The sequence below is a fragment of the Dipodomys merriami genome, unplaced genomic scaffold, assembly GCF_024711535.1.
Source record: "Dipodomys merriami isolate MVZ:Mamm:240054 unplaced genomic scaffold, mDipMer1.0.p SCAF_114, whole genome shotgun sequence".
Classification (NCBI taxonomy): domain Eukaryota; kingdom Metazoa; phylum Chordata; class Mammalia; order Rodentia; family Heteromyidae; genus Dipodomys; species Dipodomys merriami.
The window spans coordinates 1,359,550-1,424,571 of record NW_027202427.1 but is presented as its reverse complement, the minus strand read 5'-3'; the positions used below and the strand labels follow the sequence as shown (position 1 = coordinate 1,424,571).

The 65,022-nt window shown below is 48.4% G+C and overlaps 1 protein-coding gene across 3 annotated transcripts; it reads left to right on the top strand.

The window, feature by feature from the left end:
- Positions 1-7,998: 7,998 nt before the first annotated feature.
- On the top strand, positions 7,999-49,687 carry LOC138822709 (phosphatidate cytidylyltransferase, mitochondrial). Of its 3 annotated transcripts, none has more exons than XM_070015580.1 (8): positions 7,999-8,235; positions 9,909-10,091; positions 11,564-11,656; positions 19,439-19,589; positions 33,315-33,460; positions 37,544-37,649; positions 38,855-38,917; positions 49,551-49,687. In XM_070015580.1, the coding sequence occupies exons 1-8, from the start codon at positions 8,101-8,103 to the stop codon at positions 49,625-49,627; spliced, it is 954 nt and encodes a 317-aa protein (XP_069871681.1). In that variant the 5' UTR covers positions 7,999-8,100; the 3' UTR covers positions 49,628-49,687. The 3 variants fall into 3 exon arrangements, with proteins under 3 accessions (XP_069871681.1, XP_069871680.1, XP_069871682.1); XM_070015579.1 differs by having other exon boundaries at positions 8,001-8,235; positions 37,484-37,649; XM_070015581.1 differs by lacking the exons at positions 7,999-8,235; positions 9,909-10,091 and adding an exon at positions 16,389-16,515 and having other exon boundaries at positions 11,571-11,656; positions 37,484-37,649.
- Positions 49,688-65,022: the final 15,335 nt, after the last annotated feature.

Below are 65,022 nucleotides of genomic sequence, written 5' to 3'. Positions count from 1 at the left end.
CCTCTGAGCATAGGTCCTGCATTTGTCTCCATGTTGAGGTAATAGTCACCCAGACAGATGGCCCAGATGCCCTGCCAGAGGGGGCTGGTCCTCCTGTGTGCTTCTTCAGGACGCAGCCTCATCCAAAGTCCAATCTCAGTGGGGCCCACAGGCCAGCTCCTTCTGACTCACTGCCCTGCGGCTCTGCTGGGGATGGGCCAACACTTTGTCATCTCTGCCCAGCCGTCTTCCTCCCTCTCCCTCCCACAGCCATTGATCCCCGGTGGATATCCTGTCTGTGAACTCCATCTCAGACAGCCCTGGCCCAAGGTGATGCTGACTGGGTTGTTCTACGCTCACCTGTGGTGCCCTGGACTGGGGCAGGTGGGAGAAGGGATGGGCTGTGCAGGGCAGGGGCACCTGAGATGTGTGGACCCGCTGTTGCCATAGAGACAGCAGACTTGGACAGAGGATTGGCTACTGCTGCCCTTACCATTGGCCACGACATTGGAGCCTCAAAGAATGGAGACCAATACACTCTGGAGGCCACAAGTCCAGAGTGTCACCAGGACTGGCACCTTTTAGAGGCCGAGGAAAGGATTTGTTCTGTGCCTTTCTCCTCACAGGGCCCCAAACCCAGCCCTGACTCCGCCTTCCTGTGCTGTCCTGACCCCATGCCTCTGCCTCTCAGCTTCGCCTCCTCCTTTCTCTTTTAAGGACGCCTGTCCTTAGGTAAGGAGTAGTCCAAAGCCAGGAAAGTCCCATCCTGGGGTCCGAAATGACATCCACAAAGATCCTATTCCCAAGTAAGGGCCACATTCTGAGGTCAAGGGCAGCCAGCCATCTGTTTTGGGAGCCGCAATTCATTCAACCTGTTGAGTAATGCTATTAGCCCCTGTGGTCCCAGCTACTTGGGAGGCTGAGGCAGGAGGACCATTGAAATCAAGAAGTTCAGAGCCAGCCTGGGCTACCATAGTGAGACTCCCCACCTCAAAACCAAACGGAACAAAACAGAAGAATAACTCTGTGCAGAGCTGCAGGCTCCGGCCCCTGACAGCAAACTTCCTCCCCGGGACTGGGGGCAGCCACTGCGGATTTGTTCTGTATGTTTTTATCACAATAAGAAATGGAATAATGTTGATGATAGTTGCCTAAATCACCTCCATATCATTAATAAAAGAAGGGCTAGGTACAGCTCCATGAGAGAGCCCTCCCCATCCCTAGCTGTGTGCATACACAACACACACACACACACACACACACACACACACACACACACACACACACACTTGGCATGCTGATCACTGATGGTCAAGCGCCAGGAACGTCACTCATAATAAACTTGACCCACACACCTCCTGCCCACAGTGGCTTTGTACCCAGAGGGAGGGAGGAGGGAGGGAGGAAGGAGGGTAGAAGGGAGGGTAGAATGGTCCTGGCTTGGACTCTCAGGGAAACGGTAGCCTTCAAATGTAATTTCAAACCATCCTCTGATAGCTTTCAAGATTTCCAAATAAAATCTAATAAGATCATTCTCTTATCTTCTCCAATCCTGCCCAGAGCAATAAAGAACCCCAGTGGACTGGAATTATAGAAGGCAGGGAGCATGGGGATGGGGGGGACCTACAAGTTATTAGTCCCCATTTGTGGAGGAGTCTGAGCTGCTTGTGTAACTGCAGGGGAGGACAAGGAGCCTGCAAGCTAACCCGGGACAGAGCCGTGTGAGCCGGGGCCACAGCAGCCTTGGCTGACAAAGAAGGGAAGCGCAACAAGAACCTGTGATGGCCAAACCATCATCACCTGGAGGACTTAGGAGCTCTCGGCCCCTGGAAATGCTGCTTCCCAGGATCAGGAGGCTCGAGGTGATTTCCGGCCTGCAGGGCCCTGAGTCCTGTTACTGCTGATGCCTGAGGACCACATGTGAAGACGGCCGCTGGTCTGCCCCAGCCCAGATGGACGGACGGGGTCCGTGGCAGCAGGGAGCCCAGGAGTGAGCAGCCTCGCACCCTGAGGGCTTGTTCCTGGCTCGCTCCTCAGTCCCAAAGCAGGCTGGGAGATCCTCCCCCATCATGCTCACCCTAACTGTGAGAGGGAAGGAGAGGACACAGCAGAGCTGGAGCAGACGATGAGGCAGACGGCTGGAATGGCTCCACATCACTCACCCCAGATTCACTGGGACCAGAAGTAAGAAACTCTCTCTCAGGGCTGGGAAGGTGGCTCAGTGGTAGCATGCTTGCCTTGCATGCATGAGGCCCTGGATTCGATTCCTCAGCACCACATAAGCAAAAAAAAGCCAGAAGTGGCGCTGTGGCTCCAGTGGTAGAGCGCTAGCCTTGAGCTGAAGAGCTGAGGGACAGCGCCCAGGCCCCGAGTTCAGGCCCCACGGCCGACAAAAAAGAAAAAGAAACTCTCTCTCTCTCACACACACATATACACACAGAGGCACACATGCAAGCAACGCTCATGCGGAGTGTGTAGAACAAGCATTAAAACCAGACTTGGATATGACACCGATAGTGCAATTATCAAACAGGGAATTTAATTTGTTGTGATTAGAATACTATCTCGTTAACGGAACCGGAAGCTGGCCGGTGGGGGGCGGGGGCAATGGCAGGACGATGGGGAACGTTCACCAGGAAAAGCAGATGCCGGGTAAGACACCGCGGCTGCAGGAGAGGCACGCTGCCCGGCTCAGAGCTGCCGTCCTCCAGCTCTCGGGAGGAGAAGCAGCCATGCTGAAATGCACAGCAAAAAGCAATGTCAGCTGCGTGCAGAGCTGAGCAAGAGCCCCGCGCGGCCATGCCGCTCTTCTAGAACCTTCCTGTGTTTACTCCCCCACGACGCTGTTCAGGAAGGGAGCTGTCCCCTGGGTGTGAACTCAGCGCCGCACCTCGCTTGGGGGCTCTGCCATTCCCTGGCCTGCTTTTTTTGGCCTTTTTTTTTTTTTTTTTTCCAGATACAGAGTCTCCTATGTTCACCCAGGGTATCTTAGAATCAAAACCATGGAATTACTGGGGGGGTTGACAGACACAGATTCTAAGATTGCAGACAGACAGACAGACACAGACAGGAGACCATTGTTTTGGACTAAGTTCCTAAACAGAACAAGGGCTAAAAAATCACTCACACTAAAGTTCCATGTGACATAGAAACTAAGCTGATTGTGAAAGAGGAAGAGAGAGAGGGGGGGGAAGGGAGGGAGGGAGGGAGAGGGAGAGAAAGAGAGAGGGAGAGAGAGAGAGAGAGGGGAAGGGAGAGGGGAGAGGGGGGAGAGAGAGAGAGAGAGAGAAAAAAAAAACAGCAACATTTCCCAGACAGTCCGTGGTAATGAAGAATCTTCTGCCTGTCTTGTCTGCCTGCCCTGCCCCTGTCTTAGGAGAGGAATACCGCGGCCGCGGCCGTGGGTCTGCTTTTGGTCTTTGCGTTGCTTTCTGCAAACCCTGCGCAGCGTCTGCAGCCAGCCTCCCTGCTCCTCTCATCGTCACCCTCATCCCGTTTCACACAGTGAAGTGTTGCCCAATTCGGAATCAGAAATAAAACCAATTAAGATCTTTCCACTGCAAAGAGGTCCTGTGTCCTTTGGTGGCGGCAGCTGGTGTGGGAAAGCTACATGGCGTCTCTCTTCAGCCATGAGATTCTCTGGTCTCTGGTATAAGCTGGCCTTGACTAGTTTGGGATACTGAGACAATCTGGGGACAAGGAGGGACTTGCAACCAATATTCCCTAAATTGATGCCATAGTATACTCAGCTATATCCTAGCAACTGAGGAGTCTGAGATCTGAGGGTCAGGAACGGGGGAGATGCCACAGACAATGGAGGGCTGGGGAGACGAGACACAGAGGCAAAAGTGTGTGTGTGTATGCACACACGTGAGTGTGCGTGCATCCCTGCATGCAGAGAGGGAACCCAGGGCCTCACAAGTCCTAAGCAAGCTGCTCACACCCTGAGCTCCAGCCCCAGCCCAAGGACCATCTTTTTATATGAGCGATGTCACCCAGGTGACTTCCAGTCATCTCACACTTGTCCTCCGTGTCACGCCCTCCAGCTCTTCTTCCTGTGAACATACCTGTCCTTGCCAGGCTCACTCCTGTAATCATAGTTACTTAGGAGGCTGAGAACAGGAGGCTCTTGATTCAAGGCCAGCTCGGGCATAAAATCGAGACCTGCCCACCCTCCTCAATAAAGAAGTGAAGATGGTGGTGTGCACCTGTTATTCTAGTTACCTTATCTCAGAAATAAGCAGTAAGGAACAGCGGGGGTGTGGCACAGGGTAAGAACACCTGTGTAGCGGGCATAAGGTACTGAATTCAAATCCCCAGTGTCACAAAGGAAAAATACTCTTTCCTCGGCGGAAGTACATGGGGGAGTGTTAGGTGGAAATGGCTCTGCCGGCGCCAGTCACGGCTTGCTAACGTCGACAGACGGAAAATTCCCTCTTCGGGTCTGGGACACAGCTCAGAGGTAAGGCTTTTACCTCACATGCACCGCAGCCCCACCAAACACACACACACACACACACACACGTTTTTCCCATCCTTTTAAAACCCTGATGAGAAAAGAAAAGGTGGGGGGAGGGAAGAGAAAACTCAGCATACCAGCTGCAGGCAGCTTTTCAAGGCCTTTCAACACAGACCAGGTGAAAGTTCTCCCACGCAAATCCCGACCTGGGCAAAACATCGTTAAAGAAACAGGGAGAGCTGTTAGAGGAGGCCTAGAATTCCCCAAATCAAGTGGCGTTTCTTTGGAAATGGCTCCCTAGCCTTCCTATTTCCCTCAGCTGAGATTTTCCTCCCCAGCACCCTAAAGCAGTTACAGCAAACACTGGGGCTCTTTCTAATAGCCCAAATTTCATGAGCCATGGTAATTTAAGAGAGCGAGGCCACTGGGAAGGAGCAGGGGCCTCGAACAGTACAGGAATACAAATGTCACACACACACACACACACACACACACATGCGTGCGCGTGCCTCTTTCTGAGCAGAGGCAAAACGCAGGCAGCAAAGGGCTGGAACTTTCCAGCTGGTGGTTTTGCATTTGCAGGAGGGAATGTGTTTGTGCAAATGAAAATTACCGATAATTAGGCGTGAAAGCCTGTGAGGGAGAGGAATGGAGAATCACTGCGGAATCTTTATTTATATCAGGGGCTGAGCACTGTTGGTGGATGTGTCCAAGGGGAGGGGTGGATTAAGCAATGCACTCATTCTTTTTTTCTTCTTCTTTTTTTTCTACCAGTCCTGAGGCTTGAACTCAGGGCCTGGGCACTGTCCCTGAGCCTCCCTAGCTCAAGGCTAGCGCTCTACCACTTGAGCCACAGCACCACTTCCAGCTTTTTCTGTGCATGTGGCACTGAGGAATCAAGCCCAGGGCTTCATGCATGCTAGGCAAGCACTCTACCATTGAGCCACCTTCCCAGCCCTGCGCTCATCCTTTGATGCACCAATTTCACCAGGAGAAACCTGTCTTCTATCAGTACAGACTTTGTAGGGGTTCTCTGTAGCAACTTTTGCATGTGTTAAGAAATGGGAATAAGCCCAGTGCTGGTGGCTCACGCCTGTAATCCTAGCTACTCAGGAGGCTGAGGATCCGATTCAAAGCCAGACTCGGCAGGAAAGCCAATGAGACTCTTATCTCCCATTAACTACCAGAAAACCAGAAGGGAAGCTATGGCTCACAGGGATAGAGAGCTTGAGCAAAAAAGCTCAGCGACAGCACCAGGCTCTGAGTTGAAGCCCACAACCAACAAGAAAAGGGGGCGGGGGAGGGAAAGGAAAGACACTGTGGAAGCTCATTATCACATCACAGAGTTCAGAAGAATTTACCGCTACTAAAGGGAATGAGTTTAGGTCTTGCTACCGACCCTGAAAGATACCCCTGGCAGGGAAAATGGAAGAAAAGCAAATTGCGAAATCCTATGGATTGCACAGCTACATTTACAAATGTTTTAATGTGGATGTAAGTGTGAAAACTACCTGAAGCATCAGTATGGATTACTGCGGGGGGTGGGGGGGGGATAGGTGCATTTTGTAATGTGTGTGTTTTTATGAACATGGATTACTTCTGCAAACGAGGGGGGGGAGAGTTGAATTGTTCCCTCAAGAGAGGGAAAATCAAAAAGAAACGGCGGGTAATGCGCTTCATTCAGCTTCCAGTGGAAGCCGCGCTTGGTGAGCTGCGTTTCAGACCCCAGCAATCTGAGCACCGGTGGCTGCGGCCCCTCTCCCTTGCTGACCCTGTCCCCCGATGTCCCTGCGGCTGTTGGGCTATGTCCGGCTTCACTCTCACACTCACAGCCTCGCTCTGAGGCCAGCTCTGGGGTCCCCACTTCCTCCTCTGATGATCCCTGAACCCCTAGAACAGACTCTCTTAACTAGAGGGACGTCGGACCGCACCGGGTACCCAGGTGTGCCTGTGCGTTTGTTCCGCCTCACTCCCTGCTTCTCCGTGGCCCTGGGGTCCTGAGCGTCACCTGCTTCACAGCCAGTGTCGTGGGAATTCAATCATCACCTGTCCAGCTGAAGGAACTCAGCTGTCCCGGCCTCTGCCACCCTGTTTGTGGTGGGCACTGTGGGAATTGGCTCTTGGCGGGTTTCCCTGCCTCCTCTCTGCCCAGGCTAACCTGGCCCTCAGTCCCTCCGTGCTCTGGGACCTCAGTGTTAGCTGGGCTTTGCAACAGGCAGGCGGTATGTATGTCCTGGGCCTGAGCTCCTCCATAAGCCAGAGGCAGTCACCTGTAACGGGCGCTAGAGGGAGCTTGTGAGGAAAACGCCGGTGAGAACCTGAATGTCGGTTACTGTACTTGTGTTTGTCTTCTTTTCCTTCTTTCTTTCTTCTTCTTCGCCCTTCCCTTCCTCTTCCCTCTTTCCTTCTTTCTTCCTTCCTCCCTCTCCCCTTCCTCCTCCTGGCCCTCCTCCTCCTACCCTCCCCCTCCTTCTCCTCCTTACCATGCTTGGATGGAACCCAGAGCCTTTAGCGTCCTAAACAGTCATTCTAGCATTGAGCTGCACCCCTAGCCCTAATTCTTTGCAGGGGGTGTTTTATTTGAGAGGGTCTCATTTTATGTTGCCTGGGCTCAAGCCAACCTCCTGTTCCTGGAACTTTGGTTCCCTGAGCTCAGTGTTGTTAATTGGAACTACAGGAGTGGCTTAGAGAAAATGAGATACAGGTTGGTTCACCTCCCAGGAAAATAAAGCATGCATCAAGGCCGTCTGTGGAAGGGGAGAAGGAAGGGTTGGCTGGTTTGTGTGTTGTTGATACTGAAGCTTGAACTCAGGACCGCACCCTGGAGGCAATCACACCTCCAGTACAGTCCTCACCAGTTGTTTTTCAGGAAAGAGCCTGGCTTCCCCCTGGGCTTGTGCCTGAGCTGTGACCTGCCTGTCTCAGGCTTTTCTTCGTTGTGTCTGCAGTCTGGGATGACAGGTGCATGTCACTGCAGCTAGCAATGGTTCAGAAGGGGTCTCTCGGCCTTTTCACACTGCAATCCTCCCAACCCCAGCCTCCTGAGAGCTGGCATTGCCCGGGCGAGCCCCCAGGACAGTGTGCAAGGGAGAGCCTAACCCCATGGCTTGCCTCCCGCTGGGATACGCCGTGACTTCAGGCATGAGCCCCTTGTCTGTGAAGAGGGGGGTCTTGCTAACTTTCTTGCCCAGGCCTGGCCTCTAACAGCCATCCTTTGGGATCCCAGGCAGGCGCCACATTTTAGAACGGTTCTGTCCTGTGGAGCTGGCCTTATTAAAGGACAGTGCAATACGCACGCGTGCTTTCTCTTTATTTCTTAAACTGGAAACCCGGATTCTTGGGCCTGGACAGCAGATCCTACCCCTTCCCGGCTGACCTTTCTCCCTGGGCGCTCACGCTCTCGGGCTGGGCCTGCAGTGCGCTCCTCCGACCACCAAGGGGCGCCGCGAAGGGCGTCCTCGCGTCGCGCACGCCGGCCGGCGCCGCTCTTCCCCGCGCCTGCGCGTGCGGGGCGGGGCCAGAGGCGGAAGTGCGGCCGGCGGGACCGCGCTCCTCGGCGTCCTCCCTTCACCGCCGGCCCTGACGAGCCGCGGCCCCCGTCGTCGCCGGCCTTCCGGGCCCAGCCGGCCTCCGGGCGCTCCGCGCCCGCCCCTCCTCGGCCCATGGCGCTGCCGGCGCTGCCCGGCTCGGGGGTGGCCTTCCGCAGGGTCCTGGCGCACTTCCCCGGGGAGCTGAGCCTGGCCTTCGCCTACGGCTCGGGGGTGTTCCGCCAGGCGGGGCGCGGCTGGGACCAGAAGGTGAGGCCGGGCCCGGCGCCGTCCCCCCCCCCCCCCGCGACCCCGTCAGCCCCGCCGGGACCCCGGCGCCGTCTCCCCCCCCGCGACCCCGTCAGCCCCGCCGGGACCCCGTCAGCCCCCCCCCCCCCCGTGGTCCCCGGTGTCCCCCGTGGCCTCCCCCGTGACCCTCGGCGGCCCCGCGGCCCCGGTGCAGTAGGCGGCGGGAAGCTGAGGGGTTGGTTGCGGGATTCTGGATTCTAGAGTCCGGCCGTGGGCTTCCCTCCAGGGAGGGGGGTGTGTGTATTGGTATGTGTCCGTTTATGTGTACATGTTCATGCATCTATTAACGGGCCCCACTGGGGGACATTCCGATCTAACTGCCCCAGAACGGGAAGTCAGCTTTGAGAATTAAACCTTCCTAGTCCCGGGCAGTGCTCAAGTGCGTCCCATGCACGCCAAGGCTGGGCCGGCCCCGGGCAGACCTCTGGCGGCCCCGTGGGTGGCCGTGTGTCCGGTGCCAACCCGGCCCCATCCTGTCCTGGCTGGGCAGCCGTGGCAGAGCCGGCTTCGTGGGGGGGGCAGCGTTCTGTGCGCACGCACACAGCCTGCCGCGGGGCCTCGTCTTCCCGCTGCCTGGGGAGCCCAGCCGCGCTGTGGCTCCGATCCAGTTTGCTGTCATGGACAGGGTTCTCTAAGCAGCATCCAGGAAGTGAGGGGTCACTGTCTCAGTGTCGCCTAATATACGCTATCATGATTACAGATACTTCAGGAACATGATTACCCTTGTTTCCTCCAAGTCTTCCATGTAAGGAGTGGTCTGGGGGCCAAGCTGGGACCCTCATCTCTGCATACCACCTTCTCATGTTTCAGTGAGTCTTCCTCTGAGCTTCACCTCCCATCTCCTCCCAAAACAGACTTCTCCATCTCATTCCCTTTAAACAACCGTCCTTTTCACCTGGGCTGGTCTTGAACTGTGATCCTTTTGATCGCTGCCTCCTGAGTAGCTGGGATTATAGATGAGAGCCACAGCACCTAGCTGTTAAGACTCACACTTGTCATCTCTAAGAAAGTTTCTCCCTCTTGTTTTTTTGTCCAACCCCATTCTGGGTGAAGTTTTATATTTCTACATTCATCCATCAATGAATTTAGCAGCAGTTTGTTCATAGTGGTAGTTTATCCCCAATAAAGTACACTCTTCTCTGCATCCTCTCAGACTTTGTAGATACACTGTGTGTAGTTGAGCCAGTGAGCATTGGAATAACCCACTGACTGTTTTATGGAGCTTGTTCGCATGAGCTGGAAGGAGAGAGGAGCCTCGTTTCTCTTCAAGGAAGTTGGTGCCGTGGTGGCTTAGCACACAGGCTTTGTTCTGACACACCATCTTACTGACTCTTCCCTGGGGCAAAGTGTACCCAGGGCCTGGGCTGCTTTTGGAATAAGATTGAGAGGAGAGAGCATACTTACCTTGCATTGTGCTGAAGATAAATGATTGCTTTGCGGATTAGAGAAAAGAAGGGTGTGGAAGAGCACTGGTTCACCAGTGAAATAAGTAACTAGCACTGTTTGCTCATTACTTGTGTTTTGCTGAAAACAGGTCCTATGGGTTGGCTGACAGCTGAACATGGTCTCTACTCCATCTGGTTGCCTATTTCAGCACTGAATGGTGAATTCATTCTCATTCCTTCACATTCCAGAGGGCCATGCTGGACCTGGTGTTCACAGTGGATGACCCTGTCACATGGCACACCAAGAATCTGAAGAAGAATTGGAGCCACTACTCTTTCCTCAAAATTTTGGGGCCCAGGTTTATCACATCTGTCCAGAACAACTATGGAGCCGGAGTTTACTACAACCCGTTGATTATGTGTGATGGCAGGGTAGGTGACTTGTAGCCTTTGCCTTGCCTTTTGGCTTTAACCTTTGTCAATAGAACATCAGTAAGACAGGGACAGGACAGGACCTAGAGTTGTCTCCGTGTGATTGATTATGGTGTGAGAAGATGGTTGAATGCAGCTGACTTTATTTTTGCAGTTGGCCAGTCACCGTCAAGTTTTAGTGGGGAGCATTACCCTGTTGGACACACCGTTGCTGAGCTCCACCCCCAGACATTATGATTTACTAAGTCTGGGGTAGGGTAGGAAAATTTGCTTTTCTAACAAGTTTACAAATGATGCTGAAGTTATGGATGTGGGGGTCAAGTTTTGAGAACTACTGGCATGGCCAGCAGGAGGAATGTGAGAGCAGACACCCCAGGAAGAGGTTGAGAGTGGAAAGGGAGTTGGAGATGAGGTACAAGTGATGGACAGGATCCTCTTGTCAGAGGTGGGCGGGATCACCAGTGAGCAGGTGAGTCCCGAATGAGGAAGTGAATTGAGAATGCGGCTCTGTGGTAGAGCACGTGCTTAGCACGCACAAGGTACTGGGCTTCATTCAGAGTTTTGGGGGGAGGGGGATTAAGGAGGGAGAAGTTAGGAGTTGGGTACTGACTTGAGACTGTGAAGACCCCTCTTATTTGGATACATGATGAGTACTCTAGTTGACTAGTGATATCTGTACTCCTCTAGGATCAGATATTTGCCTTTTTTCTGCTCAAGGTCCTTTGCTGCTGTGCCTGCATTTTGAAAGGTTCAGAGGTGAACTGGCTTCTACAGGTGGCTCAGCTTCCTAGCGACCTGGACTGCAGTGGTCTCATCACCCCCACTCCCACCCCCACATACACACAGGCTGCCACTGCTGGCTGCAGCCCAGCCGGGAGATCACGCAGTCTAGTATTCCACTTCCACTGCAGCCCCCACTAAGATTATGCCTAGGCTTCATCTCATTAGTAATTTTCAAACAGTATTACAAGCTCCAGTAACCAAATGTTTGTATGCCAAAACGGCTGCACTTTTTCATTACAATTCTTGAGCTGCTTTTTAGGTATTTGCAGCCTAAGACAGCAATTTGAGTACTGAAATTCAGGAAAATAAATCTGGAGATAGTTGTATCCTTGGAAATCTACATTCAGGGTTTAGGCTAAGATTTATACACATTGTTACAGGCTTAGACATTCCACATGTTTAACACTAATAACAAGGTTGTATATGTGGATGTTGTATATTTGAACAACAGGGTTATATATTTGGATGTTGCTTTAAAAGAGTCAACAGCAGCAGGGTGATTCACAACTGCAAGGATGTCAGTGAAAACTTATGATTGAAGAGACTTTCACAGGGTAGACATTTTGAGTAGCTTTGGGAGTCAGGGTCCTACTCTGGTCAAGAATTTGCTGTTTCCTTATCTTTTATACTCGCCTAAGTAACAGTCTGGTGTCTTGCTCTTTGTCATGCCCACTTCTTTGCTTTTTCAGATCATTAAATATGGGGTTATTAGCACAAGTATTCTAATCGAAGATCTCCTCAACTGGAATAACTTATACATTGCTGGACGCCTGCAAAAACCGGTAAGTGCCTGCGGTTGCGGTGAGATAGAACTGCACACTCTTCACCCAACAGTATCCACAGTGTCACTGTGATACTGTACGAATGCAAAGTATGCATAGACTCCTGGAAAGGAGAATTCATGAGGGGTAAGGGTAACCAGTCCCTCTCAACCACCCCTGAGTTGATACTAACGAGGTGACTGGCCCTTTTTATCCTGTAGTGCTGGGGATGGAACCCTGTGTGCTTCATGTGGGAAGAGCTACACTGCTGAGCCACACCTCTAGGCCTGGTGACTTTTGATGGGCTCCCACATAGCTTCAGGATACTAACTGATTGTCTATGTTGTGGTTTTGTGTCCCCTTCTCCAGCCCCTGTGGGGTGCAGAGAGGGGCTGGAGACTGAGTCACTCACCGAAGGCAGTGAAATCGTCATGCTCAGATACCACAAAGCCATAAACAAGGGACCCCAGTAAACCCCTAAAGGGAATTTTCATGTGGTGGCCACATTGTGGCGCTTAGTGAGGTGGTGCCCTGGAGTGGGCATAGGAGATCAGTGTGTACCCCCCCCCCCGCCCAAGTACCTCAATACCTTGTACATCCCTTCACGTTCTTCTCAGCGCTGAGGATCCTACCAGGGCCCTGTGATTGGCAAGCGTGTACTCTACCAGAGAGCTACACCCCCCACTCCTCTTCTGTTTAGCTGTCCCTTAGTCAGGTTCTTTATCACAAACTAATAGTGGCAACCATGAGGTGCCTTGCTGAATTCCATGAACCATTCTACTACAAGCGTCGGGGGCGGGGGGGGGCGGGTAGGATGGGGGACGCATACCCTCACTTCCCAACACTATCCATGAACCATTCTACTACGAGCATTTGTGGGGGGGGCGGGTAGAATGGGAGACGCATACCCTCACTTCCCACACTCTGTCAAGTGGGTACAGTCATACAGGTTGTGAGGTCTGTATGAAACTCCAGGTGGGTAGTGTGTGAAATGAATTGGACTGTAAACCACACAGCTGGTGTCAGGAAAGTTGGAGAGGAGGAAAATAAAAGCCAAACAAATCCCTACACATTTTTCCAGCACTTAACAATCCTCAGAGCTGGGCCTCATAGCCCATGTCTACAAGGGAGCAGGGTGGTGCAGCTGTGCCAGCCAGCTTTTAGAAGCTCCCAAAAGAGCACAGGCATTTTAGAGTCTGAGAGATACAGCACTCAGATCCCAGCTCTGACCCTGTCTGCTACGAATTTCCCGCATACACCTCCAGGTGACCTCATCTGTGGATGGCTTTTTGAACTTCCTGGCACATAGTAGGCACTCAGCGGTAGTTCTCCTTTCCCATCCTCCACAGTCTTAGGCATTGTGAGATAAAAATGAGGTCGAATTGAAAATGAATTTTTCTATGTATAGGAACTGTCTGGAATGATTTAAGACTAGGTTTTTGAAACCCCAAAATGTCATAAAGTCTCAGAATACAAGCACTATTAATGACCTCAGATGTTGTAACTCTTTATTTTATTTTTTGCCTGTCCTGGGACTTGAACTCAGGGCCTGAGCATTGTCCTTGAGCCTCATTGTGCTCAAGGCTAGCACTCTATGAGTTTGGCTAGAGCTGCACTTCCTAACTCTTTATTTTATATAGAGAGGAAGGTGCTATTCTTAGTGAGTTACACTCATGCTTCTTAGTTTCTTACTCAGAAAGTTAGGTGAGGGGATGACACCTTCATCCAGGGCCCTGGCTGCAATCTCCAGCACCAAGGAAAAAAAAAGAAAACTAAGCTTCCTTTAAAAAGCAAAAGTGGGGGCTGGGAAGGTGGCTCAGTGGTAGAGCGCTTGCCTTGCATGCCTGAGGCCCTGGGTTCGATTCCTCAGCACCACATAAGCAAAAAGAAAAAAGCCGGAAGTGGCACTGTGGCTCAAGCGGTAGAGCACTAGCCTTGAGCTGAAGAGCTGAGGGACGGCGCCCAGGCCCAGAGTTCAGGCCCCACGAACGGACCCCAAAAAAAAAAAAAAAAAGGAGCTGGGAAGTTGGCTCAGTGTTAGAGTGCTTGGCTTGCATGCATGAGGCCCTGGGTTCGATTCCTCAGCACCACATAAGTAAAAAGAAAAAAGCCGGAAGTGGCGCTGTGGCTCAAGTGGTAGAGCGCTAGCCTTGAGCTGAAGAGCTGAGGGACAGCGCCCAGGCCCAGAGTTCAGGCCCCACGACCGGACCCAAAAAAAAAAAAAAAAAAGCAAAAGTGTGATGAGTAACAATCTAACTGCTGCCCCAACAGACTCTCCTCTGGGAATCAGACCTGTAGGTGGCAGCAAATATTAACCAAAAAGGACAAGGCTGATTAAAAACCAGGTAGCATCTTCTTCTGGAACAATGATAGATGCCTCAAGAAAATACTATGAGAACCTGAGTACTGATTTTATGATTTTATGTTTTAAAAGCAACTTGCAGATTGAAATATAATTTCTCAATCACTGTTGAGTCTTTGAAAGAAATACACAGGGTCTGGGAAGATGGCTCAGTGGTAGAGCGCTTGCCTTGCATGCATGAGGCCCTGGGTTCAATTCCTTAGTACCACATAAGCAAAAAGAAAAAAGCTGGAAGTGGTGCTGTGGCTCAAGTGGTAGAGCGCTAGCCTTGAGTTGAAGAGCTGAGGGACAGCGCCCAGGCCCAGAGTTCAGGCCCCACAACCATACCCAAAAAAAAAAAAAGAAAAGAAAAGAAAGAAATACACATGATAAAAAGATGGGTGTAAATTAAAATTCTATCACACTTTTCTATCACTTAGAAATGAGATATCCATTTTTATTTCTAGTATAGCCTTCAATTTAGAGTCCTTTTGTGTGTGTGTGTGTGTGTGTGTGTGTGTGTGTGTGTGTGTGTTTTGCTGGTCTGGAACCTAGAGCATTGGGCATGCTAAGTAGCCAAACTGAGCTCTCCTCTAAGCCCTACGAATAGTCTGTGGAAGTATTTGATAGATTGTAGCGGTCCTTTTAAAATGTAAAAATTTTTAAAGCTCTGCAGCAATATGAATCAGTTTTTTGTTTTTGTTGGGTTTTCTTGTCGGTCATGGGGCCTGAACTCGGCCTGGGTGCTGTCCCTCAGCTCTTCAGCTCAAGGCTAGCGCTCCACCACTTGAGCCACAATGCCCCTTTCGGCTTTTTCTGCTTATGTGGTGCTGAGGAATTGAACCCAGGGCCTCATGCATGCAAGGCAAGCTACCACTGAATCACCTTCCCAGCCCTATAAATCAGTTTTATGATTAATTTAACACTGTACTTCTGTACTTTACATTGTTTTTAGTGAATAGGTACTTTTGCTTGAAATTTTTGTTTGTTTGACTCTTGTTTTGTTTATGTGCTGGTCCTGGGCTTGAATTTAGGGCCTGGAAGCCATCCCTGAGCTTTTTTGTTTTTTTTTTGCTCAAAGTTAGTGCTCTACAACATAAGTCACAGCTCTAATTCTGGAATTTTTTTGGTGATTAATTGGAAATAAAAGTCTCACAGACTTTCCTGCCAGACTGGCTCAAACCACAATTCTCAGATCTCAGCCTCCTAAGTAGTTAGGATTAGAGGTGAGAGCTACTGCACTATTTTACCCAGGCTGTTATCCAGTTCCTAGGCTCAAATGGTCCCATTGCCTCCGCCTCCCAAGTGCTGGGATTGCAGACTAGCTTAAAATTTTAAAGCATTGGCATTGACACACAAAGTCATTTTGGTCACCTTAAGAGATGTAATGTATTCATTCCAATGTCTTTTTTTGTTTGTTTGCTAGAAATAAGCTTTATTTTTATGCCCATTTGATACAACTATTTGAAACAAATTCAGTGAGTTTTGCTATATTTGTAGTTGTGTAACTATCACAATTTTGTTGGTGGTAGTAGTGATCGTCGTAGGGCTTGAACTCTGGGCCTGCACACTGTCTCTGAGCTCTTACACTCAAGGTTAGTGCTCTACCACTTGAGCCACAACACCACTTCCAGTTTTCTGGTGGTTGATTGGAGATAAGAGTCTCATAGATGTTACTGCCTGCCCAGGCTGGCTTTGAACCACAATCCTCGGATCTCACAGCCTCCTGAGGGACTAGGATTACAGGTGTGAGCCATGGGAGCTGGCACTATCACAGTATTGTAGCTCTTTGATTTATATTTTGTGGATAGAAAGATCACACTGCTAGTAAAGATCCCTCAAAGCTTGGCCATGCCTACTGGGAGCCAGCTTTGGGCCTCTCACCTTTGAAATGCAAAGAGAGTTATTCATTTAGTTAGTCAAAAGACAACTAAGTTTCTTCCCTTTTGCATGCCAAAGGAATTTTTTTTAAAGGAAGGAAAAAAAAAAACCCTCCATTGCTAGTCCTGCTGGTATCCAATCCAGCAGGGCTTTCATCGCACCCCAGAGGTCTGTGGTCTTCCTCTTCAAGTCTGACCGCCTAGACCTGTCCCCCTTCCTGGTCCTTTGGAATGGAAAAATATGGTTGGGTGTTACAGCTTTCGGGCCAGGTAGAGTGGTATTCTTTGCAATTAAAACCTCACTGTGCAATTCAAGCAGACTCTCTGGGCCCACTGTGTTATACCAGAGTCTGTGGGACTATTTTTCTATCTTGAAAGGTACTCCCAAGTCTCTCCTTAGAGAGTCCTTCAAGCATTGCCCTTCCTCTGTGCAGGAAAGGGTGTCTGCGGGCAATGGCGCTCGCGTTAAACATGCCGTTCAGGTCGGGCATTCCCAGTATTCACAATTCTGAGGACTGTCTTCTTTTCCCAGGCCTCTCTGGCAGTGCCCCAAGCTTCACTGGCTTTTCACTGAGCAACAAATAACAGTGCTGCTGAGACACGTTCCTAGTTCACCTTTCGCTGAAGAACCAGATCTGCACAGTAGCAGAGCCCTTTGAGTAAGGATGCTTTTATTTTCACTCGTAACCTTCAGTAGCAAGCAGGTAGCTTTCTTAACTTTCTTGGAGAACAAGTGATATTTTGTTAACCAAGGAAAAGACTTCCAGACTTAAGCTTCTCTATGCGTTTTGGATTGTAAGCATCTCAAATAGCATGTATGCATATCTGCACACATACATCCATGTACATGCATATACACACAGAGGCTGAAGACCAGGGAGCCTTTCAACTGCTCTGACCCAAGCTTCCCTATCAGTAGGGAAAGGAATTTCCCTCTAGGCCTGATTCCATGTGGGAAACCAGGTTTGAGAATAAATATAAGGGGTTCTTAGAGGACTGAGTTGGGAACTAGGGATCTAGCTCAGTTGTAAAAATCTTGCCTGGCTTGTGCAAGGCCTGGGTTTAATTTCTAGCACTGAAGAAACTTAGCAACAACTACAAAAAATTGTTCTTATTGTCTGTTAAGAAGTTAAATCAGATTGCAGAACATGGTGGTATGAGCTTGTAGTCATAGCGCTCAAAATGCTGAGGCAGAAAGATCCTGAGTTCAAGGACAGCCTAGTCTATATAGCAAGTTCAGGGCCAGTAAGGCTCCATAGACTCTTGTCTCAACCTCTTCCCTCCACCAAAAAAAACAGAGAGGGAGAGGGAGAGGAAGATGGGGAGAGAGAAGGAAGAAAGGAAGAAAGAAAAAAAGAAACAAACAAAAAGGAAGGAGAAGAAAGAAAGAAAAGATTAACCAGAATGCATCTCTAACAATGCTGGAGAATCACTGAGATGCTTATCACTTGATTTGCACTGTGTACCTGTGCTGGCAGGATTTTTTAAATCCCTTAGGCACACTATGCTCTTCAGTGTTGCTTGGTTCTTCTCTAGCAGGTGGTTATGGTAATAGTGAACTCACCGAAGTGCTGAAAGGCTCCCTGCAGGACTAGTAAGCTTACTTGCCAACAGGTGAGGTTTGTGTGTTACAGCTATTCCTTTGGAAAGAGCAGGGAGCCTGAAGTAAAAGATACAGTACCTTGATTTATAAGTAGCTCTGTTTTATTTTTTTTTTTTGGGGGGGGGGGGAGGCCCGGTCATGGGGCCTGAACTCTGGGCCTGGGCGCTGTCCCTGAGCTCTTCAGCTCAAGGCTAGCACTCTACCACTTGAGCCACAGCACCACTTCTGGCTTTTTTCTTTTTGCTTATGTGGTGCTAAGGAATCAAACCCAGGGCCCCATGCATGCAAGGCAAGCGCTCTACCACTGAGCCACCTTCCCAGCCCCAATAGCTCTGTTTTATAGCACTACTGCTTTTCACTATTAAAAAGAGGGATAAAAACTGCATCTTGAGAATAGCACCTTCCTCCTTCCTTTCTATTACAATTTTATTTTGGAGTTTCTTTTTTTTTGGGGGGGGGAGTTGGTTGTAGGGCCTGAACTCTGGGCTTGGGTGCTGTCCCTCAGCTTTTCAGCTCAAGGCTAGTGCTCTACCACTTGAGCCATAGTGCCACTTTCAGCCTTTTCTGCTTATGTGGTACTGAGGAATTGAACCCAGGACCTCATGCATGCAAGGCAAGCGCTCTACCAATGAGCCACCTTTCCAGCCCTATTTTGGAGTTTCTTTTATGTGCCATCTTAATTTGTTCTAAGTAGTCTGTATTAGGCAACCAATGCCCTTTTTTCTAAAACAGGAAGAGAACCAAATGCTTTAGAGATGGCAGATATACTTGAAGTGTGGGAGCCTTTATGATTTCTTGACCCTTGTGTAGAAAGGCAGGAGCAACAGGTTTTGATTTAACCATTCTGGAAAGCAATTTGGTAATTCTGTAATGCCTTAGTCACCTCACAGTGTGGTTCCTGGGAACTTGATGGAAGTGGCCATTTTCAGGAATTCAGAGTTGGACAATAATGCTCTAACAGCCATCCCAGCAAGGGTGATGCTGGCCAAAGCCTCACACCGGGTACAGACACCCAGGGAAGCTTGCTCTAGCCAGGGCCTGTGTGTCATAACTCAGCTCATTTTCCCAGCAAACCTGTGAACTTCCCCCATCAACCTTATTTTGTTGTTGAGGAATTAGACCCATCTTCACAAAGCTAATCAGAAATGGAGCTGGGACTTAAACACTTTTTAAGTACAGTGCAAGCTTCAAAATGAAGGATCTCAGTACAGACTGCATCTCTTTGTGTTTTAACGCATTAGGGGACGGTCACAGTTTTTTGCTGCTTCAGCTGGAGATTTTGGAAAAATTACTTTTACTTGAGCATGACAGTCACTTGCACATGGCACTTTATTAATGTATTCTGTTGTCATGACAATTTTTTGATACGAGTCCATTTCCCTTATTTTATAGATGAAGACTTAAATTTTAATTTGCCCAAACTCATATAAGCGGTCAGTATCTAGACTTGAGTCTAGACCTGTCTTTAAACCGCAAAATTTTCCTGTTTACAACTAATTTTTATTCTTCTTTCCTTTGTCAAGTTCACAATCAGTGTGTAACACTCATGAAGTAGCTAGCTTATAAGCTGCCCAGGTAATAGATGCACGTACAGGTGCAGAGGTGAAATTGAAATGAAGACATACAATGCCTTCTCCATTAGAAGAAGAATAGTGAAATTATAAGACTTTAAAACATGACATTTCCCAAAGTATGTTTACTGTTTTTCTAAGTCTGTGACAGCTTTCCTTATTTTGAAAGAACACTCATTTGGTTTTCCTTGGCATTGTGATACTTTGTTGTGCCACAGTTCTCTGACTGGCATGCAACTGGAGATTCTGAGATTGCTTATTAGAATAATGACTATTTCATGTATTGAGCTAAGATTCCTAGACCTACATTCATAGATACTTGGGACAATTCCAGTGTGTGCATCAACCCATTGCTTAAGCAGCTTTCCACTTTTGGGGTTTTCCTTCTTAAAGTTCCTCTTTTTCCAGGTGAAAATTGTGGCGATGAATGAGAATGTCACTCTTAGATCAGCCCTGGAAAAGAATCTGAAGAGCGCAGTGACCGCTGCTTTCCTCATGCTCCCCGAGAGCTTCTCTGAGGAGGACCTCTTCATGGAGATTGCTGGACTCTCCTACTCAGGTTAGTGCAGTGCATGCCCAGAGCTTCCAAGAAGGAGGTAGGTTTTTTGTTTGTTTGTTTTTTTTAATAACTATGCAGGCATCTGCTCTTTATGTTATGTCTAAATCCCAGACATAACTTCGTAACCTACTGAGGCAACATCCTGATAAGTCTCAATATTTCCAAGGTCTCTGTCTATAGATATTGTCCCAGGTAATTTTGTGGTTGTTCATTTTCCTTTTGAAATAACTGCAAAGCTATAGGAACTTTCTAGAAGAATACAGGAATTCCCATAAGCCCTTCATTAGTTTTTACACATCACACATTTGCTTTCTCATTTTCTATCAGTCAGTGGAGAGTTTTCCTGCTCAGTGCCTCTAAATAGCCTGGACGACTTGTGAAAAGATACCTGATTCCATCCCGAGACAGCTGCTTTAGTAGTGTGCCATATGGCCCAAGGGCTTGTGTTGTTGACCTGATCCTGGGTGCTGGTGCTCCTCCAGGAACCCCACCTTAGAAAAACCACTCTGTGTACATGATGTGTACTTCTTTTGTAAGGGTCGAGAAGCTCGCCGCACAAAAGTAAAAAGTTAATCATAAAACGTCGCCTGAGTGTCACCTGAGTGAGATGGAGTTGTTTTTGCTAGAGTTATTTTTGCTCTTTTACTCTTTCACTTTCTGGACTCTTTGAGGGTTGCACATGCCATGTCTCCTTTAGGACACGCACTTCTGTTTGTGTTTCCTAAGAATAAAGATGTTCTCACATATTCACAGTGCAGTTGTCAAATAGAGGACATTTAACACACTGGCACATTGTTCAGATCAGACTGACAATACACATTCCAGACATCTGACATTCCCGTTGTATGCTTTTTGGGACTTTTCTCCTCAAGTACATGACCAGTTAAGGACTAATTGTGTATTTAGTTATTATGACTCTTATTTTTACCAATGATTTAGTTATTTTGGTGTTGGAGATTGAACCTGGGCCTGGTGCTATCTAAGCTCTCAGACATTTTAGGGGTTTGTTTGTTTTTTTGGTTGAATTTTTTTTGGTTGGTTGTGAGGCTTGAACTCTGGGCCTAGGCACTGTCCCTGAGCTACCACTTGAGCCACAGCTCCCACTTCCCGCTTTTTCTGTTTATGTGGTACTGAGGAATCGAACCCAGGGCCTCATGCATGAGGGGCAAGCACTGAGCCACCTTCCCAGCCCTCAGACATTTTAATCTAGAGCACTTCTTCAGCCTCGCCTTACATGACCTTTAGCTGATTTTCACTGGAACAACAGAGGAAGATCTAGATCTCTGTCTCCTGCAGGTAATGGGTTGAAAGTCCTCCTGACTTTCCTAGGCTTCTTAGAACCCAGTATCCTTGAATTGAGCAAATTTAGCCCTTGAATATTGCAACATTTAAGTTACAACCTCATTTTTAGTTACAGCTTTAACACAATTATATGATCCCTAACCTCTGTTTCTCCAGTGAGGGCCAGTGAGGATAGGACATGGAAAGGGGAGGAAAAGGATCTTTCCTCATCGTAGGGCAAATTCCTGCCAGTACTTCCTCCTTGCTGTGAGACTATCAGTTCTAACTACCAGGTAACTTCACAGTGTGGTGCTCAGGACCCCTTTGCCCTGGGGCCTCATATTGATAGCAACATTGTTATCAAGAAAGAAAGGACTTGGGGGGGGGGAAGTGAGAGTCTTGCAAAGCTGGGGAGGAGGAGACAGCTCTCCAGTTACTCTTAGAAGTCAGGATGTAAATAAGCTGAAAGGGAACACTAATAAATTGTTGGGAGTGACCCTGAACTTGTTATGTAAGTATGAGTATATACTATTCACATGACTAAGTTTAGGTAATGATCCTGGCTTAACATTCATCAAATGAATCAGCATCCCATCTGCTACAACGTTGAAGCTAGACTTCCTTCTGTGAGGGGCATCACTGTGGAGAGTCTGCACAGTTACAGTGAGTCAGAGGTATACTCAAAATAACACATGTGGAAAGCACTAGGAGTTGTTTAGGGAAGCAGCAGCTATGGTGGTCTTGATTTTTGTTTTTGTGCTGGTCCTAGGATGTGAACTCAGGGTCTGGGCACTGTCCCTGAGTTTTTTTGCTCAGGCTAGGGCTCCACCACTTGAGCCACAGCTCCACTTCTGGCTTTTTTGGTGGTTAATTGGAGATGAGAGTCTCACAGACTTCCCTGCCTGGAGCTGGCTATGAACTGTGATCTTTAGCTCCCAGCCACCTGATGACTAGGATTACAGGCGTGAGCCACTGGTTCCCATCTGTTTTTTCATTTTTATTGTACTGGGATTTGAACTCAGGGGCCAGCACTTTCTAGGCAGGCCCTTTACACCTGAGCTATGCCTTTTGTCCGCCTCTCCCCCCTCCCCCCCTTTTTTTTTTTTAGGGTTTCACAGCTTTTGCCTGAGCCATACTCAAACTGTGATCTTCCCAAATAGCTGGGATTACAGGCATGACCCACCTGGCCCTAAAAGCAGTACACTGTTATGACTGAAGTGAATGGCTTATGGCAGGAGAAAATACCATTTCTTATTAAGTGCCAGGAATCTCTCCATACTTACAGAAAGTGTGGTAACTTACGTAACGATATCTTTTTCACTTGGGAGCTATATTATGGCACCCTTTTGCAAATAAGCATACTGAAGCCTGTTCAACTTTCTAAGGTGCTTGACTCCCTCCAAGTCCTCAGTTTTCTTATTTATACAGAATTAAGGCTGGGTACTGGTGGGTCACTCCTGTAATCCTAACTACTCAAGAGTCTGAGATCTAAGAATCACAGTTCAAAGCCAGCCATGGCAGAAAAGTCCCTGTGAGATTCTTATCTCCAATTAGCCACTCAAAAATGGAAGTGGCACTATGGCTTAAAGTTGTAGAGCAGTAGCCTTGTGCAAAAAGAGCTCAAGGGCAGCCCTGAGTTCAAGCCCCATGAGTGACACCCCTCCCCCCAAAAAATGGAATTAGATATCTAACATGGATGTTTCCAATGAGATTATATATATACATACTTGATATATACAGTACTAGGGCTCAAGGCCAACATTCTGCCACCTGAGTTACATCTCTACTTTGGCTTTTTGCTTTTAATTGGAGGTAAGAGTCTTGTAGGCTAATAGTTCTCATGGTTCCAGGCCACCCTAGGCAACAAGTTAGTGAGGCTCATCTCAACCAATTAAAAAAACCTGGGTGTGGTGGTGCATTCCTAGCATTCTACCTTTGTGGGACATGTAAACAGAAGGTTCACTGTCCAGGTAGGCCTAGGCATAAATAGGAATCACTATCTGAAAACACTAAAGCAGAAAAGGCTCAAGTAGCAGACCATCTGTCTAACAAGCATGGGGTCCTAAGTTCACCCCCCCCCAATTAAAAGAAAAAAAGACAATTTATACAAATCAACAAAAAAATGCTTGTCAGATTGGCGGAATATGTAAATGAGTGTCCGCTCATCTGTCCCTTTAAAAATAAGTCTGGATGCCAGTGGCTCACGCCTAGCTACTCAGGAGGCTGAGATCTAAGGGTCACAGTTTAAAGCCAGCCTGGACAGAAAAGTCCCCAGGAGACTTTTATCTCCAGTAAGCTACTCAAAAACTGGAAGTGTCGCTGTGGCTCAAGTGGACAGAGCTAGCCTTGAGCACAAAGGAGGCTTAGGCATGGCTCTCAGGCCCTGAGTCAAGGCCCACAACTGACCAAAAAGAAGAAGAAGAAGAAGAAGAAGAAGAAGAAGAACAAAACATCCAGGTTCCCTTGTGTAATGCCAGGTTGTCTGAACCCAGGCAGAGCTAATTCTAGGAATCAAACAAAGCAAGGGGAAGTGGCCAGTGGCGTGCAGTGAGTGAGTGTGGGACAGAAACGGGCTGTGGGTGCCAGCTCTCCCATGTGAAGAGGCATCACCACACCTGCTTTCTGGGAAACCCAGGATGGGCACTTCTCTGGAATGAAAGCTCAGCTTTCTTAGTGATAGCCATGCCATCAGAAGCCTTGAAGCAGTGTTTATTGGTGGTGTGCATACTGAGGAATTTGAAAACCTCTACCTACTCTCTGCTGAGCTGCCGCTGAAGACACAGCTGGAGCTCTGTGTTCTTGACAGTTGCTTGCTGATTTCTGAGAACAGCACTCCCGATGGATTCATTATGAATAATGTCTCGTGTACAGGGTTTCTCACTGTGTGTCTTAGTGAGGGGTCCTGGAGGCCTTCAGGGGTTCTTGGTGGTGGTTGTCATCCTAGAGACATGCTGCTTCCCCCTGTCCCCACAGCATTCCTCTTCCCCCAACTGCACCCTGCTCCTGCCTGGCTGTCACAGCCTTCCCTGGCTGTTGTTTTCCCTCCCTTATAGTCCATCACTGGCACATTGATGATTTTCTTGGTCTTCCTCACAACACTAGAATACGGAAGAAAGAATTTTGGGGTGTTTTCATCGTCTGTGTGGGAGTAGGCACGTATGCTCAGGATTGAACCCAAGACCTTGTGCATTCTGAGCATGTGCTCTACCAGTGAGCTACAGCCCTGGCCAACATTTTTTGTTTGGCTCACTCCACCTATGCATACAAACCATGTCTGACACCTGTTTACTAGGTGCTCAGTTAATATTAGATCATTGGATTGATGGTGATTATGCGGGCTTCTTCCTGGGCCAGTTTGCTGTGCCTGCCTCTTCCTTATACCTCATAAGCTCTTCTCAAGTGTGGAAACGGGGGACGGGCTCAGGCTGTGTCACCGTCACCTAGATGGTTCATTCTCTTTTTTCCTGCATGGGAGGTAATCAGTGTACTGTCTTTATGCAGCTAAGGAGATTCTTTTTTTTTTTTTTTTTTTTGGTCGGTCATGGAGCCTGGACTCTGGGGCCTGGGTGCTGTCCTCCCTCAGCTCTTCAGCTCAAGGCTAGTGCTCTACCACTTGAGCCACAGCACCACTTCCAGCTTTTTTCTGCTTATGTGGTGCTGAGGAATCGAAGGGCCTCATGCATGCAAGGCAAGCACTCTACCATTGAGCCACCTTCCCAGCCCAGGAGATACTTTTTTTTTTTTTAATTGTAAAGATACTATACAGAGGGTTACAGTTACATGAATAAGGTAATGAGTACACTTCCTATTGAGCATTGTTACCCCCTCCATTGTTTTCCCCCTACCATCCCTTCCCTCCCTACCTTCCCCGAGGTTCTTTTTTTTTTTTTATTGTGATTAAGTGATTACATAATTTCCCGAATTTCACAGTATTGTGGAATAATGATGCTCATTTAAAGTCACAAGTTCATTCTAACTTTCCTGGAGCAAATTGTCTATCACAGTCTATAACATATAACAGTGTACACATGTTATACACCATACATGTGATCAGCAGCATGGGGATATTTAGTAGTGGTTCGACCAGATGAGTGGGAGTTCTTTGTTTCTTAAGTCCTGTTAGTTTTGTCGTATCACCTAACATTTTGGATTTAGCATCCAGTTATCAGGGAGACCATGTACCATTTGTCTCTTTGCTCTTGGCTTACCTTGCTCAACATGATTCCTTCTGGCTCCATCCATTTCCCTGCAAATGCCATTATTTTGTCATTTCTAATGGCTGCATAATATTCCATTGTGTATAGATACCACAATTTTTGGATCCATTCATCTGTGGTGGGGCATCTGGGTTGTTTCCATATCCTAGCTATTGTGAACAGTGCTGCAATAAACATGGAGGTGCACGTGTCCTTGTATATTGGTTCCTGTTGTTCAGGGTAGATGCCTAGAAGTGGTATGACTGGGTCGTAAGGGAGGTCAATCTTTAGCTTTCTAAGGACCCTCCAGACTGCTTTCCAAAGTGGTTGTATAAGTGTACATTCCCACCAGCAGTGTAATAGGGTTCCTCTTTCTCCACATCCCCTTTGTCGTTGGCTGATTTGTGGATGTGGGACATTCTGACTGGAGTAAGGTGGTATCTCAGGGTTGTCTTTATTTGCATTTCCTTCACCACCAGGGATGATGAACATTTCCTCATGTGTTTCTTTGCCATTTTTATTTCTTCATTTGAGAAGTCCCTCTTTAGTTCCCTTGCCCATTTAGTAATTGGTTTGGGAGGGATTAGTTTCTTGAGTTCCCTGTATATACAGGATGTTAACCCCTTGTCTGATATATTGCTGGTAAATATTTTTTCCCATTTAGTTGGTTGTCTTTCTAGCTTGGTTGCGATAGATTTAGCTGTACAGAAGCTTTTTATTTTAAGGTAGTCCCATTTGTCGAGTCTCTCTCCAATTTGTTGTGACCCTGGGACTCTGTTCAGGAAGTTCCTTCCTGTGCCTATTAGTTCAAGTGTCTCTCCTACTCTGTCCTGCAGTAGTTTCAGAGATTCAGGTTTAATGTTAAGGTCTTTAATCCATTTTGAGTTGATGTTGGTGCATGGTGATAGGCTGGGGTCCACTTTTAGTTTTCTGCATGTGGCTGCCCAGTTTTCCCAGCACCAGCGGTTGAAGAGGCTGTGTTTCTTCCATTGTATGTCTTTGGCTCCTTTGTCGAATATCAGCTGGCTGTAGGCCTGTGGATTTATTTCTGGATCTTCTGTTCCATTGGTCTTCGGGTCTGTTTTTGTGCCAGTACCATGCTGTCTTTGTTATTATAGCTCTGTAGTAGAGTTTGAAGTTCGGCATGGATAGCCCTCCCATATTGTCTTTATCCCCTAGAATTGCTTTGGCTATTCTAGGTCTTTTGTTGTTCCATATGAATCTTTGGACTGTTTTCTGTATTTCAATGATGTACATCATTGGGATTTTAATAGGAATTGCATTGAATTTGTATATTAGTTTTGGAAGTATTACCATCTTTACTATATTAAGTTGGCCTATCCAAGAGCATGGGAGGTCTTTCCATTTCCCAGGAGATACTTTTAAGAATGCATCTGGATAGTAGCTCAAGCTACCTCCTACAGATGCTGCCTTGGTCACTTTCATTAAAATGCACAGGATTTTACCCACTTAAAAGAATGAAACTAACTTCCTAGCTCATGCCATACACAAAATGTAATCCAAATGGATGGTGGCTGTAAGAGTTAAATGTAAGCCAGGCGCCGGTGGCTCATACCTGTAATCCCAGCTACTCAGGAGACTGAGCTCTGAGGATCATAGTTCAAAGCCAGCTCAGGCAGGACAGTCCTCATGCATGCAAGGCAAGCACTCTTCCATCGAGCCACCTTCCCAGCCCCTAAAGACCCACATATTTTATGATTACATTTTCATCAAATATCCTAGGCCTAAGGTGTAGCTCAGTCATAGAGTGCTTGCCTAGTGAGCATGAGGCTCTGGGTTTTATTCCCACCAGTGGGGTGGGGGGAGAAGGTCCACTGAAGTAGAACACACCTGACTTCCTGCCACTTACGGGACTGAGACACAGAAGGATCAAAGTAGAAGGCCAGTCTGGGCTACAATGTGAGACCTGTCTCAAAGGAAAAGTCTCAAAGGGCAAAGAAAAGAAAGGCAGTAAATAAATAATGTCCAGAAGAGACAGTAAGTGTGGGAGCCTTTGCCTAGGACCTGTGGAGGCCGGGAGACGGTGAGTGGCCCCCAGCCGGTGCAGGGTTTCCGTGGGCAGGCCAGCATGTACATCTTGGGTAGGTGTGGCGGTTCTACTCTGTACATAAAATCAGTCTTAGGCGCTAGACCTAAACTAGTGTCAGGTCGGGCCACTCCATTGCGCCACATATAAAACAATAGTGATGGCAAAGGTTTATTAGACGGCAGCAAACATGCCTGTGGGAGGAGAAGTAAACAGCCATCTTCAGAATGTGGAATAGACTAGGAGAGGAGGCGGCAGGGAAGTGTACGTCAGTGTTTTCTTCGGTGGATTACTGTCCTAGTCTTTGCGTGGAGAGGAATTCTGGTGGTCCTGTGGGTCTCCCACTTTTTCTTCCTTGGGGGAATTTTTTCCATCCCTCCTAGTAAACACCCCCTATCAAGAAGTCTTATGGGTCCTGGCTTCCAAGGTGATTGCAAGGTGACCACTGAGAGAGTGGCCGAGAGCAAAGACTCAAACAAAATTAAGGCAGGGATGCTGAGCTTTTTCCCTGTTCTAGGTGGGTGAATGGTGTGGTTTGTGAACTGGCGTGGGTTATTTTACCTTGCGATCGGTATCTAGTTTGAGCTGCAGACTTTATATACTGCCCCATGAGAACTGCTCTGAAATGCTCTGTCTCATAACCTCACATAGGCCTACATCTATATTCTAGGGTCTAGTGTAGTTGCTGGTGTTTAGTATAAAGCACCTAAGGAGGCACAGAACAGAACTGAAATAATAGCAATGTGTGACTTGTTTTGGTTTTTCTGTGTTTTGAACTCTGGGCCTGGGCGCTGTCCCTCAGCTCTTCATCTCAAGGGTAGCACTGTACCACTTGAGCCACAGCCCCACTTCTGGCTTTTTCTGCTTATGTGGTACTGGTACTGAGGAATCGAACCCAGGGCCTCATGAATGTGAGGCAAGCACTCTACCACTGAGCCACCTTCCTAGCCCCTGTTTTTTTGTTTTGTTTTTTGCCAGTCCTGTGGTTTGAGCTCAGGGCCTGGGCACTGTCACTGAGCTTCTTTGTGCTCAAGGCTAGCACTCTACCACTTGAGCTGCAGCACCACTTCTGGCTTTTTCTGTGTATGGGGTACTGAGGAATTGAACCCAGGGCTTCATGCATGCTAGACAAGCACTACCACTAAGTCACATCCCCGGCTGTGTGACTTGTTTTAAAAGGGAAAAGTTAGCAGTGGCTTAAGCTCCGGGCTCTGGCTGTCCTCTGCCATTCCATGAACTTAACATTATCTAATCCTTTAACTCATTTAAGTCCAAAAGCAACTATCAGATTGTGAGATTAGCCGGGCGCTGGTGGCTCACGCCTGTAATCCTAGCTACTCAGGAGGCTGAGATCTGAGAATCACGGTTCAAAGCCAGCCTGGGCAGGAAAGACCGTGAGACTCCTATCTCCAATAAACCACTAGAAAACCGGAAGTGGTGCTGTAGCTCAAGTGGTAGAGCACTCGCCTTGAGCTGAAGAGCTGAGGGACAGCGCCCAGGCCCAGAGTTCAAGCCCCATGATGGACAAAAAAAAAAAAAAAGATTGTGAGATTAGTGCGGTTGTTAAACCCTTTGCAAAAGAAAAGACTGACTGACTCAGCTGGAGGTGGTGTGTTCGGGAGTGCGTGTGTGCTATGCATACTATGTAACCCATGCTGGCCTGTGACTCCAGATCATCCCATCTCAGAAAGGTTAAGTAACTTGACTCACATTGCCCTGACACATTGCCAGTCTTGAACACCAGAGCTTTCCAGTAGGTTTTGCAGCCCTCCCATGCCCACATTTACAACAAAGTTCTGGCCATTGATTGCAAGCCAATTACAGGTGGCTTTCAAACCTCTGAGTTTGTCCCATGTCAGAGTCCAAGAGAAATCAATTACCCATTGCATTACCTGGTAGTTAGTTCTCTGGGTAGTGCAGTCAAGAATAAAACCATCAGGAGGGATACAAAATAAAAGCAGCAATCAATTTCAGTCACTGAGCTTTGTTGCAAATAGATCTCCGAAGGTGAGAAAAATGGATTCTTTTGACGAGATGCTGGTTCATGCTGTGCCCATGATTTTATTCCCTTTGTTCTGAAGAAATGAGTAACTACCAATTCTCTACTGTTCCCTGTGGCTGAGCTACTTCTGCTGCCCACTGGTTGCAGAAATTTAATTCAACAGACGTTTATTGGTATGCCTTCCCTGTGCCTGTCCGTGCATGAGAACTGAGTGTCCAGGGCCCCACAAAGAACTGAGGGTCTTGGGCCCAGCAGGCCCAGGTCTTGTTTTTAGAGTTTCACATGTTTTCTGGGTCCTTTGTGAGCAGCTAGGAGGATTTGCATCAATTTCTTTTTACATTTTGGCTAAACACAGACCTCTTCTCAGAAAGTTCCATCTAGAACAGTAGAACTCTTTGTTTTCAGGGAGTATAGAAAGGGAAGGAATGACACAAATATCCACAAGTCCACTGATCTTCCACTTCAGGGCCAACCCTTCATCTCTTCCAAGATAAACAGTGCATTTATAACATCTTGATAAAAGCAAGTTATTTGCACAATTGCAAGTTAGCTACCTCCCTCCACACTTGTCAAGTGATCACATCCAGGCTTTGTATAAATTCATCTGAAGTCGTTAGACATAAGAGGTGGGGGAAATTTTAAAAACAGAGTCAAATGATTGCTTATGTGCCACTGCCCTGATACGAAGAGGCAGATGGACCTTGCGTCAATTATCTCTGCATCCTAATCTTGGAATAATAGTGCCTTCCTTAAAAAAAAAAAAAAAAAAAAAAAGCCTTCCTTATGGAGCTTTTCCAGGACTAAAAGAGCAAATGTTAAGCACACACACAGACCTCCAACATCTGCATATCCTATTAGATCAAAAATAATCTGGGGGCTGGGTAGGTAGCTCAGTGGTAGAGCGCTTGCCTTGCATGCATGAGGCCCTGGGTTCGATTCCTCAGCACCACATAAGCAAAAAGAAAAAAGCTGGAAGTGGTGCTGTGGCTCAAGTGGTAGAGTGCTAGCCTTGAGCTGAAGAGCTGAGGGACAGCACCCAGGCCCAGAGTTCAGGCCCCACGACCGGACCCAAAAATTAAAAAAAATAATAATAATCTGTGTCGGGCTGGGAATGTGGCTCAGTGGTAGAGTGCTTGCCTAGCATGCATGAAGCCCTGGGTTCAATTTCTCACTACCACATAAACAGAAAAAGCTGGAAGTGGCCCTGTGATTCAATGGTAGGGTGCTAGCCCTTGAGCAAAAGAAGCTCAGGGACAGTGCCCAGGCCTTGAGTTCAAGCCCCAGGACTAGCAAAAAATAAAAATAAAATTGTGTGTGTGTGTGTGTGTGTGTGTGTGTGTGTGTGTGTGTGTGTGTGTGTGTGTGTGTGTGTGTGTGTGTGTGTGTGTGTGTGTGTGTGTGTGTGTGTGTGTGGTGTGTGTGTGTGTGTGTGTGTTTCTGAGGATTGAGGATTGAACGCTGGGCCTTACCCATGGTACTACCCACCACACCTCCAAATTTCTTTTTACATATAATCCCTTTGTCTCATTTTCCATATTTTCATAAGGTTTTTTGCTCTGTTGCCTACTCCTTTCTGTATAATTGTTTCCCATCTTGCTGTGTTTGGTGACTGTAATTTTCAGTGGCCCCCTACTCCGTAATAGGATATGTCGACACCCTCTCAGCTGTTCCATTTTCCTCTTGGACATTTGAGCCGCTTCCGGATAAACAGTTGAGGATGGGGTGGAACAGACACAGGTGGGCTAGACTTTTCCCTGCTGTGATAAAATGAACTTAAAAAGAGTCTCTTACAGGGCCTCACAGCTTCAGGGGCTTCAGTTTATGGCCAACTGACTTCATTGCTTTTAGGCCTGTGGTGAGGCAGAAACATCATTGTAGAGGGTCATGATAGATAAAAGTAGTCAGGAAGCAGAGAGAGGAAAAGAGGAGGATCTGGAGAAAAGACATACAAGACATACCCATGAACAGCACACCTCCAGTGGCCCACTTCCCCCAGCTGGCCCTACCTCCGAATTCAACTATGAACTATCAGTAGATTGCCCATGGATGAAGCTGGCACCCTGGTGATCCAGCCACCACCAGCGGGGGTTGGGAGGGAGGGGCGGTAAGATGACCACATATGATCCACATGGTAGCACATGCTAGGCAAGCATATGGTCACTGAGCTATATCCTCAGCCTGATGAACAGATTTTATATGTAATTTGTTAGCTTACTTCCTGGGAAATCTTAGGCAAGTTATTTCATCACTGTGTCCTCGTTGCCACACATGGCAAACAAGAACTGACCACTGGCTGAGAAGATGGCCATGTGGACTACATGACAGCCCTCGGAGCAGTGCCTGGCGCTCCCCAGACACTCAGTAGACATTGCCTCCTGGTCTCTGCCTTGCTTGTTCTCCAGGGATGGGGCTTCTTAAGTCACTGCTTTCAAGAAGGGTTTTAGCAGCTTATGGTATCAACAACAATAAGTAAAAGGATCAACTTCTTCACAGCTTCATTCGCAGTGAGTCTTCATTTGAACCATGTGACTCTGAGTAAAATTAGTAGAGCAAAAACAAGATCATTTGGTACTTTTACAGATCATGTCAGGACTGGATCTTCCTGCTGCTCACCCACCTCAACACAGACCTCATCTCTACCTTGGTCCAAGACCATTCAGGAGTAATCAATCTCAGGATGCATTCTGCCACTATCTAAATTTGTCTTTTGATGCTTAAAAAAGCCAGGATACTATATTCCTTACTGAAGTGCATACTCTTAGATGTGGTCTTAGTCTGTCTGCTGTTGCAGATTACACAGTACCATAGACTGGGTAGTTACAAAGAATGAAGATTATTTTGGTTCAGTTCTGGCTTGAGGTGGAGGACCTACATTTTTGGCTTCCTGCTGAGTCCTAAGGTAACACAGGATATCACATGGTGGTAGACAAGTGTGCATCTGTCTTCTCAGTGTCTTGGGGCTACACGTAGATGATCTTACCTAGCCATGGTCACCTCCCTAAGGCCCCACTAAGCTCCATAGTCAGGTTACTCCTCCCTCTTAGTACCTCACTGCAGAGAGCAAATCATACTCAGATCAGCACAGATCTCTTTGTACTTTTACTTTTTCCAAAGCAAGACAGTGTGCTCCAGGGAAATTCATTTTGGCAGGCAGTGACCTCTTCCGATGTCTTCCTCCTCCATAGGAAAAGACTGGCAAGTGTCACATGTGCCCTGGACTCTCCAGGTTTCATGTTGCTGTCCTGCTGTGAATCACCGTCGTGCTCTCTTCACCCTCTAGCATGGATAGTTTGGAGGATAAATTGTCAAATACGAGTGTGATGGTTTCCTAAGAAGCTGAAGCCTGTGCCTGCACTTGCCACCTCCGGACTCCTCTGGCAGCTTGCTGTCTGCCCAGCAAAGCAACATGGCTGGCACATGCATAACCTGTAGTTCCCTGTATGTGTCTAAACTTTTTTTTTTTTTTTTAATCCTTGCAGTAGTGAGGTGGAACTCAGGGCCTCATGCATGGTAGGAAGTGTTCAACCACTGAATCTCTCCCTACCAGCCCACGAGCTGTCTAGTTTTACCACTTTCTTCCATGTCTTACCTCCATGTGGTGGAGGTAGACACTTTATTTGTCGCAAAGCCGCTCTTGGTCCTTCAGAAATTCTAGTTCTGCAGCTCTGGCTTGTGCAGGCATTTCTCACCACTTGCAGTTTTTAAACGTCTGCTTTCTGTCTTGTCATAGGTGTAATCCTTTTCTTACTGAGACTTTGAGCATCCCTGTTCTTGCCCTTGTCAATTGTTTAACAAGGTTAATTCTGTTTGTACACATATAAAAGCCTTCCTGAAACTGTTTAGCCTTGTGTAGGCCTGGGCCAAGCCAGAGGAGGGTGAGGTTTAAAATACTGTGCATAGCTCTCATCAACTACTGCCTAGAGCACAGTTTCCTCCATAAGATAAGGTTTTATCAGTATGGAAGCTTCTGTACTGGAAAAAACAGAACTGAGCTGCCTACTGTGATTAAGTAACTGCTCTATCTGGCTTACTGGCCCTGCACTTTGAGAGGCACTTGAATTCCCTGCATAACCTGTTCATCTGGAGGAATCCTGCTGGCTTGAGCCAGCATACTTGGGGGGCGGGGGGAGACACTGTTGTTCATAGAGCAGAGCCTGTATGCTTAACAGAAGATTAATTGTTCTGTTTGTTTCAACTAGGTGACTTTCGGATGGTAGTCGGAGAGGAAAAGTCAAAAATATTTAATATTGTGAAGCCCAACGTGGCCCACTTCCGTGAGCTCTACGGCAGCATACTGCAGGACAACCCCCAAGTGGTGTATAAAACCCAGCAAGGCAGACTAGAGGTAAATGCTGTGGAAAACAGCCAGAGCCGTGAGGACAGTGAGCAGCACCATCACATTTGTATTTGAAAATTCAGTTGTGCCTCTGTGTGGGGTAACAGGGAAAGGGTGCCTCTGGAGAAGAGAGCCAGCCACAGCCAGAGGGACACTAGGCGTCTTTTCTGCCACCTGTCAAAGGAGTGAAGGTCAACTCTGAGTTTGCCCTCTGCTTCCCTAGCAGTGGTGTGCTCAGCCCTCGGGGACTTTCTTCCATGTGTGTGCACACTCCTTTGTGTCTGAACATAACATGGTATGAAGAGGACTGTGTCTTACAGAAATGTGCTCACACATGCACCATGCTGAACTGTTTCCCCACTTGCTGTGTTAACTCTGTCTGGAACTTTTATGACGCTTTCTTATTGAGGTATTTGAAAAAATATTTAAATTATTCAAAATAAAATCAGGAGGCTGAGACCTGAGGATCACCGAATGCGGTGTTTTAGTTCTTTTCTGATGTATGTTCTGCAGCCAGGTCCTGGGGCGGCCAGCACTGTGCTGAGCTCAGCACAGTGGGATTCCCAGACCTGAGAAGAGATGCGCAGCCTCAGTCCCACAGTTTACCCGTGCACTTCAGGTGTGGGGTGGGAAGGTTAGCTTTTACTTCTATCAGAGTAATGCCCACACGTGGTTTGGAAGCCAGGTGGTACCTCAAGTTTTCAAAGTAGAACAGGTGCCTGCACCACTCTTCCTTGCTTTCTCCCCTACTTCCTATAGGCAGCCTGGTGTGGTCCCACTATAGCTGATTCCTGTGATACTCACCTCTGGAGTCTAAGAAGTAAGATTCGCCTGTTATTTCTTGATTCTGTTCTATACCTCATAATCCTCCGGTGGAAATGAGTTTGTTACCACTCCTTTACCCTACATGCGTGCACACTTCCTCTCCCTTTCTCTCCCTCACTTTCCCCCTCTGACTTCTCATGCTCCACTTGCAATTATTTTGTAAATATTACTTAACATTCATTATTTACTTTGTTATGACCTAGGTCCTTGCCACTGAGTAATAAATAACCTAGCCCTATGACAACTTTTGTTTATTGCTGACATATAGTATTATGCAGTTTGCTTTCCTTTTTTTTTTTTTTTTTTTTTTTGCCAGCCCTAGGGCTTGAACTCAAGGCCTGGGCACTGTCCCCAAGCTTCTTTTGCTCTACCACTTGAGCTACAACACCACTTCCTGCGTTTTCTGTTTATGTGGTACTGAGGAATCGAACCCAGGGCTTCATGCATTCTAGGCAAGCACTCTACCACTAAGCCACATTCCCAGCCTGGCCGTTTGCTTTCCTGTGCAACTTTGTTTTTTCTGAAGTTAACAGGTCCTCAGGTTTATTCACTTGCTTGGTTTTCTGTGTACTTACTTGTAATTCATCCTCAGATCCTGACCCATCTATAAAATTCTTCCATTTCAGACAATACATAGGGTGTTTTCTGTTTTTTGTTCTTCCCGGAGGTGCCTGGCATGCACCTTTCCAGGCTGCTTGTTTTCTAGAATCCGTGCACAGCCCTGCTGCTCAGACTTCCTCTTACCATCTCCCTGACATCTCCTCTGTCTCTTCTGTTAGTCTTGGGTTTTCTGGTTGTGCTTTACTCTCTTTCTAACATTGGTTGTGAAGTCGATAAGTTTTTGAGACCAGGCACTCTGGATTGTGTGGTGATTTGCAGTTTTCTTTGTGTATATCTGGGTTCCAAATCTCTAGCCTTTTCAACTGGAAACAGACGAACTTCAATTTTAGAAATTTTTCTTCTAATATTTTGAGTGGGTATTTTCTTAATTTATTCTTTTTGAAATTCCTGCTGCCTTCATTTGTCTCTAAGTTCCTGTCCTCTTGTCGATTCATTCCTGTCTGTTACATTAGAGCTCTTCCTCAAACATCTGGCTTTCTGTCTTTTTTTTTTTTTTTTTTTTTTTTTTTAAGCAAGGCATTAAAACAGACCAGGATCTTTTGTGATTAGAGGACTTGTCATTGGAGGGCAGGGGCAGCTGTAGAATTTATCCTGCCTAAGAGACAGGGAAGGAGGTAGCCATCTCTGCCAACTTTTTTAGAAATTCAGCAAAGGGAAAGGAATGGGAATTTTCTTAAACATGAAGATAAACATAATCTAAACTCTTCCCAGTGGCCTACAAAGCCATCCCACTTGGATCAGAGTTAACAAGGGGTACTAAGATGTGTGTCCTGCTGTTGAGGGTCAGTTGCTCCAGCCAAGGTAGAGGACAATGCATTTCCCTACTGCCAAATGTTTACCTGGTCCTGGGAGCTGCAGTCCACCTTCAGACTCGGGGGTGTGGAAATGGGCAGCACCTGGCCTCCTTTTGGGTCATCAGGGTCATGCAAGCTCACTTCTGCTGTCAACAGGGCATGTAGGACTGTGGAATGGCCTTTACCTGAGTCCTTGCAGGGTGCCACCACTAAGCTGGTGCCTTGGCTGTTCCAGAGAGCTGTGTCACAGAGCTTTGCATCAGTAGCCTGTTGACATTTCAATCCTGTGTTGCGGGAGGCAGAAATGGTCCTTTTCAGAGTCAGTCCTCTTCGGAGCTGACAGCTTTGGTGCGGTATGAGAGCCCCCTGGGGATGAGTGCCATGTGCTTAGGTGAGCCCCACCGCCTTTGACAAAGCCACCAAGTTTGCTGCTTCTTTGCTTAGGTTGTAGACAAAGCTAGAAAATCTAGGCATGGGTATATAGGTAGAGTGGATGAATTATGATTATTAATAAGGTTTCCCATGTCTGAAAAATCTGAATCTAAAACTAAATATATCTGTCCCTTTATTTTTAATCACTCTTTTAATTGAAGCTCAAACTTAAGCATTTGATAAAAGAGTGCAAAAGCAGTCCTTCCATGGAAAGTTCTGTGACAAGCTGTGAGGGCTGCCCTGTTTCCACTGGGCACACATCTGTAATCTCAGCATTGGGGAGGCTGGCATAGGAGGACCATGGATTTGAGGCTAGCCTGGACTAGATAGTGAGACCCTGTCTCAATAATAATAATAGTAGTAATAATAATTCATGAAATAAAATATACTGTGTTAGGTAAGCTAATCTGGTCTTAGGTCTGGAGCTAACTTTTAATTCAGTGGTTTCTGGATAAAGTTCAGTAGTTTTATCTTTTTATTTGTCTTTCAACAATTTAGTATCTTTAGGATACAGTGGGAACAGAACTTCTCACATAGATCACTCCTATCTGACAACTAATGACACCTAAGCTACAAAGGTTCCGTTTCTATTCTCTCATTGGGGGCCTACTTCTTGCTAGGGATTGATAGTGAGACTTGTCTTTGTCATCTATATGTCCTCCAGTTCGTGCAGCACAGCAGTTTGTAAATGGGCCTACGGGCAGATCCAGATCCACACTAGGTGGTGTGCGTCTCAGCATTCCTGCATTGATCTGAGTGTCCCAGCCTGGAGGGGCTTGAGGGTACTTGGTAGCTACAGCTCCACCTCCTCCAACTGGATAATAGAGAATTTTATACTGTCAGTGAGAAATTACTCCTCCAAGTAGGCAGCTCTTGTTTTCTCAGGTAGAAAGAGGTCTGAAAGATAAGAATTGACTTCTCTAAGGAATTTGGGATCCTGAACACTCAGACATTAGCTTTCCACCTAACCTAGGCACGGCGCTGGTGTTCGTGTGATTACATTTAATTTTTTGGGGGGGTCCAGTTGCGGGGCCTGAACACTGGGCCTGGGCGCTGTCCCTCAGCTCTTCAGCTCAAGGCTAGCGCTCTACCACTTGAGCCACAGGCCACTTCCGGCTTTTTTTTCTGCTTATGTGGTGCTGAGGAATCGAACCCAGGGCCTCAGGCATGCAAGGCTTCCACCTTCCCAGCCCATCCATTTAATTTTTTTTAAACTCCTATTTAATTATAAACATGTGCTTAGGAATTGTACATAATGTGAGATCCCTACTTGTGTCATTTTAAATAGAAGCCTTATGTCCTTGAATATATATATGGAACTCAAAACACTTCCATAAATGCCATCTCTTTTTTTCCTTAGATAGATAAAAGCCCAGAAGGACAATTCACTCAGCTAATGACATTGCCCAAAACCTTACAGCAACGAATAAATCACATTATGGACCCTCCTGGGAAAAACAGAGATGTGGAAGAAACCTTACTCCAGCTTGCTCATGACCCCGACTGCGGCCATGTGGTCCGGCTAGGTATGTCCTTGGACTTGGCACTGAGGAAGTGTTGGCTGCAGGTGGCAGGAGGGGGTAGAAGCAGCCTTTGTTTGTGACTGAGACATGTTATTTCTTCCTTCTCCTCTTGCCTGGTGAGATGGAGAAAGATTGCCTCTGGAAAAGAAAGCTGTGACAATATAACGTGCACTGGTTAGAAGCAAGGTGACGGGGATGGTCATTCTTTCAAATTCCTGGGTTTCATATCTGCTTCCATTCTCGGAGCAGAGCTGCTAGAAGCTGTTTAAAGGCTGCGCTGCCTGTGCTCTGGTCAGAGCAGAGGCTGGTGGCACTTCAGTGCTCCTGTGACACAGGGACACAGCTTTCTCTGGGCGGCTCCCTCACCATGTCCCAGACCACTCAGCAGTGTCTGACCTGACCAGGTTCCACAGTGTTTCCCAGGGCCTAACTACTGTTTGTGACTTCAGAGACCTACCTGACTCCAGGAAGGAAATGGAGACCCAATCTCTCCCTCCCTCCTTTCTTCCTCTCCATCTCCCTCCTTCTCTCTCCTCTTTCTCTTTCTCCTTTCTTTGCTCTCTCCTTTTTTCCCTCCTTCCCTCTCTCTCTCCCCCCATCCTCTCTCCCTCCTTTGTTTTATTGTGTCAACCCTAAGGCTGGGAAGGTGGCTCAGTGGTAGAGCGCTTGCCTTGCATGCCTGAGGCCCTGGGTTCGATTCCTCAGCACCACATAAGAAAAAAGCCAGAAGTGGCGCTGTGGCTCAAGTAGTAGAGTGCTAGCCTTGAGCTGAAGAGCTGAGGGACAGCGCCCAGGCCCAGAGTTCAGGCCCCACGACTGGACCCAAAAAAAAAAAAACATTTGATTTTTAATCTTTTTACATCTTGTAACTGAGAACCAGAAGCCTCGAGCAGGTTTACATCACTAAAATGACCTTTGTTAAGTTAGTTATGTAGAGGGGGATGTCATTGTTGCGTTTGCACGCCTTTACAATGTGTCCTGACCAGCGAGCGCCACAGAGGAGTTGTTGTGGGTGGGGGGTAGGCCACCTTCCCAGGTTCCTGGAGCTCGGGCCCACCGTGCTCACTGTCACTTACCACTGGGCAAAACTCTATTTATTGGTTTTGTTGGTAACTGGAAGGAATATGTAAGTTGAGGTTTTAAAGCTATGAGGTTTTCTAACATCTGTTTTTTGTGTTCTTAGTTTCCTTTTTTCTTTTTTCCTCTAGGGCTTTCAGCAATTGTGAGGCCTTCAAGTATCAGACAGAGCACCAAAGGCATTTTTACTGCTGGTGAGAACTTTAAGAAGTTGCGTAGTGGGGCTGGGAAGGTGGCTCAGTGGTAGAGCGCTTGCCTTGCATGCCTGAGGCCCTGGGTTCAATTCCTTAGCACCACATAAGCAAAAAGAAAAAAGCTGGAAGTGGTGCTGTGGCTCAAGTGGTAGAGCGCTAGCCTTGAGCTGAATTGCTGAGGGACAGCGCCCAGGCCCAGAGTTCAGGCCCCATGACCGGACCCAAAAAAAAAAAAAGTTGCTTGGTGTTGGACCCCTGGACTGAGAGGCTTCCGTGTTCTTGTTTAAGATAGCACTAAGTCAGTGCAGTGCTCTCTATGAGGCCATACGCTGGGTACTGCAGCTCTGTACAAACCGTCATGGCTGCAGAAACCTGGTTGCTTAAAAAATCAGAACAATGCATGCTGCTGGAGGTTTTGCTGCTGCTCTTAATTCTTAAGTCGCTCCTCCCTGCCATGCCTTGATGCTGCCCCAGTTACACATGTCACTGAGCCTTGTACCCGCTCACCAGCCCCCAACCCCCTCCCTTTCCCTTCCCCCATGCAGATAACTACTTCTGTCTCTCCTCGTGAGGAATTTTGCCATCTCTTTCTCTCTCTCTCTCTCCTTCTTTCTTTCTCTCTCTCTCTCTCTCTCTCCTTTCTTTCTCTCTCTCTCTCTCTCCTTTCTTTCTCTCTCTCTTTGTTTCTTTCTCTCTTTCTCTCTCTCTCTCTTTCTCTCTCTTTCTTTCTTTCTTTCTTTCTTTCTTTCATGTGTGCTGGTCCTGGGGCTGGAACTCAGGGCCTGAGCATTGTCCCTGAGCTTTTGTGCTCAAGGCTAGCACTCTACCACTTGAACCATAGCTCCACTTCCAGCTTTTTTTTTTAATTAATTAGAGGTAAGATTATTACAGATTTTCCTGCCAGGCTAGCTTAGAACCACGCCCCTTAGATCTCAGCCTCCTAAATATCTAGGATTTTAGGCTTGAACTGCCAACACCTAGCTTTACTGCAGTTTGTTGTTGTTTTTTAATGCTTCCAAGGTCTGGGAAGGTGGCTCAGTGGAAGAGTGTTTGCCTTGCATGCATGAGGCCCTGGGTTCTATTCCTCAGCACCACATGAGCAGAAGAAGCCAGAAGTGGCACTATGGTTCAAGTGGTAGAGTGCTAGCCTTGAGCTGAAGAGCTGAGGGACAGTGCCCAGGCCCAGAGTTCAGACCCCATGACTGACCAAAAAAAAAAATCCTTCTAAGATGTTCAAGCTTAGGCAACCATCTAAAGCATGTCCCCAAGGGAGATTAGAATTCGGCTCTCCAGCTCCACCATCACCACTGCCACTCCTCAGGTAAATGTCCGCGGTTGTGGCACAGAGTCCTTTCCTCTCCTGTGATGCTCTTGTTCTCACAGCCTACATTGGTTTCATGGTTTCATTCTTTTCATTCTTTTACTTGCTTGGCCACAGTTGTCATTTTGGTGAAGCACATGACCCACTCATTTGGAATGCAAATTGTAAGACCAGGTTGCATGTCTGACAGTCTCTGCTCCCATGATTGATGCTTAGGCTGGGGACAGAGTAGGAACCATTTTCCACTAGGGTTTGGGGATCATTGCTGCAAATACTTCTCACCTTGAGGACCGCTGTGAAAATCCAAAGCCATCCCCTTCTTAGCCTTCACATGCGTTTTTCTGGAAGCTTGTTGAGCCTTCCACTTTACTAGGCTCGGCAGCCTCCTGGTTGTGTCCCTTTGGTCTGTTTTACTGGGTGCTCACTGTGCTTTCAGTTTGGAGACTCAGCATAAGCTTTGATTTCCTCCAGTCTGTTTTCTCTATTCTCTTTGTGGAACTTCTTTTATTCAGATGTTGGACCGCCTAAGGTAGCCCTACTAGTCCCTGGCTTGTCTTTCCTTTGTCTCCTAGTTGTTAACCTTCTTGTCTTTTTGCTCTGCTTTCTGGGAGATTTTACTCAGTTTTAGTGTTCCTTTCTGTTTTTTTCTTTTCTTTTATTTATTTATTTATTTATTTTTGGTAGGTTGTGGGGCCTGAACTATAGGCCTGGGCACTGTTCCTCAGCTCTTTAGGAAGCTCAAGGCTAGTGCTCTACCACTTGAGCCACAGCGCCACTTCCAGTTTTCTGGTGGCTTACTGGAGTTAGAGTCTCACAGACATTCCTCCCCAGGCTGGCTTTGAACGTCAGATCTCAGCATCCTAAGTAGCTAGGATTATAGGCATGAGCCATTGGCGCCCGACTATTTCTTTTTTTAATTAATTGGGGTTTTTTTGTGGTACTGGGATTTGGACTCAGGGTCTTAGGCTTGCTGGGCAGGTAATCTCACACTTGAGCCATGCTTCCAGCCCTATGTGTGCTAGATATTTTTGTGATAGAGTCTCTTCTTAGGCTGGCCAGGACTGATCCTTCTCTGTACACTTCTGCTGTAGCTGGGAGGACAGTCCCCATGTCACCATACCCAACTTCTTCGGTTGAAATGTTGTCTCCTAAACTCTTTTGCTTGGGCTACCTAGGAACTACAATCCTCTTAAATATCTGGGGTGAGAGGTAAACACCACTACACTCAGCTATTGGGTGAGAGGATGGGGGCTTTTACTCACAAACTCATCGCCATTATAGTCTTCCAGATCTCTGGCTCCCGAGTAAAACCAGGATTATAACTGCCCTGCTTTGTTTATTTGTTTGTTTGTTTTTGTCATGGAATTCAGGGCCTGGGCACTGTCCCAGGCTAGCACTCTACCACTTTGAGTCATAGCTCTACTTCCAGTCTTCTGATGGTTAATAAGAGTCTCATGAACTTTTCCACCTGGTCTGGCTTTGAACCACAATCCTCCTATCTCGGCCTCTTGGAGCTCAAACCTAGAGCCTTGTGCTGATTTCTCCTGCTATTTTTAAGTGACTAGCTCTTTTTTTTTTTTTTTTTTTTTGTCAGTAATGGGCCTTGAACTCTGGTCCTAAATGCTGTCCCTGAGCTCTTCAGCTCAAGGCTAGTGCTCTACCACTTGAGCCACAGCGCCACTTCCATGACTAGCTCTTTTCTTCTTGTTGGTACCTAAATGTTCCTTTATTGTACCTAGTTCTTTTATAGTCTTAAGCACATGGATGTCTTTACACATTGCCGTTACTACCCTCCAAAATGTCAGTGTTGATTCTGTGTGAGCATGCTCTTTTCCATCTCTCCAGCATTCGTCAGCATCAGGTGGGAGGAAGGCTTGCCTAGACCAGGCCTCCTCCCTGTGCCAACCATTGAGGTGCTCAGTTGCAGAAGTGAGTACAGCACCACCCTGATTTCTTTTTTTTTTTCTGTTTTTTTTTTTTTTTTTTTTGTCGGTCATGGGGTCTGAACTCTGGGCCTGGGCGCTGTCCTTCAGCTCTTCAGCTCAAGGCTAGCGCTCTACCACTTGAGCCACAGCACCACTTCTGGCTTTTTCTGCTTATGTGGTGCTGAGGAATCAAACCCAGGGCCTCATTCATGCATGCAAGGCAAACACTCTACCACTGAGCCACCTTCCTAGCCCCACCATCCTGATTTCTTAAGATGGTATGAGGCCCTCCAAGGTACCATACTCTACGGGTGTGTGCGCATGCATACACACACACACACACACACACACACAGGTGTGAGCTTTCCGTGGAGCTTGTGTGGCCACATCTGTTAGTGTCCTACAATCTAGCTACTTAGAGGTCTATCCTTCAACTTGACCCTAAGACCTGGTGTTACCCTCTTGAAGAATTGGGGGGGAAGGAGGGGATTCTACAAGAGTTAGGCCAAATCTGCTGAGAGATCTTCCCACCTTTGGGGGAAGAGGGTGCATAGCTTTGCATTTCTGATTAACATAAGCATTTACTGTCTGCTCCTACTGGTTTATCCTGCTGAGACTGTGGGTGTGTGCATTTTGATTCAAGCTGTGTGCCACACCCTTGCTCTGCTCTTCTTGATGAGGCTTGATGATTGGTTTTCCTGATTTCTGGCTACCCGTGCTGGAAGGAATTAATAGAATTATTAATACATTGTTAGTTACTATAGTGGTGATAAGGGGGTCAAAAAATCCTTTTCTTCCGGAGATACATACTAAAATATTACAGGAAAAGTGATACAGTGTCTGGGATTTGCTTTGAAATAAATGGAGGAGAAGTGGTAGAGAGCTTCGGGACACCTGATCGTTTGTGTGTCCATGGGGTCCGCACGGGGTACAGACACACTGGGTAGATCCTGTTGTTCTAGCCGGGGTTTGTTTTGGGTTTGTTTTTGTTTGTTTTGAGACAGTCTTACACTGTATCACAGGCTTGCCTCAAATTAAAGATCTTCCGGCCTCCTGCCTCATTCTCTCCAGTACTGGGATTCCTGTCTTTTTTTCTTTAATAAGCTTGAGTTTTTCTCTGAAACCCACTCATCCTCTCTGTACCCGTACCTGAAATGGACCGTTGGCCCTCTTCCCTTTGCCAGCAGGGGGCAGTGCCTCGCAGCTCTGTGCCAGGCCCAGGCCAGGGCGACAGGCACCACGGCCGCAGAGACCAGATCTGTGGGCATTCTGTCTGTGAAGAGCAGGGCTGTAAGGAAAGCTGTCTGGCATCATGCCAAGGGCAGGGGCTTAGGATCCCAGAGACTGGAGTTCAAATTATAACCACCGAGGCTTGGCCTGTCCCCTGGTTGCTCTGAGTTCTGAGAATAATTATGTCTGTCCCTCTAGGTTGAAGCAAGCACCTAGCACTGTGGCTGCTCTTTCCTCAGGCGTCATTACCTGGCAGTCACTTAAGCTATCTTTAAATGTTCATGTAGCCCTCACCCCTGAGGTCTCCCCGGGTCTCCAGCCATGCTGGGCACCAGTGGCCCATTTGCCTCCCCTCTGACTTCCTGCCCCTAGTTCTCAATGCCTCAGTTTTGCCTGGTCTTCCTCCCGGAATCCCCCAAGTCTTGGCTGGGTTTGGTTTGTTTTTTGTTGTTGTTGTTGTTGTTGTTGTTTTTTTGTTGTTTTTTTTTGTCGGTCGTGGGGCTTGAACTCTGGGCCTGGGCGCTGTCCTTCAGCTCTTCAGCTCAAGGCGAGCGCTCTACCACTTGAACTACAGCGCCACTTCCGGTTTTCTGGTGGTTTATTGGAGATAGGAGTCTCACGGTCTCTCCTGCCCGGGCTGGCTTTGAACCGCCATCCTCAGATCTCAGCCTCCTGAGTAGCTAGGATTACAGGCGAGAGCCACCAGCGCCCGGCTTGGCTGGGTTTGGTTTTGCGGCAGGCTGACTTCTCTTAATCTGCAGGGTGAGAAAACCCCACTATACTGGGTTTTGTGTTGCTTCTGCTGTGGCTCCCCAGAACAAGTAGCGGGGAAGATAGGCCTCTTCGCCAGCAGATGCCTTTGGAAGTAAACTCAGTTACACTCAGGCAGGTAGCTGACAGAAGAAGCCAAGCTCGGGGTGAGAAGACATGACTTAGAGGCCTGGTCAGTCATTCCTTCAGCATGTGTAGAGCTGGAGATGTCACCACTCCACTCACAGGACGAGGCTCTGTGGCCTCAGCAGGTGACCAGTATATCTGCCGTTGCCCAGCGGGTACTCTTTGGCCTGAATGCATCCCCTTCAGATCTCTCTCTGCCTAGAAGACATGGGATCCAGGCAGCTACCCAGCTCCGTGCACAGTGAAGCTAACATTCTAGCTTTGAATCCGTGGCAGCATGTTCTCATGCAGTCTGACATTCTCTCATTACTTCCTTGGAAATCCTGGTCATCAGATACACCCACGCTTGAACGTGGGCACAGAGATGCTGCCAACGTCAAACAGTTGTTCTTTTCCTAGAGTTTCTCAATTAGAAAACAGTAGCAGCCTCTCTTAGATAGAGTTAATGACAACAGCACGATTCCCATGAGCAGAAGCCCACCAGCCAGGAGCCACGAAGAAAGTAGTATCCTTCCCCACCTCTCCACCTCATGTGGAAATAGCTGGCATTATCATGTCCCAGCCTGCTGATGGGAGACCATTGGAACTGTTTGAGGATGCTGGGCATGGAAACAGGAAAGGAGAAATGGAGATTCCGTGACCAGACGGGTAGGCAGAGGCCAGGCAGAGAGAGGAGTGTGAAGTCTCTTTGAGGGCAGGAGAAAAGCCCCTAGAGTATTGTGGGAAGTCTGTAACAACTCAGGTGGAGTGGGGAGGGGGCTAGCTAGGCGTGCAGCAGCCAGCCAAGGGGCTGGCAAACTGGGCACGGGCCATGGCAGCCACGCAGATGGAAGAGGTTCTAGCAGGACTGTGGGACGGCTGGGCTGCCTCCTGGAGAAGCCTTGTGCCACTCCCTGAGGGGAGGAGGAGGCTCCATTTTGAAATCTTTCTTCATTTTTCCCCACCTGACTTGCTGGTCAACAGGAACTAACTGGGGGAAGATAGATACCTGTTTGCCTCTCTGACTTCAAAAGATTCGCCTGAATTAACAGGACAGGTTTAGTCTTGTTAGGAAAGTGATGTTGGCGTGCCATGGGTCCCTCTAGCCTTTTGCTGAAGCACAGTGGAGTGGCTCTTAGTTTCCCTGTTCTGATTTTAGTTATAGGAGAAGAGTCCATTGTGACATTTCTACATATTACAGTGTATTCCCGTCACTCACTCCCTGTTCCTCTCCCCCTCCCCCTCCCAAAACAGTTTCAACTGGTTTAATTGTTCATAGTTGTCAACAGTATACTTGGACTGTAATCATCCTCTTTCATCATCCTTTGCCAGAGCACCCCACACACAGAGCCCACCCCCAGCTCACTATTGATCAACAGCTTTCATTGAAGTTCTTTATGCTGCTTTTTAGATGTGTGCCATGTTATTTCATAATTATTCTTTCTCTTTTCTTCTTCCCCTTCTTCTCCTGAGAGTCTCTTAGCCATTTTTTTTTTTTACCGCCTTCATATTTAAATAAGAACAGGCCTTCCCCCACAAGCCCAGCCAAGCCTCGGAATTGTTGAAGTAAGTTGTACTTGTACCTTGAGTGGAGCTTTCTTTGTAGACATGCCTCGCTGTGGTTGAAACCAATTGCAAGAGTCTTTGGGGGCACCAACCCCTCCGTCCCCCCCCTGCACCCCCTGCCCCACCCCAGATCTGGACTGGGAATCCTGGTGAGGGAGGCCTCTCAGCTCTGCACGTGGTGTGTGCTGACATGCTTTCTCATGATTCTCCTCACAGTCTGCATAAAAGTCATTTGCTTACGCATCTGTTTGTGTTGGAGCTGGGATTAGACCCAGGCCTTTGTGCTTGCCAAGTGTGTGTTCTCCACTGAGTCCTTTGTTGGGTATATATGTAAACATCTCCCAGTCTGGAGGGTGTCCTGCTCTCACGTCTTAATAGTGTCTTATACTGCACAGTTTTTAATTTTACATAGTGCTTTACCCAGTTTGTTCCTCTTATTTAGCACTTTTATGTTCTGCTTAGGAAATTTTTGCTTGTTTTATGGAGTTTTAAAGTCCTCCACATTGGTTGAAATTGAAGTGTGGAGGGGCTGGCTGTGGTGATAGTGACACACGCCTGTGATCCTAGCTACTTGGAAGGCAGAGATTGGGAGAATAGAGTTCAGGACAAGCCTGAGCCAAAGAAGCTACCAAAACCTCACATAGTAAGTTGGGTGTGACGGTTTACATCTATAATCCCAGCTACTTGGGAAGTGTAGGTAGGAAGTTCACAGACTGAGGTTGACTCCTGGCAAAGGGAGAAATAGACAGGCAGACCTTAACTGAAAAATAATCCAAGCAAAAAGGCCTGGGAGTAGAGTATTTGACTAGCAAGTACAAGGCCCTAAGTTCCAACTCCAGTAGTTTGTTTTTTCGTTTTTGTTTTTTAAAGAAAGGACCCTTTTTTCTAGTCTGCTGGCTCTTCATCTTTTGCAAACCCAAGATTTATGAAAAGATATCTAAACCTCTGGAGTCTGCCAGAAGTATACATTCATGCCTGCACTGCAGGTCCTCCTGCAGCCTCAGGGAGTTCAGACTGACATCCAGCCTGTCTCTGGGCCCTGGGTAGATGGGTGAGGAAATCAAGACCCAACTGCGAGCTGAACCCAGGTCTCTTAACTCCTGTCCAGTGTTCTTTCTGGCACAGCTTCTTGCTGTCATCTTTCTAAGAGTGCAGAGGGCTGAATCGGGAGTGTCTGAGTCGAGGAAAATCACCGTCCACCTGCGGTGCGTATGACTCCCAGGGATGCCAGCTGTGTTCTCATTAAACGCTCAAGCTCCAGGGAGTCTGGGCCTAAGTTTTCTGAAGGCGGCTGGGGGTGGTCACAGTCTGTACATCTGCCAACAGCCATGACTCAGTGCCCTGGGGTTGCTGCCTTCCATCTTACCATGTGCAACTGCCTGCATCCTGCTCAATCTGATTGGTTCTGCTGGAATTTTAAAAAGCACCTTAACGTAATAAGTTCTCAGCCTCCATGTTCAAGCGGGTGAGGCTTGCCCAAGTGGTTGCCCCAGAAAGAAAATTGAAAGCATTGTAGGCAGAGCTCAGAGATCCTCACTAGGCCAGACTGGTTTGTCAGCTGGTAGACAACCCTGGCCAGAGATCCAGTGTGCACACGAATGACTTTCCCTGTGCCCTGCTGTTCTGCTGCCCTTGCCTGTAGTGGCTCCTTCCTCGTGGCAGCTTAGGGAAGCCAAGAGACCACTCATACCCCAGCACCAGCATCTCCAGCAAATGCAGCCACCTCCCCAGCATGCTGACAGAGTGCACTGACCAAGGGGGTTGTAGGACCTGCCCCACAGATTCCCACACACAGCGCACAGGACACCGGCTGAGCGACCGCCCTCAACAGGAAGTCACGTCTGTCCTCCTGTCCATGCTAGGGTCCTGTCAAATCCCACAGACAATTACTGGCTCGTCTGTTTTTTTCCCATTTTATCCTTCCCCGTGATCCCTCAGAGAGCCTCTTCTGGTTTTCTACATATTTGTGGTTAGGTGGACAGTGTGGTGAGAGGACAGCATGGTCAGGCAGACCACCAGAAGGTGAAGTTAGTGTGGTTAGTTGGCGGTGTGGTCAGGCAGAAGGTGAAGTTAGACAGTGGTCAGGCAGTGGGGTGCAGTCAGTGGAGCGTGTGGTCGGGTGGACAACTAGGGGACCAGCGGTTCAGGTAAGGCATGTTGGCTCTCACATTTCAAAAGCATGTGCATGATACTCAGCCGTAACAGGTGATGGGGAGGCAGCTCCATACCCAGGAGCTCTTGTTGAAGGCACAGACAGGTGAGTCTGCTGACAGGCACTGCAGAGGGCAGGAAGGGAGCACTGCGTGAGAGATGGTGGCAGCATGGTGGACACAGAAGCAGGAAGCCTCACGCTGTGGAGGGCATACAGTCTTTGGTGTGCTATCTCCTGTTTAAAAGAGCCATGAAGGGGGCTGGGAAGGTAGCTCAGTGGTAGAGCGTTTGCCTTGCATGCATGAGGCCCTGGGTTCGATTCCTTAGCACCATATAAGCAAAAAGAAAAAAAAGCTGGAAGTGGCACTGTGGCTCAAGTGGTAGAGTGCTAGCCTTGAGCTGAAGAGCTGAGGGACAGCACCCAGGCCCAGAGTTAAGGCCCCATGACCGACAAAAAATAAAATAAAAACAAATAAAAGAGCCATGAAGGGGGCTGGGAATGTGACCTAGTGGTCGAGTGCTTGCCTAGCATGCATGAAGCCCTGGGTTCGATTCCTCACCACCACATAAACAGAAAAAGCCGGAAGTGGCGCTGTGGCTCAGGTGGTAGAGCGCCAGCCTCCAGCAGATGAAGCCCAGGGACAGCGCCCAGGCCGAGTTTAAGCCCTAGGACTGGCCAAAAATAAAAAAAGAACCATGAAGTTCACAGGTTGGTATGACATGCTTGCTACTCAAAAGATTGTACTGGGGCTGGGAAGGTGGCTCAGTGGTAGAGCGCTTGCCTTGCATGCATGAGGCCCTGGGTTCGATTCCTCAGCACCACATAAGCAAAAAAGAAAAAAGCTGGAAGTGGCGCTGTGGCTCAGGTGGTAGAGCGCTAGCCTTGAGCTGAAGAGCTCAGGGACAGCGCCCAGGCCCAGAGTTGAGACCCCACAACCAGACCCAAAAAAAAAAAAAAAAAAAAAGATCTCAGGTACTAGGGGTCCATACCCCTGCTCGGCAGAGGCCCAGTCAGAATCAGAATCGCTCTGCGTTAGGGGGAAAGAGCGAACAGTAGAGGAGGTAAGGTTGATCAGGATACATCTCATGCATGAGTGGAATGTCACAATGAAACCCCCTCCTATATAACAAATGCTAATAAAAAAGAAAACAAATGTTGGCTGGCGCCGGTCACTCATGCTTATAATCCTCACTACTCGGGATGCTGAGAGCTAAGGATTGCAGTTCAAAGCTAGTCCAGGCAGGAGAGTCCATGAGACACCTGGCTCCAATTAACTACCAGAATGCTGGAAGTGGAGCTGTGGCTCAAGTGAGAGAGGACTAGACCTGAGCAAAAAAACTCCAGGACAGTGCCCAGGCCCTGAGTTCAAGCACCAGGATCAACACACACATACATACCCTATGCCTACATAGGCTGTGGTGATCTTTACCACCTTCAGCTCCTTGGTCTCCGGAGTCCCCACATCCCATCCCTGCCCTACCTGCTCCAGACTGGTCTGGTGCAGAGCCCTTGGGCCCACTCCACACTCCTCAGCTTTGTCACCTGCTCTTCTTTCTCTTTCAGGCATGAAGAAGTCAGTGATTTACAGCTCACTAAAGCTGCACAAAATGTGGAAAGGATGGATGAGGAAAGCACCCTGATTTTGCTTGTTTTTGTGTATGTTATATATAGTGAATAAAGTTCGGTCCTTTTTGACATAACAGTTTGTTACCTTGACCTACTACATGAATTTGAAGAGGCTAGAGTGTGTGTAATACTTGATTTTTTTAAAGAACATTTTCATTGGCATTTATCCAAGTGGGGCCCAAATATGTGAAAGGGGCTACATGGCAAGGGGAGGATCCTGTCTGAACAGAGCCCTGAGGTCTGCACCCTGGGGCACCACGGTGGGAGGTGTGTCCGCACTGCGCATGCCCCTGAGCTTGGAGGCTGGGAATGTGCCAGCCAGGCTGTTTCCCTCACCAGCCTCCCCTGTGCTCTGTTGGGTTTTGCTATCCAGGGCTCCCAAGTATCAAACAGGTCTCAGAATTAGGCTTTTTATGTTCTTTTGTTTTCCACAAGGCATGCAGGGGGGGGCAGGAGGAGAGCTCTTCACAGCTCTCCTGAGGTAACTGCACACGCACTTTTTCTTTCCATCTCTCTTCTGTGCCTTTGGAGTGTCGGCCTCCTACTTACTCTGCTTTCCTCATAATTAGGAGACGGCCGGGGCTTTCGCTCAACCCTGTCTATGTTTGTTTACAAGCTCTCCTAGAAAAGAAGGCTTCCAAACAGCCCCCAAGCAAGCCCTAATTGTCTGACACCCTCATCACAGCCAAGAGATAGAAACTTGCCCATTAGCTCAGCCCGAGCCACTTGCCCCAATCCCAGGGCCAGCCAGGCTTGTGCTGGAGGGTAGGAAGAGGCACTCAGATGGGAACTGGGGAGGGGTAGGTGCCGGGAGCAGCTCACGCACCTCACCTCATACCAGCATTGAGCCTCAGGTTCAGCCTGTGTCCATCCAGCTCCTGCTGTACATTGTCTCAGCACTCTTTGACAGATTGTTTCCTACCTTTGGGCTCAACCCATTGCAATCCAGATCAAAGCCTCAGAGTGCAGACATAGTGTTCCATCAGGCTGGGTTGAGCGCAGACTCATTGCTGTGCAACTCTGAGCTCACTGTTATTTAGTATGAAAAGTGAGCTGGTAATGACAAAGTCCCTGGAGTTGTGGTATGTTGTGAGTGCATGTTTTTGTTTTATTTTTTTGGTCCGGTCGTGGGCCTGAACTCTGGACCTGGGCGCTGTCCCTGAGCTCTTCAGCTCAAGGCTAGTGCTCTACCACTTGAGCCATAGCGCCACTTCTGGCTTTTTTTTTTTTTTTCTTTTTCTGCTTATGTGGTGCTGAGGAATTGAACTCAGGGTCTTTTGCATGCAAGGCAAGCGCTCTACACTGAGCCACCTTCCCAGCCCGTGAGTACATGTTTATAGCAGGGCAGTGCTTTGTGTGTTACGTTCATTCAGTGGTGGTCATTTCCATTGACCATTAGCAGTGTGATTTTGTTACCGTTTTCTTTCTCAGGGGGCTAAAATCATTCCCCAAGGCATATGGGTCAAAATCTCTGGTCAGCCCAATCAATACCCTTTGTCACTGGGCTTTATTTTACCTGTGATTTACCCTTCTGCTCCCTGTGTCTTACATAACTATTTATATCCCCACAGTAGACACTTTGCAAAGTGGCTACTTGGTAGAGCAGAGAACATCATGTTCATTTTCCAGATGGGGAAACTGAGGGCTCTGGAGAGAAAAATGATCGCCAGAGGCCATGACACAAGTAAGTAACAGCTGAGACTTGAACTCACACCTCCAAACCTGTGTCTCATGCCTTTTTCCAAACACCCCACCCTGCAGCTCGCACAAATGGTGAGCACACCGAGCCTTGGTGTTCCTCTTCTGGGTGTTCTTGCCTTTCTCTTCTCTTCCTCAGCCCATTTTGGAAGGGAGACACATGCCTAAGTTGGGATTCATCAAGCAGGAGCAGAGAAGGCTGAAGGTGAGACTTCCTGGAGGAAGTGGAACTCCACTTCTCGGTCCAGAGACTGAGGAACAAATGTACCATGGAGTGGGCCATGGAGTCAGAGCCCAGCTCTGCCTCTGCAGCTACACCCTAGGCAAGTTACCCAACCCCCAGAGTTCTGATTCTATGTTCATAATGAAGACCTGTGTGTATCCCATTGTGATTGGGGTCAGAATTAACTGTGACTCTGTATGTAAAGCACTTAGCATCCTTCTTAGCGTGTAGTTCAGGTTGAGGGAGCTGGCGCCACTGGGAGAGACCCATGTAAGCCCTGCAGGTGGCCACAAGGCAAGCCTTTGTCAGGGCAGTGGTCCCAGTCCCGGAAACAGCAGAGACCCCAGCAGGAGCTGCCTGGCCCATGTAGCCTCCACCCCAACGTCTAAAAGAGAATTTTAGAAATGAATGTGATTGCTTGAAGTCAGTCAGTTGAGGAGAGACTGTATGCAGCATTGAGTACCTAGGAGTGCCTCCCCACCCCCACCCCCACCAGGGTACACTGGCCAACTATTGTCATTGCTACTGCTTAGGAGTCAGAATTGGCTCTTCTCCCTGTTCCCCTTCTGTTTTGGGCAGTAGCAGAGTTTGAACTCAGGGCCTTGTGCCCACTAAGCAGGTGCTCTGCCGTTGGAGCCTCCTTTAGCCCTCTTCCAGCTTCTGAGCTAATACCATGTGCCCTCCAGTGGGCAGCATGGAGGAGTGGAGCTTGCAGACTTCAGCCCCCAGCACTGCAGAGGCTTAAACTGACTCCTCCACACAACCTGCCTGCTTCTGCCTCACGCCACGCGTGACTGTCCTCTGCAGAAAAGCAGATGCTGTTACTCGGCAAACAAAAGAATAGATGTGTTGCCAGGCGCTAGTGGCTCACACCTGTAATCCTAGTTACTCAGGAGGCTGAGATCTGAGGATCTCGGTTCAAAGCCAGCCCAGGCAGGAACATCATGAGACTCTTATCTCCAATAAACCACCAGAAAACCAGAAGTGGCGCTGTGGCTCAAGCGGTAGAGCACTCGCCTTAAGCTGAAGAGCACAAGGACAGCACCTAGGCCTAGAGTTCAAGAGTATGAGTCCTGAATTCAAGGTCCAATGCCAACACAAAGAAAAAAGTAAGGAGGACAAAATCTACTCTTATGTTCTAAGGCAAGATGAGCAATCCAGCTCATCCATTTATTAACTATTTCACAAAAATTAATAAATGCTTACAACATGTCAGCAACTGGAGCTCTGGAAAATTGTCCCAACTCTGGTGATCTCAGTGCAGACAAGAAGCCAGGTAGGTAAATTGTGGATTATATTTTCCTATAAGTACTAAATTACAGGGGTAATTACAGGGTGCTGTGGAGCTACATCAAAGTAATGGCATACAGTGCTCTAACCATTCCCATGTGCCAGGTCCCGCTCTGAGGACCTTCTGTCTGTTTGTTATTCCATCCCCACCACAGCCTTATGCAATGGGGACTTTTGATCTCTGCTTCATGCATGATGCAACAAAGGCTCAGAGAAGTAATGTCTTACATACAGTGTCACAGGTGGTGCCTGGCAGCTAGGCTTCAGAACTGGGCCGTCCAGTTCCAGAGCACTTTCTCTTACCGCTTGGCTAAATGCTTGGACCCGCTTAGAAGAGAAGGAACAAGTGCAGTCTAGCCTGTTACTTTTTTTTTTTTTTTTTTTTTTTTTGTACCAGTCCTGGGGCTTAGTTGGAAATAGGAATCTCATGGACTTTCAACTCAACTTAGATCTCAGCCTCCTGAGCGGCTAGGATTATAGGTATGAATCACCAGCTTTTAGCCTAGCCTATTGCTTTAAGAACAAATAAGACTTACCCAGAAGAAGGAAGAAGAAGAGTATTCCAGGAAAATGGACATAGGGATTTATAAGTGCTGAATGAAGAGATGACAGAGTGCTAAGATGCATGAAGTACCCGGCAGATACCGTACAGGAGCAGGGCTGGAGTCAGGACTGAGCAGCACTGACTTCTTCATTTAGGAGAGATGAGCAGCGGAGAGCCAGGGAGGGAGTAAGAGCTGGAAAGTAAACAATTGCATTTTATAAAAATTGTATGGCGGGATGTAGCTCAGTGGCAAAGCGCTTGCCTAGCAAGTGCAACGTCCTAGGTTCGATCCCCAGTACCAAAAAAAAAGAAAAGAAAAAGACAAAAAAAAAATACAGTTAAAAAAAATTGTATGGCTGCAACAGAGAAAATGGGATTTGAAAGATTAAGACTGTGGTCCAGGACAGAATCACTGGGAGTAAACCAGAAGGGGCAGACAGAAGCCATGGATAGAAAGTAGACTCAGTGTGTCTGCTGGCTGGCGAAGGTGGTACCAGCGTCCTGGCTGGAGCTATCAGGAGAATGGCATGCTGGAGGAGAAGTAGATTTGGGGCCAGCAGGAACATGCTGGAGATGTCCTGAGGTAGCTATGGATGATGTTCAGTAGACGGGACTCCCTGGGCCTGGAGTTGGAGGTGTAAATGTGAGTGTGGCTGAGATATCCCCAGAAAGTCTGCAGAGTAGGAGAAGAGAGCCACGGGAACAACAACAACAACAGCATAAAAAGAACAGACGTCAGAGGGGTCACTGGGTCAGAGCTGCACAGGGGAGGGGGTGGCAGGCTTCCTGGGGGATGGAGGGCAGCATGTGTTCGCACCCATGCAGCCTGTCAGCCTCCCTGTGAGAGGAGCGATTTTCCACCCTGACAGCAGGCTTGGCTTTATGTCATTCTGGCCAACGAAGTGAGAACAGGACTGACTGACCTGTGTCACTTCTGAGCCCGGCCGTGTGTGTGATTCTCCCTCTGGCACAGGTCAGGCAGCATTCCAGACGAAGACCGTTCTGTCCCTTGGGCCTGGAACAACCAGGAATCAGAGCTGCAGCTGACGCAGGACGTGCACTAGACGTGCGTGAGGAATAGCATGTCTTGCCGTGGCCCCTTGTCACTGCAGTACAAGCTGGCCCATCCTGACTGGTAAGGTGGGACAAAGCATATTCACCTGGGTGGCTCAGGTTACCATGGCAATGTCAGGGCGGTGCCACTCCTAGATATACACTCAAGAGAAAGGAAGATGTGTCCACACACTTGTACCCCAATCTTCATAGTACTCTTATCCATAACAGCTAAGTGTTATGCAACTGATGAGTGAGCAAATCGGATGGGATTTATACCAGACAGTGGACTATTACTCAACAGTGAAAACAGTAAAGTACTGCCATGTTATACAACATGGATGAACTTGGAAACAGTATGTTAACTGAGACGAGCTACATGCGAAAGGCCACAGATGATATGATTCCATTTATCAGAAATGCCTAGAACAAGGCTGGGAACGTAGCTGAATAGCTGAGCCCTTGCCTAGCATGTACAAGGCCCTCCTTGCCCAGAACAGACAGCTGTATAAGTCAGAAAGTCGGTTCTGGTTGCACAGAGGACTTGGGAGTGGCAGGAATCAGCTTTCTAAAACAAGTTGTGATAATGGATTTGCACAGTTCTGTGAGTAAACTGAAGACTGCAGCATTGAATGCTTTAAGTGGATGAGTTGTGCAGAGGATTCCCAAGGCTCTCAAGAAGAGAGAACAGAGCCCAGGGCCAGTGACTCACACCAATTACCCTAGCTATTCAGGAGGCTGAGATTTGAGGCTCGTGGCTTGAAGCCAGCCTGGGCAGAAAAGTCCATGAGACTTCTCATCTCCAATTAATCACATGTGCGCGCACACACACACACACACACACACACACACACACACACACACACACACAACCTCGATTGAGCTGTGGCTCAAAGTGGTAGCATGCCAGTCTTTTTTTTTTTTTTTTTTTTTTTTTGGGGGGGGGTCCAGTCGTGGGACCTGAACTCTGGGCCTGGGCGCTGTCCCTCAGCTCTTCAGCTCAAGGCTAGAGCTCAACCACTTGAGCCACAGCTTTTTTCATTTTGTTTATGTGGTGCTGAGGAATCAAACCCAGGGCCTCACGCATGCAAGGCAAGTGCTCCACCACTGAGCCACCTTCCCAGCCCAGCATGCTAGTCTTGAGCACAAAAACTAAGGAACAGTATCCAAGCCTTGAGTTCAAGCCCTAAGAATGGCACATAGGTGCTCGCATACACACACGCTCACACACACTCACAAACGTACATACACACACTCACAAACATATATACACAGCAGGAGTTCTAGGAACAAAGAACAATAGAGATAAATTGAAGAAGTCGAGCCATGAAAGCTGGTACAGTGAGAAGTTGACAGGGCACAGGAAAGAGTTGGGATTTATTTTCTCCTAGTTTATGGTTTTATTTTGGGTATCAAGCCAGAGCTGCCTCTTGTCACTAGATAAATCTAAATTTTGAGACACAGATGTAAATCAAAGGGTGTCATACTGCCTTTGTGTCTTGCCAAGTACTATGTCAAAGATACCTGGCTATCACTCTATACTCCCAGCCCTCCCACTGAAAATAGGACTCAAGCTGTGCTGCCCTTGGAGATTCAAAGTGGATGATGGATAGGTTTTAGAAGCCCTGGGGTTGAGTGTCTGCCCTCACTGTATGGGTGGTAGGCAGAGCAGAAATGGAGGCCTATAGTCCCATGCAATCTTTTTTTTTGGTAGGTCATAGGGCTTGAACTCTGGGCCTGGCCGCTGTCCCTCAGCTCTTCAGCTCAAGGCAAGTGCTCTACCACTTGAGCCACAGCACCACTTACAGTTTTCTGAGTGGTTTATTGGAGATAATAGTCTCACAGACTTTCCTGCCCAGGCTGGCTTTGAACTGGGATCCTCAGATCTCAGCCTCCTGAGTAGCTAGGATTACAGGAGTGAGCCACCAGCACCTGGAAGTACCATTTAATTTTGTCTCCTTTGTATACTAAGGGGCATGGTTCTCAACATTCTTGTTTTTGTTTTTTTTTTTGGGGGGGGGTCCAGTCATGGGGCCTGAACTCTGAACTTGAGCCACAGCGCCACTTCCCGGCTTTTTTCTTTTTGCTTATGTGGTGCTGAGGAATCGAACCCAGGGCCTCAGGCATGCAAGACAAGTGCACTACCACTGAGCCACCTTCCCAGCCCTTTTTTGTTGTTGTTGTTGGTGGTGGTCATGGGGCTTGAACTCTGGGCCTAGGCACTGTCCCTCAGCTCTTCAGTTCAAGGCGAGCGCTCTACCACTTGAGCTATAGCACCACTTCCTCAACATTCGTTTATAGCAACTGGAGAAGCCAGTAGGATTTCTACAACCAGAGGGACTTTTAAGAGGGAATTTGAGCCTGGTGCCAGTGGCTCTTGCCTGTAATCCCAACTACTCAGGAGGCTGAGATCTGAGGATTACACTTGAAGCCAGCCTAGAAAGGAAAGTCTGAGACTCTTATCTTCAATCCACCAGAAAAACTAGAAGTGGCGCTGTGGCTCAGAGTGGTAGAGTTCTAGCCTTGAGCAAAAGAGCTCAGGGACAGAGCCCAGACCCTGAGTTCAAGCCCCACAACTGACTTAAAAAAAACAAAAACAAAAGCCGGGCGCTGGTGGCTCATGCCTGTAATCCTAGCTACTCAGGAGGCTGAGATCTGAGGATCGAGGTTCAAAGCCAGCCCGGGCAGGAGAGACTGTGAGACTCCTATCTCCAATAAACCACCAGAAAACCGGAAGTGGCGCAGTAACTCAAGTGGTAGAGTGCTACCCTTGGGGGGAAAAATGCTCAGAGACAGTACCCAGGGCAGGTTCAAGCCCATGACTGGCACAAAAAATAATACTAGCAATAATAATAATTGAACCAAATGAATGGGCTGGCCTCCAGTGCTGGGGGTGAAGTTCAGCACCTTTGGACTGAGCATATGTTACATAACTTTAGCCCCTAAGTTTTCATTCTGAGACTGAAGCTTTTGTTGTGTTTGAATCACTGGACAGTGACCTAAGCCAGACCAGGGCCTGGGGTCATACTTCTGCCACTTCATTAGAAACCCAGGCCTAGCTAACACAAATATAGAGGTGTTGCTGGTTTCACTTAATTAGAACCACAAACATATGTTCTCCAGATATTTTTATTCAAGATCAAAAAAGCATAACACATTTTTTTCAATGAAAGAATGAGAACATTTTCAATGCTCACCTCATTTAGAAATATAAAATATATTTTCAAAATATAGCCTTCCCTTACATGGTATCTGAAGGACCTGCTTCTAGAACCTCGGAGTCATTGATGCTCAAGTCCCATGTGTAAAGCCACACCTAATGCACTCATTAAACCTGTCCTCGTGATACTTGTATATGTGTGTTGTGGGTATGCATCTGGGGTTCTTGGGTGGGGGTGGGGTGCGTGTTTCTGGGGCTTGAAGTTAGGGAGTGAGCACTATCCCTGAGCTTTTTTGTTCAAACTAGCCTTTTACCACTTGAGCCACAGCTCCGTGTGTGTGTGTGTGTGTGTGTGTGTGTGTGTGTGTGTGTGTGTGTGTGTGTGTGTGTGTGTGTGTGTGTGTGTGTGTGTGTGTGTGTGTGTGTGTGTGTGAGATGGGGCTTGAACTCAGAGCCTGGGACACTGTCCCTGAACTTTTTTTGCTCAAGGATAGCACTCTACCATTTTGAACTGCAGCTTTGCTTCCAATTTTCTGGTAGTTAGAGATAAGAGTCTTCTCACAGACTCTCCTGCCTGGGCTGGCTTCAAACCACTATCCTCAGATCTCAGCCTCCTGAGTAGCTATGATTACAGGCATGAGCCACCAGTGCTCAGCTTCCGCCTGATTCTGTAAATAATGTCTAGATGACTACAGTGCTGAATCCAATGTAAATGACAGGTAAAGAATGAGTCCTGTATTGTGTAAGGAATGATGACAAGAAGTCTATTCAGTCTGCCTGTCTGTGCAGCTGTCTAAGGTCTGACTGTACACATACAACACAGTCTGTGATTGGCTGGGTCGCAGGTGCATTGCCTGTGATACACAGGGCCAACTGAGTGTACTGAGTACGTGGCTGCCAGCAGATTGGCTGCAAACCGTAGAGCATGTCACTGTTTTCCTGTGTTTTCATGGATACATGTGATTGTGTGGCCAGTGTTCTCATCTTCTCCTTTCTGATTATTCACATGAGAGAGGGGAAGCTGTCCCACTTGCCAGCTCCCAAATAATGTCTTCACCGAGCACTTACTTCTCGCTTACCTTTCACTGTCCAGAGAAAAGACACATGCTTTCACGCTCTTGCTGTTGGAGACTTAGTTGCCAGCTCAGAAAATGACTGTATGGCTTCACAGAAGCGTGGTGGCCTCCAGGAACTGCCAGACCTGGGTTCAAATCCCAGTTGAGTGTCCCTGGGAGACTTGCCTGTCCTCTTCTGAAAAATGGGAAGAATCGCTACCTCCCAGGGCGGCTGGAGGCTCACCCCAGAGCCCTCAGACGAAGCCCTTTCCCATGAAGTCCATTGATGAAGGGGCCATGGAGGGAGCCTGAAGTCCAGAGATGGGGAGAGGGTAGCTGTGCTTAGGCACAGCCGCCCGCCTGGCACTCTTCCTTAGAATATCCCAGTGGGGTGGCTGTTAGTGTTTCCATTCTGCAATCTCCTTGCAGACTTAAGTGGGAGTTTTCCATTCTGCCACTTACTGGGTGGCCGGGGACAGGCCTCACTCCGGTGCTTGCTTTCCTTAGCTACGAGACTGGGAGCTGGCGATCCTGAGGGCTGCAGCAGTCCCTCCACCCTTTCCAGACATGTGCACGCTTGTCTTAGAACCACATAAAAAGTGAAAGCCAAGTGGCTAGTTTTCTTCCAGCCTTTTTTTTTTTTTTTTTTTGCCAGTCGTGGGGCCTGAACTCTGGGCCTGGACACTCTCCCTTAGCTCTTCAGCTCAAGGCTAGCGCTCTACCGCTTGAGCCACAGCACCACTTCCAGCTTTTTCTGCTTATGTCGTGCTGAGGAATCAAATCCAGGGCCTCATGCATGCAAGGCAAGCGCTCTACCACTGAGCCACCTTCCCAGCCCTTTTTTTAAAAAATACTGGTACTGAGGCTTGAACTCAGGGCCTGGTGCTCTTGCTTGGCTTTTTTACTCTATGATAGTGCTCTACCACTCAAGCCATAGCTACCCTTCCAGCTTTTTGCTGATTAATTGGAGTTAGTTTCTCAAAGATTTGTCTTCCTGATCTGGCTCTGAACCAGGATCCTCAAATCTCAGCCTCTTGAATAGCTAGGATTATAGGCGTGAGCTACTGGCATCCAGCATTTTTTAAAGGGTGATACACATTTCTCAGTGTGGATTTATGTGTTTGTTAACACTTGGGTTGTTTCTGTTTCTTGGCTGTTATGAATAATACTGTACAATAATACAGTTAGACAACACCCACAGTAACACCTAGCTCACAGTAGGAGCTTTGCAGATAATCATTATATAAGGCTGCATTACTTTCCTGTGCACACTGGCATGACTTGCTTTTAGAACGTCTCTGCACACACATTTGTTAAAGCTTGTGAGTCTGCACACAGAAGTGCAGATATGGCTGCAGAATGGCTCAGCCCTGGCCACCGTGGTGGAGCTGTAAGGGTTCCTGAAAAGCACAGCTGAAGGGTGAGTGAGTCATAGAGCGGCAAGTGCAGAGTGACCAGGCATCACTCAGAGAAAACATCCTGGCGTCTGCCCTGAACCTTGTGGGGTCCCAAGGTTTGTGTTCCCCCAGATTCTAACCTCCAACACAAAGGCATTCATGACGGGGCGTTTGTGAGATGACAAGGTCACCTTTGATAAGGTGAGGGCGGAGAGGTGCCCTCCCTTCTGCCAGGTGAAGTCGGGAGGAGACAGCCAGGGATGAGGTGGCCTGGCCAGTCCACCTGTCAGTGCTCTGATCTTGGGCTTGCAGCTTCCAGAATTGTGCGAACTGTTTCTAACCCTCCCTCCCGGCCGGCCGTGGCACTTTCTTTCCTTCTTTGTTTCCTCCGTGTTTGAATTAGTGGCCATGTGTAACCTAAGGGGCGTTCGCGGTGGTGTTTCCAGTGTGTGCACACCAGGGCCTTGGGCCTTGGGCCATATTCCCTTGAAGGGTAGCGCTGAGGCCCCTGGGGCGGGGTTCAAGGCCTGGCCTGGCTGCTGGGGCGGCTGAGGCCTGAGGCCCAGGCGCCGGGCTGGAGGCCAGGCCTGGCCCCAGGGCTGCGAAGGGCAAGTCTGCTCTTGCCGGTCCCGGGGGCAGAGGCACCTGGGGCGGCGTGGAGAGCCGCAGGGACCTGGGGCGGCGCTTGGCTGTCCTCCTCTCCGGAGCCCCCCTGGCCCCCGAGGTGGGGGTGCTGGCTGCCGTCCACACCTCTCGACCCCTGGGTCCCCGCCTTCCCGCCAATCACGTTCCTGCTCTTCCTATTACGTCACCGCCAGCCAATCAGCGCAGAGCTCCAGAGCGGCCGGCTTTGCCCGAGGTGGGCCGGGTCTGCCCGGCGCCCCCCGCCCGGCGCCCGGAACGCCCGCGCCTAGCGGCCGGTGGGGACGGCGCGGAACCGGGCTTGGGCTCCTCCTAGGGGCTCGCACGCGCCCCGTTCTGCCTGGGGCCTCCTCCGTCCCCGAGGAAGAGGGTCAGACGCCGGGGCGGGCGCGCAGCACGGGAGCCTGCCCTGCAGGCCGGGCCCTTCCCGGTGGGAACGCTGCGTGCTTCACACTGCGGCCCAGACCGGGAACCGGAGCCTTCCCTGCCCGCCCGCGGTCAGGACCCAGCCACCGGCTGCCCTGGAGGCTGGGCTCACCCACAGAAGCCGAGCGGCGTTGTGGTGAAGATGACAGAGCCCACGGGCCCCGCAGGCCGCGCTCCGGAGGGGTCCCCGAGCCTCACCCCCAGCCCCCACCCTGGGGTGACACGTCTTCAGACCCAGTGCGCAGCCGGGGCGGGACGGGGAGCGCTGGCCCGCCAGTGTGCCGACCCTCTGCCCACCACCTCACCAGGAACCCGCGCTGCACGGCGGGATGCACAGCGGGATGCACGGGCGGGCTGCACAGGCGCGCTGCACTGGCGGGATGCACTGGCGGGATGCACGGGCGGGCTGCACAGTGGGCTGCACAGGCGCGCTGCACTGGCGGGATGCACTGGCGGGCTGCACAGGCGCGCTGCACTGGCGGGCTGCACAGGCGCGCTGCACTGGCGGGATGCACTGGCGGGATGCACGGGCGGGCTGCACAGTGGGCTGCACAGGCGCGCTGCACAGGCGGGATGCACAGGCGCGCTGCACAGTGGGCTGCACAGGCGGGATGCACAGCGGGCTGCACAGGTGCGCACTCCTGGCGCGGCCCCCCGAGGTGGCACACGCTTCCCCTTTGCTGAACGTCGCCGTCTGGCCTTTGTCCCTGCGGGCCTGGTGCCTGGCACATCTCTCTCCTCTGACGTGTATCAAATGCCTGAACATCCACTGAGCTTAAGTTCAGTGGTGCTGCCTCGGCTCCCAGGACTCCCATCGCGTTTACCTTCTCCACTGGATATGATCTGGGACCTTGTCTTGTGCCTTTCTGTACCTGCCAAGAACAGAGACTGACAGCACTGTCAGTAACCTAACTATGACATCTTACCTGTGCCACCTTCGATGGCTGCCTGCTTTCTTATTATCTTTGTGTTTTCTGGGCACCACCATCCTGTAATCCTAGCTACTCAGGAAGCTGAGATCTGAGGATTGCAGTTTGAAACCAGCCTGGGTAGGAAAATCCATGGCACTCTTTATCTTCAGTTAACTACCAAAAAGCCAGAAGAGGAGCTATGGAATGCCAGCCTTGAGCAAAAAAGCTAAAAGGCAGCAGCATCTAGGACTCAAGTTCAAGCCCCGGTGTTCTCTCTCTCTCTCTCTCTCTCTCTCTCTCACACACACACACACACACACATTATATTATATATATATATATATATATATATATATATATATATATATAATCTGCTCTTACAGCAAGTAGCTGCAAATCATATATTGTGTACCATAAGCATGTATACATATATATTTACATAATGTGCATACATATATTTCTGTGCATGTAGTTGGCATACATATTTCTGTGTGTAGTGTGCATATTATGTAGAGGATTATGGAATAAAAAACCAGAAGTGACTTCATTTTGATTTATTTTTTATTAATTTTGTCAGTCATGGGCTTGAACTCAGGGCCTGAGCACTGTCCCTGAGCTCCTCTGCTCAAGGCTAGCATTCTTCCACTTTAAGCCACAGTGCCACTTCTGGTTTTCTTTTTTTTTTTTTTTTTTTTTTTTTTTTTGTCGGTCGTGGGGCTTGAACTCTGGGCCTGGGCGCTGTCCCTCAGCTCTTCAGCTCAAGGCGAGCGCTCTACCACTTGAGCTACAGCGCCACTTCCGGTTTTCTGGTGGTTTATTGGAGATAGGAGTCTCACGGTTTCTCCTGCCCGGGCTGGCTTTGAACCGCGATCCTCAGATCTCAGCCTCCTGAGTAGCTAGGATTACAGGCGTGAGCCACCAGCGCCCGGCTCCACTTCTGGTTTTCTAGTGGTTAATTTGAAATAAGAGTCTCACAGACTTTCCTGCCCCAGCTGGCTTCAAAGTGCAATCCTCAGATCTCAGGCACCAGTGCCCTTGATTATTTTTTTTAACTCTTATAGCTCATAGCTTTGCCTCTTCAGTGTTGTTGTTTTTCCTTCTTTGAGTCTGTATTTTATTACATACAAAAAATAAAAAAGTTAGGGGCTGGGAAGTTGGCTCAGTGGTAGAGCGCTTGCCTTGCATGCATGAGGCCCTGGGTTCAATTCCTTAGCACCACATAAGCAAAAAGAAAAAAGCCAGAAGTGGTGCTGTGGCTCAAGTGGTAGAGTGCTAGCCTTGAGCTGAAGAGCTGAGGGACAGCTCCCAGGCCCAGAGTTCAGGCCCCACAACCGGACCCAAAAAAATAAAAAAATAAATAAAATAAAGAAGCTAATATTGGCCCAATGAAGTTGGGTTTTTGTCAGTCATAGGGCTTGAACTTTGGGTGAGCATTTTACCACTTGAGCCACAGTGCCACTTCCAGTTTTCTGGTTGTTAATTGAAGATAAGTGTCTCACCGGCTATGTGCCGGTGGCTCACACCTGTAATCCTAGCTCCTGAGGAAGCTGAGATATGAGGATCAGGGTTCAAAGCCAGCCCAGGCAGGAAAGTCCATGAGACTCTTATCTCCAATAAACCACCAGAAAACCAGAAGTGCTGTGGCTCAAGCGGTAGAGCACTCGCCTTGAGCTGAAATGCTGATGGATAGGGCCCAAGCCCAGAGTTCAATCCCCATGACCGACAAAAAAAAAAGTCTCATGGACTTTCATGCCCAGGCTGGCTTCGAACCATGATCCTCAGATCTCAGCCTCCTGAATAGCAAGGATTACAGGCGTGAGCCACCAGTGCCCAGCCAATGAAGGTTTTTTTTAGCAATTAGAATTAGATGCATTTCAAATTCACAGCTGGGAGAGCACCTACCCTGCAGCCAAGGTATCATGGAGGCCGCTGCTGTGGTGGTGACAGCATTGTGATGGAGACTTGCGCAGAGCGGACGCGTGTGTGTGTGTGTGTGTGTGTGTGTGTGCGCGCGCGCGCGCGTGCACGTCTGACTGGTGCTGGGAACCCAGTAGGCCGTTGTGTCATCTGTTCTGCAGGAGGAACAAGAAGAAACCTGGTTCCTCGGGGCTCTGCAAAGACTCTTCAAAGAGTTGAGACGCTCGCTCGCTCGCTCGCTCGGGAGGGGCGGGGACAGCTGAGCTCCACACTGGGAGGCCGGGAAGCACTTCACACTAATCCCCATCTGACAGTGACTGCAGCTTCCTGGCTACTGGTTGGGTTTGTTGGGTTTGCTTTTAAGTGTTTGGTGGTGCTTTATACATGAGAAGGCTCACATACCCTCAGCTTGTATTCGGTCGTGCACTTATCCGTTTGTCTTTGTGAAAAGCATTGGGACCGGTGACATTGGGACAGGCTGCTGGTGAAGCAGAGGCTTTCAGGTTGCGTGAGCTCAGGGATGGTGTGTCCACACAAGCTCTGCCAACACAGGAAGCCCCAGGCAGCAGGACCCCGCCCCAGACAGGTGCAGCACTGCACCACATAGCAAAGAAAAGAAGGCCGGTGATTCTGAGGATGTTGTACCTTCCTCTCCAAAGATAATGTGGAAACACGACAATGAAGGCCTTCTTCATAGTTGTGGCTCTTGAAAACTAATGTTCTGGGAGAAAAACAAAAACAGCACAACAGTAGAAATATCCCTGATCTAGGATTGTAAAGATTTGAAGGGAGAAGATCTGGGTTTGGGTACAAGTTTTGCCTCTTTTCCATTGTGTGGCTTGAGCCAAGTTAGGTATGTTACCTCTACCTTCTGACTGCTTATTTGTGAAAAATGGAGATTAATACTCTCCTAATTAATTTGGTCTCCAATCAAAAGTCCAGTGTTATTCAAATGTAAAGTAATAGTAGTAATAAGCCAGGAGCTGGTGGCTCATGCCTGTAATCATTATTGCTAAGGAGGCTGAAATTTTAGGATTGTGGTTTGAAGTCAGCCCCAGCAGGAAAAAAAAACCATGAGACTCTTAGCTCCAAT

Bases quoted from the DNA above. Each gene is read 5' to 3' on its own strand.
- LOC138822709 (XM_070015579.1), top strand. From the start codon at position 8,101: ATGGCGCTGCCGGCGCTGCCCGGCTCGGGGGTGGCCTTCCGCAGGGTC. The intron at 8,236-9,908 runs GTGAGGCCGGGC...TTCACATTCCAG, and splicing joins GGCGCGGCTGGGACCAGAAG to AGGGCCATGCTGGACCTGGT. The intron at 10,092-11,563 runs GTAGGTGACTTG...TTGCTTTTTCAG, and splicing joins TGATTATGTGTGATGGCAGG to ATCATTAAATATGGGGTTAT.